A 68,440-nucleotide genomic window follows, 5' to 3' on the forward strand; every position below is an offset into this window, starting at 1 on the left:
GAAAATATGTGAAACTCTTATTTCTAATAAACTACTCAGAAAAAGCCCAAAGTGGCACTGTGGCTCAGGCGGTACAGTGCTAACCTTGAGCAAAAGAAGCTCAGAGACAACGCCTAGGCCCAGAGTTCAAGCCCCAGCTAAGCTACCCTCCTTGTGCCTCAGTGTCCTTATTTATGAATTGGAGACTTCTGCGCTCAGCTTGAGGCAGTGCATCTCCCCTGCAGCCTGTGCTGCCAGCTGCCCTGGGCAGGGGTAGGAGAGACTGGCGCCTGGCAGTGGGTATCTAGGTGGGGAGATGGGTAGCTGGAAGCCAGGAGGCCTGGTGTGAGGTGATAACAGGGTGCTGGGGAAGGGCTCTGATAAAGCTGGAACCCTGCAGCCCGTCCTCAGGCCCTGGGGCAGAAGCCCGGCCGCTCTGCGGGCCATCCTGGAATGAACGAGGATGGGAGTGGGAGGAGATCTCACCCAGGGTTTGGTGCCCTGATCTGGGGTTGGTCCGCTCTTGCAAGCCTGGAGCAACGGTGATGAAAGTGGAGGGCGGTGCGAGGAGAAGGCAGGCGGGGGAGGGGAGGGGTGCCCGGTGCGCCCATAGTCTCCAGAGACCTGGCTCAGCCCCGGGTCCCGCAGGCCCCGCCCCGCCCCCACGCCCCGCCCCCGACGCCCCGCCCACCCGACGCCACGCCCACGCAGCGGCCGCTCCCACGAAGACCACGCCCCCTCAACATCAGCAAAGATGCTCATAGGATGGCCACGCCCGTCGGCCACGCCCACGGCAGGTAGCCCCGCCCCTCCGCCTGAGGACTGGCGGCTGCACCCTGGCCTGGCCCCGCCCAGCCCCCGTCACCACCGGATCTGCACTCCCGCCAGCTCCGTCCACCGCAGGCCCCGCCCCCAGCGGCGGGCCCGAATCCCGAGCCCGGGCGCGCGGGGGAGGGCGGCGCGGCCACGCGGCCATGGCGCATAAAGCCGCGGGCACCTGCCGGGCGGCTCTCCCGCGCGCCCTGCGGAGCCCCTCCGTGCCGTCGCGTCCGGCTCGGGCCCCCGGAGCTTCCGCCTCGGTCGCCGTCCGGGTCTCCCACGGACACCGAGCTTCCCGCGGGTGCCGGGCGGGAACCAGGGCGCGCAGACATGGGCGGCCGCTCCGGAGCGCGCTGGGCGGCCGCGGCGCTGGGCGTCCTGGGGCTGCTGTGCGCCGTGCTGGGCGCCGTCATGATCGCGCTGGTGCCCTCGCTCATCGAGCAGCAGGTCGTCAAGGTGCGTGACCGCGTGCCGGGGGACGGCGGGGCCGGGGCCGGCGGACGGCGGGGCCGGGTGACCCTCACGGCCGGGCCGGGCTCGGGGAAGCCGTCCCGGGCCCAGTCGCTGCCCGGAGCCCGGGACCTCGGGTCCCACCGCGGGCCGCGGACGGTCCCGGCCCCGCCGGGAGGGCCGCACGGGCGCTCGGCCCGGCGTCGGCCCGCGGGCCCCGCGCGCCCCACACGCGCTCCGGCCGGCGCTTTCCTTCCCGGGCCGGCCGGCTGGCGGAGGGCAGCCCAGCCCGAGGTCCCGGGGCTCCTCGGATCCCAGCCTTCTACCCCAGTGCCCTTTCGGCCCGGAACATCCATTAGGCCGCCCTGGCCGCAGACCAGCAGACTCTGCCCTGGCCACTGCCATCTGCCTCAGCGAGCGAGACTGCCCTGGCCGCTTCTCCTCAAAAGAACCCTGAGCCCCAGGGTGGAGGAGGGCGGCCGGGCCCCTGGGCAGCGCCGGCCCCTCTGCACCGAGGTCCTGGAGCTGGAGGAGCCGCCCACCCCATGCCCTGGGGTGGAGGGTGGGCCCTTGGGCATAGACCTTGCTGCGATTTCCTGCGTGGCTGGGCTGGGTTGGTCAGGTCAGGGTCTGTGGGGCTTGAACTCTGGGCTTGAGCACTGTCCCTGAGCTCTTCAGCTCAAGGCTACACTTCCCTACCCCTTGAGCCAAGTGCCACTTCCTGTTTTCTAGATATTGGAGATGAGAGTCTCATGGTCTTTAGTTCCCAGGCTGGCTTTGAACCTGGATCCCCAGAGCTCAGCCTCCAGTGTAGCTAGGATTACAGGCATGAGCCACTGCACCCAGCAGGGTGTTCTTTTTGAGTCATTTCTGCAATGTCGTACTCTCTGGGGCTGGCAGGGTAGCTTCCCTCTGGGGCAGCCTGTTGCGGGAACTGGGGCTCCCCACGTGGCCAGGATCTCTCTGTGTGTATGTGGATGTCCCCAGTGTGCCTGCACATTACCTGTGCCTGGGACAGGCTCAGGCCCTTGCTTTGGGGGTGTGCACAGCGGTGGAGTGTGTTTGGAGCCCAGCTTGGGGTTCTTTTGGGGTGTGCTCTTTCTGGGGAGGGGGAGGGTGCCATGGCATGTATCTTGCCCCCTCAGCCCTTGGCTTCCATAAAGGAAAACCACGCTGCTCTGAGACTTCTCAAGTTCTAGCTTCCAGTAGATGCCTGCTTTTCAGCCCTTGAAATTCCCAAAGGCCATTGGCTTGAGACAGAGTGGTGTGAAGGCTGAAGACAGCAGGCACACCCAGCCCAGGGCAGCCTCTTCTGGGACAGTCCAGGCTGGAGCCCGCCCAAGGGCCTCCTGGGGAAGAAGAAAGCCTGTGTTCAGGGCCTGGTGGGCCTCGGCCCAGGGGAGGCCTCCCTCTGGAGTTGGAGTTGTCTTTGGCTGCCCAGATCCATGTGCAGCTTGAATGGGATGCCTTGTACTTTGATAGTTTCTGCTTTTTTGGTTTATTAAAAAAAGTTCAAATATAAAAGGCATGAATACTTGCTTGCAAAAAAAAAAAAAAAAACAACAACCGAGGCTGGGAGTTTGGCCCAGAGGTAGAGTGCTTGCCTAGCATGCACTAAGACCCAGGTTTGATTCCTCAGTACCACACACATAGAAAAAGCCAGAGGTGGTGCTGAGGCTCAAGTAGAAGAGCTCTAGCCTTGAGAAAGTCCAAGGACAGCGCTCAGGCCCTGAGCTCAAGCCCAGGACTGGCAATAAATAAATAAATAAATAAAAAATAATAATAACCTCAGGACTGGAGGAAGAGCTCTGCGGTAGATGGCTTGCTTTGCGTGTCCTAGGCTCTGGATTTGATCCCCAGCTCCCCCCAGAACCCAAATGGCGGGAAAAGGAGAACGTTCCTTCTCTTTTATTCCTCTTCAGGTATCATAGCTACAGTTGCCGTGTGGTTGCTGCTCGTCGTTCTAGACTTTCCTCACTTTCTTTTTCTTTTTGGGATAGTAGGGCCTCACCATGCCCAGGCAGTTACTATTCCAGTTGATCACATCCCCAGCTCTTGTTTTGGTTTGGTTTTTCAAATGAGGACTGTGGTCTACCTCAACTCCCCGCTAGCTAAGATTGTGGGCATGAACCACCACCCTGCCCCTCTCACATTTCCTTTACCTCTGCCTACTACTCCTTTGAAGAGATATGGGTTTTTTTTTTTTTTTTTTGGTCTGTTTCAATGTTGATTGGTAACTCGTGTGTGTGTGTGTGTGTGTGTGTGTGTGTGTGTGTGTGTGTGTGTGTTAGGCATACTGCCACAGGGTAGATTCTTTAGGACACACAGCTGCTTCTACTTGGATTTGGAGTTACCGGACCTGATGTTTCCCTTCTGAGCAAACCTTCTGTGTGTGTGTGTGTATATCCTATTTTGGGGGAGGGGTCATGGGACTTGAACTCGACCTGGGCGTTGTCCCTGAGCTCTTCACTTCAGGGCAACCACTCTACCCTTGAGCCAAGCCCCACTTCCCTTTTCTAGAGGTTAATTGGAAATAAGAGTCTCAGGTCCTTTTGTGCCTGGGCTGGCTCTGAACCTTGATGCTCAGATCTCAGCCTCCTGGATAGCCAGGATTACAGGCGTGAGCCACCACGCCTGGCTTTATATTTCCACTTTAATAAATGAGGACTGCCCACTTCCCCTCACCTCCTCAAAAGAGTTGTCATTGTTCTGACTTTGGCTTCTCTGATAGATTTGATTTATATTTCAAAGCTTACTTTGAGGTTGAGCAGCACTCTTTTTGGTGACAGTTTTGGGGCCCGAGGGCACTGGCGCGTGCCCCATGTTAGCAGCTCTAAGGCAGCGTCAGATCTAGTTTTTCTCCCAGGGAGATTAGCAGGGACAAAGCAGATTACAAGTGTGTAGAAACACCTGCCCTTTGAATACCTGACTTTTCACTGCCTTCTGACAATGGTCTTGTGAAGTAGGCAGTAGAATTCTTCCTTCCTGCAGATAAGGAGTCTGGACTGTGGCAAAAGTCAGGAGTGTGGAGTTTGCAGGCCCCAGGGAGGCATCCTCTGCCTTTCAACAAATGAGAGCTCTCTGTCTAGTGGATTTCAAACAAGTTAAAAAGAAGAAACCAAGCCAGCTTCTCAGGTGACTGATCTGAGGATCACAGTTTGAAACCAGCTTGGGCAGGAAAGTTCATGAGACTTTTACCTCCAATTAACCACCAAAAGGCCAGATATGGAGCTGTGGTTCTGGTGGTAGAGTGTTAGCTTTGAGCACAAAAGTTCAGGGACTGGGGCTGAGAGTGTGGCCTAGTGGTACAGTGCCTGCCTAGCATATACAAAGACCCAGGTTCAATTCCTCAGTACCACATACACAGAAAAAGCCGGAAGTGGTGCTGTGGCTCCAGTGGTAGAGCTCTAGCCTTGAGAAAGTCCACGGACAGTGCTCAGGCCCTGAGCTCAAGACCCAGAACTGGAAAAAAAAGAAAAAAGTTCAAGGACGATGCCCGTGAGTGCAGAGCCCAGTGCTGACCTGTGCAGGAGCATGAATACTCGCGTGACACACACACACACACACACACACTCACGATCAGGACTAAACCTCGTTCTGTATTTTCCGTGGGTTGAGCTCAGTGTGTGTAAAACCTTGGGAAAAAACGAGGAAAGATGCATTCCTGACAGACAGAGGCGCTGGCGGTGAGAAGAGGGCCAGGGAAGCTGTTGGAGGAAAGGCGTTGTCCAGGAAGGTTTTGTTTGTTTGTCTCAGTTTGTAGCTCAGGCTAATCTTGCAGACTCCTTGTTTCCCCTGCCCCGCTTTCTTTCACGGGTGCCAGGTGGGGTTCAGATCCTGTATGTCATCTCCTTTAGTCCAGCTTGTCACCGTGTTGTCACTGTCAGTTGGAATAGCGAAGGAGCCCTCGAGGGTGGGTCCCAGCCTCTGCGTTCTGCCAGGTTGGGAGCCTGGCCTATGTCGGTCCGTCCTCCAGGCCACGATTTTCAGGACGAGCCTGTCCCTGTCTGGCATTCCTGTGCCATCTCTATGTTGGTTTTCCAGGCCCCACCACGTTTCCTCTCCCACCCACCATCTCTGCATGTGACTTGCTCCTTCCTTCGTCCCGAGGCCATGCTGTCCTCTGAATTTTGCCTTCAGCTCACACCTGGACCCATTGTTATCTGGCATGGGGCCTTCCTGGTGGGCTGTCTCACCCTGGTTTTGGGATGTTGTGGGCATGCGTGTTGCCCATGTGTGAGTGTGTGTGTGTGTGTATGCGTGAGCGCACATGCCTGCATGCATCTCTCCATTAGGAACATTGAGTTGTTAGTTTTGTCCAGGGCACCAGAGCCACGTGGTCTACTCTGGGAGCCCCCCTGCCCCGGGTTGGGGGGTCCATTGCTGCATGAGCCCTGCCTGACTCACTCACTGCAGACCTGAAACAGCCCCAGTTACTTTGTGCCCTTTGGCAGATCTTTGCCAGTTAAAAGGTGGGACTGGCTGGGCACTGTACTCCTAGCTACTCAGAAGGCTGAGCTCTGAGGGTGGTGGTTTGAAGCCAGCCTGGGCAGGAAAGTCCATGAGACGCTTATCTCTGGCCAACTACCAATAAGCCAGAAATGGAGCTGTGGTCCGAGTGGTCGAACACCACCTTTGAGCACAGAAGCTCAGGGACAGCATCCAAGCCCTGAGATCCAGTGCCAGTACTGGCACCAGAAAACCCAGTAACACAAAAAGGCGGGGTTGATGCCAAGTGACAGTAAGCATTTGTCACCTGCTAGACACTGTCTTGAGTCACCTCATTTAGTATCTGCTCGCAGTGACTGGGGACAGGCCCTGCTGGCCTTCACCCCGGCCCTCCCTTGGGGAGCCACATGGCTGTTGTTGCTGTTTTCTTGTGGCAGACGGGTGCACAGAGAAGGAAAGTAACCGTCCCCAGGTCACACAGCTCCACGGGTGGCACCCTGGAAGTCTGGCTCCAGAGCTCTCCCCCCCTCAGCCCTGCCCTGAGCAGCCTGTGTGGTGGCGGGGCCAGTAGCCTTCCCTGTGCTTTCCTTGGGCTGGCCTTTCTGCTTTCTCTGCGTGGTTGCCAGACCCTGGGCCCTTGGAAGCCTTTCTTGTGATCATGGGGCGGGTGCGTGCGTGCGTGTGTGTGTGTGCATGTATGCATGTGTGTGTGCGCGTGTGCGTGTGCGTGTGCTCCTGCCTGCTGCAAGCTCCTGAGGACCCACCTGTCCTGCCCGCTGGCCCTGGTGTGGGATAGCCTGGGACTATTTTTGGTCTGAGGGGTTTGTTCTTGTTTCTTTTTCTGGTGGATCTTCTCCACATTGCCACCTGTGTGTGTGCTTATTCACGTGTGGGGCACAGCTGCCTGCATGGAGGGTATGCACACGTGGGTCAGGTGGGTGTCTGGGCAGGTGGCATGTTCTGGGGTGCCCCTGGTGTGTCCACGTGCGTCCCGGCAGGCACGTGGGTTGTCTGGCTTGTGCATGTGGGCTGTGGTGTGGCATGGCGCGTGCTCCTGGGTAGATGTGTTCACGTGTGGTCCTGGCCTTCCTGTTCCCCGAAGCCTGGGCCCTTCCTGGAAGGCGCTGTGGCACGGCCCCCGTACCTCTGCCCAGGCCCTGCTGAGCCACCTTCTCTGTGTGTGTCCTGGCATGGGCCATCTGTGCCGAGGGTGTTCTCAGACGTGGAGGGACTCAGGCGGCCTAGCCGCTGGTGGAGGGTTAGGACCACAGCTCAGCCGGGGGTCGTTACCCCAGCCTTCTCTCCCCAGGGCCTCCAGCTCAACAGTGTAGACAGCAATGACCCAAATTCCAGAGCCACCGAGGCCGAGGCCGGAGGATGGCGAGCTCTGGGCCAGCCTGGGCTGCAAGCCAGACCCTGACCACAATGCCCAAGCATAAATAAACAAACAGGGGCGGGGAGTTTGGCCTAGTTTGGTAGCATGCATGAAGACCTGAGTTCAATTCCTTGGTACCACATACATAGAAAAGCCAGAAGTGGTATTGTGGCTCAAGTGGTAGAGCGCTAGCCTTGAGAAAGCAGGCCCTGAGTTCAAGCCCTAGGACTGGCTAAAGAAATAATACAAATAAAAATAGGTGGGCCAGGAGGTTGGCCTAGTGGTAGAGTGCTTGCCTAGCATGCACGAAGGCCCGGCTTTGATTCCTTGGTACCACATACATAGAAAAAAGCCGGAAATGGTGCTGTGGCTCAAGTGATAGAGCTCTTGCCTTGAGAAAGTCCAAGGACAGTGCTCAGGCCCTGAGTTCAAGGCCCAGGACTGGTAAAAAAAATAAATAAATAAAAATAAAAACAGGAAAGAGTCCCTTTCCTGTCTTCCCCTCCTTTCATTCCACACATGCTGTTGGTCCTTGCTGACCACAAAGGACACGGAAAACCGGTTCTGGATGTGTGGGAGAGGGTGGAAAGGGCTGGAGGCTGGCAGCCTGGGAGGGACTTGCAGCCCAGAACCAACCCCCTGCCCAGGAATGTGTGCATGCATGTGTGTGTGTGCACACATGTGCGCGTGTGTGTCCAGCTTCTGAGCCTCTTGTTCCCTCCTGTCTCGCCCCCTCCCTTCGTGCCCACTGGAGCCTGAGGGGAGGGGAAGGAATGGGAGGGGCCTGGCTCTTGCTTGCTTCCTGGTGTTTTCATTGCTGTGCTTTCCGCTTCCCCTAGAAGCTTTTGCAAAGGCTCATAAGCCATCTTAAAAGCATGTCCTCTAATTTTTCTGACTGCTCTTGGCCTCCCTGCGTGCCTCTCGCAGAGAGTGAGGGTGTCCCCGACTCACAGTCCTCCCCGTCTACACCCTTCACCACAGACCCAGCCTGGAGCCTGAACTCTTGTGCTTTTGGGGAGCACGGCCCCCCAGCCTCCACCACACCCCACCTCTGTTGGGGCCCCTCTGTCCTGAGCTTCTGGGCTGGGACCTGAGGTTGCTGTCCTCGTCACAGCAACCCTGGTGGCACTGCCATGTCCTTGAGTCACCCATGCCACAGTCATGCTCACCTGTTGTGCAGTGCAGGTCACTGGCCGCCCGCAGGCCGCCCTCGCCCACGGCCACCCCGGACTTCAGCGCGGCTCTTTCCCCTCCCACCTGGGTCTCAGCAGAGGCCCCCCCCGTGCTGGCCTGTGCCACCCTGCCTGCTGGCAGAGCTGTGGTCAGCTCCCTCCTCGTCCTGCGCCCTGCCACGGTTTTCCTCCCAGGTCATGGAGCTGGTGCCTGCTGCTTTCTGTCACTCTCCTGTGAGCTGCCAGGCCCAGGAGGACAGGGAGCTACCCTGGAGCCCGGCCATCCCTTCCAAAGCAGGATTGCCTGGCGTTTGCCAGGCTGGTGTGGGTTCTGTGTGCTGTGTATGGCATATCCCCGTCACAGCCCCTGCTGTCTCACTGCCCGCCCTGCCCACCTCCCCTCCCTGGCGCTGTCTTCACTGCTCTCCTGTCAGCTGCCCACCCACAGCCAGAATGCTTTTTCTTTTTTGAGTCACTTTTTGAGATAGGGCCAGCCTTAGACAGACTTTGATCCTCCAAACCTCTCACCTTGCCTGGATTACAGACACTAACTAGTCTTGGCCTGTTGATTGAGTTGGGTTCTTACCAATTTTTTTGTGTTTTTATTTTTATTTATTTATTTATTTTGCCTGAGCTGGCCTTGAACCTAATTCTCCTGATCTCAGCTTCTTTTTTTTTTTTTTTGCCAGTCCTGGGCTTGGGCTCAGGGCTTGAGCACTGTCCTTGGACTTTCTCAAGGCTAGCATTCTACCACTTGAGCCTCAGCACCACTTCCAGCTTTTTGTTATGTATGTGGGGTACCGAGGAATCGAACCTGGGTCTTCGTGCATGCTAGGCAAGCACGCTACCACTAGGCCAAACTCCCGGCCCCCCTGATCTCAGCTTCTAGAGTAGCTGGAACTTCAGGTGTGTGCTGGCATGTCTAGCCAGGATTTTTTTTTTTTTTGCCTGTCCTAGGGCTTTAACTCAGGACCTGGGCACTGTCCTTGGACTTTCTCAAGGCTAGAGCTCTAGCTCTTGAGCCACAGCACCAGTTCCAGCCTTTTCTATGTATGTGGTACTGAGGAATTGAACCCGGGTCTTCATACATGCTAGGCAAGCCCTCTACCACTGGGCCACACTCCTGGCCGCTAAGCTGTGCTTTAAAATGGGTCGTTTGAAAGAGAGCTGCTCACACTGGCGCTCCACTTGGCTTCACGCATGTACTGACCTGGCTGGAGTCATTGCTTCCTGGGCTGCCTGCACGCTCTTCCCTTTTCTATCTATTCCATCTTCACCTGTCTGTCTTCTCAAAGCTGGTTTGTGTTTTCCTTCCTGCCTCAGGGCTTTTATACATGTGATCCTTTTTGCCTGCGGTATTTAGTCCCCTTGCTTTTATGTTTCAGCTCAAAGGTCCTTCCCTCCCCTTCCCTGCCCTTCCCTGCCCTTCCCTGCCCTTCCCTGCCCTTCCCTGCCCTTCCCTCCCCTTCCCTCCCCTTCCCTGCCCTTCTCTCCCCTTCCCTCCCCTTCCCTGCCCTTCCCTGCCCTTCCCTACCCTTCCCTCCCCTTCCCTCCCCTTCCCTGCCTTTCCCTCCCCTTCCCTCCCCTTCCCTCCCCTCCGCTCCCCTCCCTTCCCCTTCCCTTCCCTGCCCTTCCCTCCCCTTCCCTCCCCTTCCCTGCCCTTCCCTCCCCTTCCCTGCCCTTCCCTGCCCTTCCCTCCCCTTCCCTGCCCTTCCCTCCCCTTCCCTGCCCTTCCCTGCCCTTCCCTCCCCTTCCCTGCCCTTCCCTCCCCTTCCCTCCCCTCCGCTCCCCTCCCTTCCCCTTCCCTTCCCTGCCCTTCCCTCCCCTTCCCTGCCCTTCCCTCCCCTTCCCTCCCCTTCCCTTCCCTTCCCTCCCCTTCCCTCCCCTCCCCTCCCCTCCCCTCCCCTTCTCTTCCCTGCTTTCTTGTATTCTCTGGAATCTAGGTGCATGCCCTACCCTGGAATGACTCCTCCAATGTAACTTTTTTTTTTTTCTTTTTTTTTAACCCCCCTCTGGTCCTCGGCCTTGAATCCTGGGCCTGAGCATTGTCTTTGGGCTTTCTCAAGGCAAGAGCTCTACTACTTGAGCCACAGCACCACTTCCAGCTTTTTCGGTGCATGTGGTACGGGGGAATTGAACCCAGGGCGTCGTGCATGCGAGGTGAGCCCTGCACCACCAGGCCACGCTCCCGGCCCAGTGCTGGCGGTATCTGAACTCACCCTCTTCCCTTCCTTGGTGATCTGAGAGGGCTCCTGGCACCTCATTCATGGCTCAGCTCCAGCTGGAGGCCCTAGGGTAGGTCAGGGGCTGGGGGAGCCAGAGAGAGGAAACCTGGCTCCTGCTCTTTTAGCTGTGTGGCTCTGGGTGAGTTACATGACCCTTCTGTGCTCATCTCCCCCAGGTCTGATTGGGGCCCTGGGTCTCAGGGATGGGCCTCCAGACTCGGCCCCCGTGGCTGTGTCTGGACCTGCCTGGGACACATTCCAGCCAGCTCAGGCTCCTGGGCCCGGCACTGCCCCGTGGGAGGCTGTCTTCCCCTTGACCTCTTTCCTGCCCCAACACGAAGGCCCAGGGCCTGGGAGGAGAGCGGGGTTCTCGGAGGTGTGGGGGTGGGCGTGGGGTGGGGCCCTGCAGCTGCTTCAGGAGCCGTCCTCACCCACAGCAGCTGTGGGCCCCACGTCCCCAGGATGGCGGGGTTACAGATGCCCACAGGGGCCTTATGGCAATCATCTCCGTCCGTCCAGGAGACTAAGGCAAAGGCTGGGAAAGCTGTGGTGCAGATCTCCTTGGCTCTGATTGGTGGACCCTGTGTCACCGGCTCATCCTTGGACCTCTCCCCAAGACTTAGGACTCAGTCACCTTGATTGGCCATCGGGGGTCCAGAGGAAGAAGTTCTTGAGTTCTTATCAGCAGATAGAAGTGGGGAGGCCAGCCCTGTATCCCTGACAGCAGCTGCACTTGAACCCCTCCCTGCCCTACTGTCTCTGGGCTGGGCTGGAGATGTTCTCCCGAGGCTCTCTTGAAGGGGGGTTGGGTTGTCTGCTAATTGTGGATCCCAGGGAACATTTCACAAACTCTTCAACTATTTGGATGCCGCTCAGTTCCAGCTTTTGTTTTTTCCTTTGGCACAACCAAAACCCCTGAGAAGCAGCCACAGGGCTGGTTGGCGTCAGGTGCTGGCAGGGGACAGTTCCAGGCCAGATGAAGAAGTGGGACTCTGGGCAGAGGCCAGGAGGGCTGTGGGCAGGGTAGGCTGAGCCCTGGTGACTTCCAGGCAAACCCCCAGGTCCCAGCCACACACCTGCAGCTGAATCCTACGCAGAGCTGTGTGGAAGGAGCCAGGAGAGATGGTGGTAGGCCAGGGGTCAGGCTTTGCCTCCCACAGGAGCGGGGGGGGGGGGGGGGGGGGAAGGGGAACAATGGGACATGGAGGTACCCAGCTCATTGACCTTGAGCCCACTGCCAAACAGGCATCTGAAATCCTGGCCACCAGGTGTGTGCTGTAAATGTGTCTGCCAGGTTGGTATGGGCCCCTGGATGAGGCACCGCCGCTGGGGCTCTGCCTGCACCATGGGGACCAGGACTGTGGGTACTTGGTGAGGGGCTCCTACGAGTGCCCTGTGTGGGCTTGTGATGAAGCTTTCCTCGCACCCAGCTGAGGAGCTGAGCAGGCAGGGGTGGTCCTGGGGTCACCGCCGAGGTGATGGAGCAAATTGCAGTCAAGCACACGCATGCGTTTTCAGGTCACCAGGCTACACCAGTGTATGTGGCCGGGCTTCAGCCAGAGTTGCTGGGAGGGATTGGACAGGTGGATACCAGAGGCGGGTAGTCTGGATTTGAATCCTGCCTGGTTCCATCCATGCTGGGTGCTTTCCTGTGCCTCCGCCGCCCTCTCTGATGAGTAGTAGACATGTGTCATTCTCATCGGTGTCACAGCTGGGGTGATCTGAGCACCACAGGGTTAGAGTGCGTCGTTGGTCGTTTGTAGGAGTCTCACAGACGGTGTGGCGCATGGCATGGCTGCAGCATGGCTGGGCCGGCTCGATGTCTTCCCTGGCAGGGGGAGATCCACGTGGTCCCCCGGGGGTGTCTGCTATGTCTCAGGGATCCCGTGAGGAGGTCCAGCCAGCCCGTTCCCACCTTGGGCCTTGCTCTGAACAAAACTTTTTCTGTGTGCCAGTTCCCGGGCTTGATCTCAGAGCCTCGGTGCTCTCCACCACTTGAGCGACAGCTCTACTTGTGGCTCTTTGCTGGTGACTTGGAGATACGCGTTTCATGGACTTTCCTCTGTGGGCTGGGCCCCTCAGAAGCCGGGATCGCAGGCCTGAGCCAGGAACTCCAGCAGCTGCTTCCTCCTCCCCTCCAGCTCCCTCTCGGGTTCCTGTTTCCACTGCCTCCATGGTTCTGAGGCCTGGCCCTGCCCCATTCTCCTAGCTCTTGGCAGGATTCCTTCGTGGTCAGTCCACAGGCCTCCCATGAGAGCCCTGCCCACCCTCAGGGTCTTTCCATGCCCTCCCCTTCTTGGAAAGGGGATGGGGTCCCTGGGTGCAGAGCTAGCCTGTGGGAGGTGGAGCCCAGCAGGGTGACAGGTGGGCCCCTCCCATGCTGCCTTACCCCATGTCGGGTTCTGTGAGGGTCCCGGGGCTCTGCTGGGCCCCTGGTGAGGAAAGCTGTGCCAGCTTCATTGGGCCCAGACTCCCCGGCACTGGACCTGGCCCTAGGACTTCCTCTTGCTGTCCATTCCCAGGCCCCCTCCCTGTTCCCTCCCCAGAACCCCTGTCCAGCAGGAATGCCTTTGATTTCTCGTATTGTGAAATATTATGCAATTCAAGCAAAGTACACAGACACAGGATTAAATAAATAAATAACCCAGGTGAAGAGGACACCTCGGCCCCCATAAGCATTTGAGGGGTGCAGGGCACACAGGTCCTGGGGCTTGAACTCCGGGCCTGAGCGCTGCTCCTGAGCTTTTGTGATCAAGGCTAGCACCCTACCACTTGAGCCACAGCGCTACTTCTAGCCCTTTGGTAGTTGATTGAAGATAAGAGTCTCATGTTCTTTCCTGCCCAGGCTGGCTTTGAACTGCAGTCCTCAGATCTTAGTCTTCTGAGTAGCCAGAGTTACAAGCATGAGCCACTGATGCCCAGCTGTAAGTCCCAGTTGGGACAGGGTTAATAGGCCAGGGCCACAGTGGTCGTTGTGGCTGTGTGCACCTGGCCCTGGCTGCCACGCTGTTACTGGCAGTCACAGCTGGCTTCGTCCCTGCTTCCTCTGTGTGCGGCCCCTTCTGGACTCGGTCGGCGGTGTCTGCACACTCTCCTCTGCCTCAGGGGAACGGGAGCCCAGCGTCACTGAACTTGCCTCCAAGGAGGGCTGCGCCATCTCTGTGTCAGTGCTGTGGAACTCTCTAGAGTGCCTCCAGTGCCTGCTGCAATGTGGGCAGCCCTCTGTTGGTTGGCATGTTGAGGTGGGCATTGAAGCCCTGGTATCTGCAGGGAGGAGGCCTCAGGGTGGGTTTAGTCGTAATCGGAGGTCCCCGAGGACGTGAGGACACGGGCTGCCCTGGGCCTCCGTCGTCTTGTGCCTGCGGCCTCCTCAGTGTGGACTGTGGGGCTGTCACCTCTGGTGAGGACCCCAGGTATCCCTCCAGGACTGGGGCCCGAGGTCTAGAGCCCAGTGGCTCCATCCGCAGACTCCCCTCTGGTAGCTGCCCAGGCCTCGCCAGGGGTTGGCTTGTGGCTGTCCCTCCCTCCCTGCCTCTGTCACCTCTGTGTGGCCGTTGTCTCTCTGCAGCTGCCATCTCTGTGTGACTCTTCTGTGCGCTGTCATCTCAGTGTAGAGCAGGTGTCTCCACGTGCCACTGTGGCACGGGTTGATGTGGGGCAGGAGCGCCGTAGCCGTCTTGAGCCTGATTCCCAGGTGCAGGGTGGGGTGGTGTCGGCTCTCTGGGTCTGCAGAGGATTCTGGGTACAGTGTCGTGCAGTGCCTGCCTGAGGCAGAGCCGCGCCACTGAGGTGCTGGTACCATGTCAGGAGCCCTTGGTGGTGGGACCCAGCACCCACGTGGACAGCCATGCTGACCGTAGTCTGGCTGGGGTCAGGGCTGACGCACTGACCAGGCTTGCGAGCTTTGTGGCCTAGTGTGGGTTGTGGGCGGGCCTGGCTGTCATTTGTGGGGAGCCCAGCTGGTGGGGAGCACGGAGAAGGTCACCAGCCAGGACCAAGGCCACCTAGAGCCGAGGCTGCTTTTCCGGGCCCACAGCCTTGCATGGCTGTGCAGTGCGGAGCCTGTCCCGAGGCTGTTGTGGGCACTGGTGAGCCCCAGCTCCAGGCCAAGGGGACACGTGTCACTTGACACCCAGCTCCGCAGGTCTCAGTATCACCCCACACCAGTAATTACAGCACCCCTCCCACACCGGGGCCTGCTGTGGGCAGAGCGGGCACCAGAGCAGCTGCCAGGCAAGGCTAGGCCTGCACGCAGCACCTTCCAGTGGAAGGGCGGGCAGTGTGACCGCAGAGGCCAACTGCGGTGTCAGCCCGGTTCCCTGGGGCACCCGCCCGGGACACAGCCCAGGTTCCCAGATTCCCACGCACCCACGGGTGGCAGCAGAATGAATGATGGGATGAGGGAGGTTGAGGCCCGCACAGCAGGGCAGAGGAGCCTCCCAGAACCACAAGCCTGAGCCATGGCTGCCCGCTGCTAGCTGCACCACGGCCCCGGCTCACCACCCGCCAGCACGGGAGCCAGGAGGCAGGGGGAGCCCGCTCTCCAAGGACGCCTCCCCATCCCCTGCCAGCCAGGAGCCCGTGAGGCTCCAGGGCTTTGTCCTTGGAGCCCAGCTGTGTCTCCCAGGACAGCTGTGCCCTGGCTCATCTCACTGCTTGTCCCTGGAGGAGGGAGGTGCTGGGCCCTGCAGGTCAGGATGGCCCACCCTGTGCATGGGCATCTGCAAAGGTCAAGGTCAGGTTTAATTTATTTTTTTCTATCAGTACTTGGGCTTGAACTTGGGGCCCTCAAGACCAACACTGTGCCACTTGAGCTACAGCTCCACATCTAGCCTTTTGCTGGTTAGCTGGAGATAAGAGTCTCATGAGCCGCACACCAGTGGCTCATACCTGAGATCGTAACTATTCAGGAGGCTGAAATCGGAGGATTGTGGTTCGAAGCCAGCCTGAGCAGGAAAGTCCATGAGACGCTTGTTGTCAGTAAACTACTCAGAAGAAGCCAGATGAGGTGCTGTGGCTCAGACGGTTGAGTGCTAGCCTTGAGGACAAAGAGGCTCAGGGACAGCACCCAGACCCTGAGTTCAAGCCCCAGGCCCGGAAGAAGGACTGTGCCCGCCGGGTACCTCTGCTCTGTATTAGGAGCCCTAGCTTGCTGTCACCTGACCCTTGCATCCAGGCCAGGCTCTCCTGCCAGGGCTGGCTGTGAATGCCATCCTCAGATCTCAGCCTCTAGAGTAGCCAGGATTACAGGTGTGAACAGCTAGCCCTGGCACCCTGGTTGGGTGAGGGTTGTGTGCTACCCCGGCCTCTGGGCTGGGACGTCTGTGGGGCAGGAAGGCCAGCTTCCATGCGTCGGCTGGGCGGCCAGCCCTGTTTCCTGGACTCCGCTTCCCCGCGCTGGGCGCTCCTGTGGGGCTTTGCCCCTGGGGCCGGGCCGTGAAGGCAGCACTCATGGGGGCTCCTCTGCTGTGAAAGCACATCTGATTTCAATCCAAGCTTCTCAGGAGGATCACAGTTCAGAGCCAGCCCTGGGCAGGAAAGTCTCTAAGACTCTGCCCCTAAATCAACCAGCAAAATGCTTGGCTGGAGGTGTGACTCAAGGTAGAGCACCTGCCTGGCAACTGCAAGGCCCTAATGCTTCCCCCACTCCCCCAGTTCACCCCAGTCTCTCAAGCTTGTTTGGCAAAGTGTGCTTAGTCCAGGAGCAGTGGTGAACACCCCACATTGTCAGCGGGGCCCCAGCAGGCAACGGAGCCCTGCACCCCAGGAGATCCAGGGTCTACAGACTTTTCAAAACAGACAAATACCAGCTTGTTCCTTAGAAGTCAGCGTGGCAGAGCCCAGGGTAGTGTGGTGTTTACTGCAGGGCTGGGGCTTGGACTCCGGGCCCCGGCTTGCTGGGAGCTGCAGCTCTGGGCTCTCTTGTCACTTGGTGACCTGATGGTGGCCTGCTCCATCTCCCACACTGGAGGCAGCTCCAGTTACTCAGCTCGTGACCCAGACCAGCCCCCCAGGAGCAGGAAGGTGGCAGGGTGTGGCTGGTGAGTGCCAACACCTCCCAAATGCAGCACCTCAGAAACTGTCCATTGAGCCTGGAAGCCAGTTAGAGGTGGTGCTGAATGAAGCCTGGGACACTTGGTGTGTGAGGCCCGGGCCCTGTTGTCAAGGATTTTGCTGGCTCTCTACCGCTTGAGCCACAGCTCTGCTTCTAGCTTTTTGCTGGTTAATTGGAGACCAGTTCCACAGACTTTCTAGCCAGGTTGGCTTCAAACCCAGATCCTCAGATCTCAACCGCTTGAGCATCTGGGACTTCAGGCTTGCGCCTCTGGCGCCTGGCCTGAAACCTGGTCCACACCCAGCTCAGCTGGCCACCGTTTTGCCCGTGGGCCAGCTGGGCTGGGGAGGCGTGGCAGGGCCCCACAGGCTGGCCTTGGCCACTCCCCACACTGTCTTCTGGCACCGATCTTTGTCCTCGGGAGGGAGACAGGGGCAGAATAACAGCATGGCTACGCTGGACAAGATGCTGTATGCTTCACCTCTGCGCTATCTGATCAGATAGACACTGCTGACCGCGGTGACTAAAGGAGAGGGCAGGACGAAGTCCAGCGCCACAGCCACCTCCAGACGCCCATCTGCAAGCACCTCTGCAGCAGCAGGAATGGACGTCCTGTGGCCGGGTGCCGGGAGCCCCTGGGCCTTGGGTCTGAGCGCCCGCTGCCAGCTGCTCTTAGCCGTCCTCTGTCGGGTGCTCATCACAGCTCTCTAGCCTCAACTCTGCCTTGGTTCATCAGCAGGGGGAGGGGATAGGAGTTGGGAGTGGCCGTGGCAGGGGGAGAAGCAGCGGGCCTGGCGTGGACCTGGAGTCTTTGGGCCTGCCGTTAGTCTCCACCCTCTGGCTGCCGCAGCCCCTTTGCACATGCTGGAGGTGCAGTTGTAGGGCTGGGGGGAAATGTGTTGAAGGGTCTCTGGTCGTCTGTGTTTTCCAGAACCCTCTGTCCAGCCCATGTGTGCTGCCTGACAGGAAATTCACTTTTCTTCCCTAAATGTCACAGAGATCAGGGGAGACACAGCCGAGTGGGTAGGAGAAACTGAGGTGCAGAGGGCTGGCCTGGCCAAGGGGCCAGGCAGAGCCCCAGCTGGGCCTGGCTGCCCTGATCTGCCTCTCCCAGGCCTCAGGTCTGGTTGCGGCCTCCACTTTCTCCAGGGCCTCTTCTGTGGGCCTGGCTGTTTCAGCGGGGACAGTGCGGGTGGCTGGCCTTGTCTGGGAAGGCCATGTTCAAGGAGAGTGGGCAGTGATGCAAGCAAGCTGCCTCACCACCTGGCTTTGGGTTCTGGCTCTCTCCCATATCCGATGGGATGGGAGGGAGCGAGGGGGGGCTGGGGAGGGGAGGGGGATGTGCTGGGCAGAGATTTCTCATCCAAGGCTGCTAGCAGCTCAGGCTTCTTTGGCAAAAAAAAAAAAAAGAATTGTTTTTGTGGGAGGCTTAGAGGTGCTGCTGAAGTGGTGGAATCCCAGCCTGGAAGGCACAAGGCCCTGAGTTCAATCCCCAGGACACACCTGAGGCGTGCCAACACCCCTAGTGTTGAATGTTGTTCACATGATTAAGAATCATTGCCTGGAAGCTGGGCCTAGTGGCTCACACCTGTAATCCCAGCTACTCAGGAGGCTGAGATCTGAGGATCAAGGTTCAAAGCCAGCCCGGCACTAACGTCTGTGAGACTCTAATCCCCAGTTAACCACTAGAAAAACCGGAAGTGGCACTGTGGTTCAAGGGGTATGGTGGAAGCCTTGAGCTGAAGAGCTCAGGGACAGCGCCCAGGCCCAGAGTTCAAGTCCCACGAATGTCAGAAAACAAAAAAATGATTGCTTGAAATGTAGCCTTGAAGGTGACGGGCTGGCCCTCTTGCAGCCATTCTGGAACCTGGAGGTGGGGTGGGGCGTGCCAACTCATGGGTCTCCCCTCCCCCAGAATGTGCGGATCAACCCCCAGAGCCTGTCCTTCTCCATGTGGAAGGAGATCCCTGTGCCCTTCTACCTGTCCGTCTACTTCTTTGAGGTCATCAACCCCAACGAGATCCTGAAGGGCGAGAAGCCGCTGGTGCAGGAGCGTGGGCCCTATGTGTACCGGTGAGTCCCGGCCGGACAGCTCTGGGAGCAGGCCCAGCCGGCCGGCAGACACGGGAGTGGGGAGCCATGGTGCCTGAGTGCACTCCTCCCTCCCACCCTCCCTCCCTTCTTTCCTTCCTTCCTTCCTTCTGGTCAGTACTGGGGCTTGAACTCAGGACCCTGTGCTGAGTAGCTGGTGCCACACCTTTAGCCTATCAAGAAAACACTGCACGACACCTGGTGGGTGCCTGAGTTCTCAGTGGACCAGTGAGGGGCCCTGCAGTACTCCAGGGAGGTGGGGATGGGAGCAGGGGAGCCAGCCGGACAAGCGCAGGCGATACGCATGCGCACACACAGGCCTGTGGTGCCCCTGTTCAGGCACCTAGCACGTGTGGCCTCCCTCTGCGGGGCTGAGGGCCGAGGGTGGAGGGGGTGTCCTGAGGGAGGACTGCAGAGGGTCCGAGCTGCCCCGGGGGCGCCCGAGCTGACCTGGCGTCTCCACGCAGAGAATTCAGGCATAAGGTCAACATCACCTTCAACCCCAACGACACCGTGTCCTTCCGGGAGCACCGCAGGTTCCAGTTCCAGCCCGACAGGTCTCGGGGCTCCGAGAGCGACTACATCGTCCTGCCCAACATCCTGGTTCTGGTGAGGCCCCTCCCTGGGCCCTGGGCTGACCTCAGCAGAGGCCGCAGCCACCAGGGTGGGTCGGGGCACCAGGGTGTCATCAGCCAGGTCAGGCCTCCCCTGTCCATGTGTCGGGCGCCAGGGCCCTTCCCGGGCCATGGCAAGGTTCCCATCAAAGCCGAGGGGTCGGGGAAGAGGGTCTCCACCGCAGCCCCTCAGCTCCACATCGTAGCCCAGAAACGCTTGCAGCAAGCCCTCGTGGCTGTGGCCTGCCCCCTTCCCCGTAACCCTGGACAGAGGACACGGGCTCCACAGGATTTTCGTGTTTCCTGGAATATCCCGATTTTTATTCTGTTCCCATCCATTGGGAAAAGTAAAAGCGGTCTTAGATCACTCACCAAACAAAAGCCGACTTTGGGGCTTCGGAGCCTGGCCTAGGGCCGAGGACGGAGCGGGACTTATATTTTGTTTTGTATCCTGTTTTGATTTTTTGAAAACGATCTGTTTATCACTTTTCAAAGGCAATTAAAAAAGCAAACGAGCCTGCGTGCTTCCTGTGGGATCAGACCGGACAGTGCCCGCTCTGAGAGGGGCCCAGCCTTGACCTTGAGTTGCCTTTGAAAAACAAACCCAGGGGCTGGGATGTGACTCAAGTAGTAGAACACCTGCCTAGCATATACAAACTCCAGTGCCACAAAGTAAGAAGGAGAGAAAAAGAAAGAAAACACAGCGGGGCACCGGTGGCTCACAAGTGTCACCCCGCTACTCGGGAGGCTGGGACCTGAAGATCATGGCTGAAAGCCAGCCAGGCAGGGAAGCCCATGACACTCTTAATTCCAGGGAGCCAGCAACAAGCCAGAAGTGACCCAGGACAGTGCGTGGAAGCCCGGGCAGGTGTTGGCAGAGCAGGGGCCTGGCTCCTTCCCAGGGCCCCAGATGCCTTTAGCTCAGCTGACTGATGGGCGGAAGTTGGGCTGGGCAGAGCCTTGCTTCCCCGGGGTGCCGGCCAGCCAGCCCTTTCTGTGCTGGCTCCTCTCCCCGGCAGGTCTCCCCCCAGAGGCTGCAGTCTCAGGGGGCCCCGGGGCGGGCTGCCCTGACCAAGCTCCATGCTCACCTTGGAAGCCTGGCGCTTCAGCTGGGGTGACGGCAGAGGGGTGGAGATGGTGCCTGGGGGGGGGGGCGCCCAGCAGCCCCGGGCAGCCCTGGCAGTGGCGTCTCTGCCCTGCAGAGTGCCGCCATGATGATGGAGCACCAGTCCAGCAGCCTGAAGCTGCTCCTGACGCTGGCCTTCAGCACCTTCGGGGAGCGCGCCTTCATGAACCGCACGGTGGGCGAGGTCATGTGGGGCTACGAGGACCCGCTGGTGAACCTCATCAACAAGTACTTCCCCGACGCGTTCCCCTTCAAGGGCAAGTTCGGGCTGTTCTCCCAGGTGAGGTGGGGGGTCCCGCCTTTTCTCCATCCTGACCCTTGGTGAGCCCGCCCGCCCGCCCTGTGCCAGGAGCGCCCTGCGCCAGGAGCTCCGCGTCCCGGGCTTTCCTCCTGGGGCGGGGGCAACTTCCCTTGTTTTCCCTGCCCTAGAATAGCAGCTTCCCAGCAGCTGCGGGACGGAAGGCGTCTGTAGTCTTTCAGAGTCAAGCTTGGGTTTGGTTGAGGACACTGGACAGGAGGCTCTGGGGTAAAGAAGAGGCCCAGACATGCTGTGCCTGTGGCAGAGAGCACGGTGGGCAGCGTCCTGTGCCTCCACGGGTGGCTCTGTCCACCAGTGCTCGGCGTGTGACAAACCTCCGTGGGCCTCAGTGGGGCTCACTGTCAACTCCCCTCCCCCAAACACACACCTTTGTCCTCAGATGAACAACTCAGACTCCGGGGTCTTCACCGTGTTCACCGGCATGCAGAACTTCAGCAGGATCCACCTTGTGGACAAGTGGAACGGACTCAGCAAGGTGGGTGGGGGAGGCTGCTGCTCCAGGCTGGGCCCGCTCCTCCCCCTGGTCTGGAGGAGTAGCTGTGAAAGTCTGCCCCAGAGCACAGGAAGACTTTCCTATTAAAACCAAACAATGGAAGCTGGGCTCAGGAGGCTGAGAGCTGAGGATCCAGGTTCAAAGCCAGCCTGGGCACAAAAGGACCTGAGACTCTTATCCCCAATTAACCTCTAGAAAATGGGAAGTGGGGCTTGGCTCAAGGGTAGGGTGGTAGCCTTGAGCTGAAGAGCACAGGGACAGCACCCAGGCCAAATCCAAGCTCCTTGATGACCGCCTCCCCCCCCCCCAAAAAAAGAAACAAAACAACAATGGAGCCACATCCACTCCTCTTGTCTCTGTCCTACCCCCAGAGGAAAGCTGCTTCCCCGGTGATTCCCTGGCTCCACCCCTGCTCCCCAGTGTCCACAACTGTGGAAGATGCCGGATGCTTTCTTCTCCATTTTTTTTTTTTTTTTTGCCAGTCCTGGGGCTTGAACTCAGGGCCTGAGCACTGCCCTTGGGCTTTCTCAAGGCTTGAGCTCTACCACTTGAGCCTCAGCACCACTTTTATGTATTGGATGGTATGGAGGAATCAAACCTGGGTCTTTCTGCACGCTAGACAAGCACTCTACCACTAGGCCAAACTCCCAGCTCCTACATTGATTTTTTTTTACATCATATTTCAGATGTCAAGTTTAACAAAAAGTATTCAAGAATGGGATCTCTGAATGCAATCACTGGCACATAAATTTAAGAAGAAAATTAACATTAAACTGAGTTTGTATGTCATAGATACATATCGATCTATATAAAATTATTTCTATAGGGTATATTTCAATCACCAAGGTCATGCCAATGACCTTTTTTATTCTTTTGGTCTTAGCTTATCTCACTCAACATGATTTGTTTTAGTTTCATCCACTTTCCAGCGGATGCCATTATTTTATCTTCTGTTGACAATGTAGAATTCTATTGTGTGTGTGTGTGTGTGTGTGTGTATATATATATATGTGTGTGTGTGTGTGTATATGTGTGTGTGTATATATATGTGTGTGTGTATATATATATATATATATATATATGTACCACATATTTTTTTGTATCCATTCATCTGTAGTGGGGCATCTGGGTTGTTTCCATTGCTTGGCTATTGTGAATAGTGCAGAGATGAACATGGCTGTGCAGGTGTCCTTATCATATCCTGGGTTAGGATGCTCAGGGTAGATGTGTGGGAGTGACACGGCTGGGTCATAGAGAAAGTCTATTTTTAGGTTTTTGAGGAGCCTCCACACTGCCTTCCAGAGTGGCTGAGCTAGTTTACATTCCCACCAGCAGTGCAGTAGGTTCCTCTTTCTCCACAACCCACCCGCATTTGAAGTTGTCTGAGTTCAGAATATTGGCCATTCTGATTGGGGTAAGGTGGTATCTTTTGCTTGCATTTCATTTATGACCATAGATGATGAGCGTTTTCTCATATGCTTCTTTGCCACTTTAACCTCTTCTTTTGATAGGTCTCTCCTTAGTTCCCTTGCCCTTTTAGCGATTTGTTTGTTGGGTTGAGGGGGGCGGGATTAGTTTCTTGAGTTCCCCGTAGGTACTGGATATTAAGCATTTGTCTGATGTATTATTGGTAAATATCTTTTCCCAGTTGGTTGGCTGTCTTTCTACTTTAGAGCTATGTCTTGATCTGTGCAGAAACTTTTTGTTTTCAGGTAGTCCCATTTGTCCAGTCTCCCTCCAATCTATAGTGACTCTGACTTCCTCTTTTATGAAGGGAGTGGAATGCAGGTGTCTGTCTCTTTCTCTCATTCAGGGTATGGAACACAGGCGTCTCTCTCTCTCTCTCTCTCTCTCTCTCTCTCTCTCTCTCTCTCTCTCTCTCTCATACAACAGACAGAACACAGGTCTTCTGTGTGCTGCACAGTGCCCACTGTCCCAGCCATTTAAAAAGAAGTGTTTTAGTGGGGTGCAGTGGCTCATGCCTTTGATCTTAGCTACTCAGGAGGCTGAGATCTGAGGATTGCAGTTCAAAGCCAGCCCAGGCGCTAAGGAACGTGGGACTCTTATCTCCAGCTAACCACCATGGGAAGAGGGGCTGTGGCTCAGGGGTAGGGTGGTAGACTTGAGCTGCAGAGCTCAGGGACAGCGCCCAGACGCACAGTTCAAGCCTCACAAAAAAAAGGAATGTTTTGAGCTGGGTGGATGATGGATGGTGCATGACAGGCACGGTGGCTCACACATGGAATGCTAGTCAGGAGGCTGAGATCTGAGGATCACAGTTCAAAGCCAGTCTGGGCAGGAAAGATTATGAGACTCCAATTATTCAGCAAAATGCTGGAACTGGAGCCTTCGCCTTGAGCAAGAGAAGGTCAGGGGTAGAGCTGAGGCCTTGAGTTCAAGCTGCAGGACCAGCACAGAAAAAGAGAAAAAGAAGTATTTTGAGATGGGGTCTCCCTGGATAGCCCAGGCTAGTCTAGAACTTTATTTTTTCTTTGCCAGTCCTGGGCTTGAGCTCAGGGCCTGAGCTCTGTTCTTGGGTTTTCTCAAAGCTAGCACTCTACCACTTGAGCCTCACCGTCACTTCTGGCTGTTTTTCTATATAGATGGCCCCAAGGCAGCGAACCTGGGCCTTGGTGCATGCTAGGCAAGCACTCTACCACTAGGCTCCCAAACTCCCAGCCCCTCCCTAGTCTGGAACTTTTGATCTCCTCGCTCAACCTCCCATGTGCTGGGATCGTAGCACGGCCACGGTGCCTGGTGGCCTAAAGGATGCTGCTGAGGCTTTGTGACTTGCTTTCTCACTGTGAAATTCCAGTACAGCTGGAGGGGCCCCGTGGTCATTGGCTTTGCCCAAAGGCAGTGCCTGCTGGCTTGCCATGAGGCCTCGCTGCATGGCGCTGGCTCTGGGTATTTTGTCTGCCACTGCCCAGCCTTGCCTGTGGACGTCTGTGGGTCTGTGATATAAGCGATACCATTTTGTAAGAGAAATGGCTGAGGCCCCAGGCAAGGCCAGGTGACCTGTCCTCGCTGCCCACGGGTACTGGGTCTGGAATGAGTGGGGACACTGGCAGCAGGGCCAGTTGGGCATGCTGATGATGCCCAAGGCTGTCCAGAAGCCACAGGGTCCACCGCTCCTCCCGCAGGTCAGCTACTGGCACTCAGAAGGGTGCAACATGATCAACGGGACTTCCGGGCAGATGTGGCCGCCGTTTATGACTCCTGAGTCGTCTCTGGAATTCTACAGCCCCGAGGCATGCAGGTAGCAGCAGGATGCAGCCTCCATGCCACCCTGCATGCTGGTTCACTGGCACTGGCACCATTCTGAACTGTCTTGTTTTACCTTGCCGTGCGTGCGTGCGTGCATGTGTGCGTATGCGCGTGCGTGCGTGCGTGCATGTGTGCGTATGCGCGTGCATGCTTGTATGCACACATGTTCTGTACTAAGGCTTAATCTCAGGGCCTGGATGCTATGCTCTACCACTTGAACCACAACTCCACTCTGGCTTTTTGTGGATTGACTGGAGAAAGGAATCTCACAGCGTTTCCTGTCCATGCTAGCTCTGAACAGCCAGGGTCACAGGTGCAAGCCACCAGCACCCAGCTCCCTGAATATTCTGGCAAATCCCGAGCTGCAGGATCCTTGGAAGAGGAGGGCTGAGTGCATGCAGCTCTGGACTGAACGCTGTCTGGGTGTGGCCAGGACACGGGTGTGGGTGGGAAGGCCCTGCAGCCAGCGGGAGAGGTTGCATGCCCTGGCCATGAGAGAAGGCCGTGCAGGCGGCCATCGTGGCAGGTTGGGCTCTGGCTCGTGTTCTGGGGTCCTTTCTCACTCCTCTGTCCTCTGCAGGTCTATGAAGCTCATTTACAAGGAGCAGGGGGTATTTGAAGGCATCCCCACCTACCGCTTTGTGGCCCCCAAGACCTTATTTGCCAATGGCTCTGTCTACCCACCCAACGAAGGCTTCTGCCCGTGCCTGGAGTCTGGCATTCAGAACGTCAGCACCTGCAGGTTCAGTGCGTGTCCTCTGCTCTGTTCCCCTGCCCCCTCCGGCCCCCCAGGCCCAGGGCAGGGCCAGTGCCAGCAGAGACTCCACAGCCACTGTCCACCCAAGCCGTGGTCTCTGTACTCTTGATAATTCCATTAGGCTGCAGATAAGGGAGCAGCAGGGAGATAACCAGAGAAAGAACACAGGCTGTGTGTACCAGACACTGCGACATACTCACACACAAGTTTGTTATCTGTTATCTCTGGTTCTGTGGTTCCGAGCCTGCCTGGGTCTCCCTGGGCTAAGGTCACGCCATGCTGTGGTCAGCTGTGTGCGGGGAGTTCGCTCCTCTGCCTCTTCCTCTTGCTACAGGCGCTGGCACTCCTTGGCTTGCAGCCCCTTCCTGTTTCCAGGGTGGGCAACCTTGGATCCCTGGGCCTCGCCTCTGGCCTCTCCTGCCCCTTCCAGTATTCAAGACAGCCAGGGCTCCCTTGCTGTCTGAAAGGCAGCTGACCTATAACCTTGACTCCCTGGTGCCCTCGTATCTAGATCCACCGATGCCAGGACTGGGTGTGGGTTGAGACGGCCGGGTCATGGTGCTGCTTCCCACGTGTGACAGGGCTGGCCTCATGCCCGCTGCTTGTTTTGTCAGTCTCCTGTTTGGCCGTGCTAGGTGTGATCTCTGGCGTCCTCGAGGCCCAGGCCAGCCCCCATGGCCCACCCCAGTTGCTCAATCCAGACTCTAGGATGTCAGCTCAGGCGCCTCCTCACCCCTCACCCAGTGTGTGCAGGCCCAGGCAGCTCCGTCTCCACCCTCCCTCTGCAGCCCCTCCTCCCTGCTGCCTGCTCCCCTGCTTCCAAGCCTACAGCCCAGTCCTCAGGCCCTAGGCCTGGCCACCGCGCGTCAAGCTTGCGTGCCCACGTCAATTTTAAGTCCCATTTTTAAAGAGGCATTTCTGCTGCGTGCTGGTGGCTCATGCCTGTAATCCCAGTTACTCAGGAGGCTGTGATCTATGGATTCCAGTTTGAGGCCAGTCCAGGAGAGAAAGTCCGGGAGGCTGGAAGTGGAGCTGCAGCTCAAGTGCTAGCCTTAAACAGAAAAGCCCAGGGACTGCACTTAGCCCCTGAGTTCACACTCCCACATGTGCCCAGTGCTTCCAGAAAACATGCTGGCCTCTGAGAAAAACCCCTGTGTAATGGCAGCCCAGAGGTCTGGCAGCACACGTTCACACCGGTGTCCCATGGGTCCCTGTCACTACCAGTAAAGAGCAAGCGCACCTCATTGCCTTGGCTCCAGCTCGGCCGGCCCTGCAGAGCCTCTTTGCATCCTGCATGGCTTGTTCCTTTGCTGGCTTTCGTCTGATGCCACTTCCCCCTGGAGGCCTGCTCTGATTTCCTGCCTTCCAGTTGCTCCCTGAAACTGCTGTGTGCTCACGGCCCTGGGTTCCGGTTTGTTTACACAGCAGCCATCCACCCCCTCCCCCCGCTGGCTGCCACCCCCATGGTCAGTCCTGGCCTGTGTCCAGTGTGTGGTGGTGGCTCACACGGTGACTGAGTCGTGGACGACTGGGCAGTCCTGTATCCAAGAGCTGGGTCTGAGGCTGGGCTTTGGCCCAGCTCAGTGCTTGGTGGGTTTCAGCTGGAGATGTGGGCTGGGGCTGGTCTGCAGGCTGTGTGGCCTGCTGTGCTCACACTGCTTCTCCCCTCCCTCCCACTGGCCTGAGTTTCATTCTTGGGGTGTCTATGGGCGTTTCTGCCTCTAAGCTGGAGCTATCAGTTACCTCCCAGTGGTATGGATGGCCTCTGTGGCATACCAACACAGGGCAGACCTCTGTTCTCATCCTGGAACCTGCCATCTGCCTTTCCCCAGCACCTCTGCCACTTACTTCTGGGCTGGCTCTGCTGCCAGTCAGGCATTCTCTGAGGCGGCCCCTGGAGGCTCCCTGCCCCCTCCAGGGAGAAGGACCCCAACATCCATTCCAGCCAAAGTCCCAGGGCTGGCTCAGATTGGTCTCTCGGGTCTCCTGCCCTGCTGTAAGCCAATCACTGTAGCAGAGGCTGAGCTGTGCTGGGGGATTAACCAGCCTGTGTCACGTGACTAGACCCCAGCACCATCCAGAGCACCTGACAGAGTAGGGGACAAACAGGGTCTTGGGAGTGTGGCCTGGTGGTAGAGTGCTCGCCGAGCACGTACCAAGCCCTGGGTTCCATTCTTGGGTACCAATACGCAGAAAAAGCTGCAAGTGGTGCTGTGGCTCAGGCGCTAGAGCGCTAGCCTTGAAGATGGTTGACCCCAGTAATTTCCAGAGTGCAAGAGGAATGAAATAATGTCAACCTGCCCCAGCGGGCTTCTTGTCACTGTTATCACGGTGCCCGCCTCCGTGCCCAGCCTCCCTTTCAAAGCCTCATAGATTTTCCTGCCCAAGCTGGCCTCAAATCCCCGTTCTTCCATCCCCAGCCTCCTGGGGAGTCTCCAGGCAGAGCATCAGTGTCTGGCTGGCACGCATGTCTGTCTAGTAATGCCACAGGGCTACGAGAACCCTCTTGCCCTTGATACTTGGAGTTCCTAGATGTGCTTTCAGTGGCATTTTATCTGAAGATTAAAAAAAAAAGATCTGCATATTTCCCTCTTGAGGCCTTGATAATTTCTTGGACTCAGGACTCCCTCATTTGACGTCTCTGATGTGCCCTGCGCTGTAATCTCTGGCAATCCTCAGCAATTATGCCTGGTTAGACTTGTCATAAAGCTATAAATTAATTATGCGGATTGCCCAGGCAGGGCTCTGTCAGGGTGTCAGGTAATAAAATTGGGTGACTTGCAGGCAGTTATTGGAAAGCCTGGCAGCCACCCGCCTAACAAAGTTTCATGAGCAGGGTGGGGATGGGGGGAGTGTGGTCTAGTGGTAGAATGCTTGCCTAACATGCATGTAGACTTGGGTTCGATTCCCCAGTACCACATACCCACATACATAGAAAAAGTCAGAAGTGGTGCTGTGGCTCAAGTGGTAGAGCACTAGCCTTGAGGGAAGCCCAAGTACAATGCCCAGGCCCTGAGTTCAGTCCTCAGGACTGGCAAGACAGGCTGTGGGGTTCTTTGCCCTGTCCCATTGGCTTATGGCTGCTTCACTTCTCAAGAGCATCGTAGAAATGGTTCCCTGTGCCTGTGCCATATCCCATGGCTCAGCTGTGGGGCGGAAGCTGGGGAGCTGCTACATTGGAAGGAGTTTGTCCCCCAAAACCTTGCCACCAGCTTAGTGCAGGGGGCTCAAAGGCCTTTTTGTTTTTGTTTTTCTGCAGTAGTGAGGCTTGCACTCAGGACCTCATTCTCACTAGGCAGGCCCTCAACCCTGCGAGCCATGCCCCACTCCCTTTCAGCATGGGCCTGGTCTGTGATCTTTCTACCTGTGCTTGGTCATCCACTGGGAGGGTCGGCCTGCACCTGCACCCAGACAATTGTTGAGCTAGGGTCTTGCACACTGCACCACTCATCCTGTCTTTCTGACAACAGCAGAACCATCTAGAACTTGCGGTTACGAGGTGGGGTGTGGCCTAAGTGGGGCTTTCCACGTTCAGGAACGCCAGACCTGGGGGGCTGCAGGGTGCAGTCTGGTGGCATGTGGGGGTGGGTCACCCTGTCCTCCCCTCTTCCTCCATCTCTACCAGCCATCCCCGCCCGCCTCCTCTGTGCTGTAGCCACAGCTGCAGCTTGAGTGGCCGGTTGTGCAGCCTGTCTCGGCTCCCAGGCCCCTCTCTGGCCCCTGTCCTGAGTCTTCAGGCTGGCCTGGGGGTGGCCGGTGGGCCTGAGCTCTCATCTCTGGGCTTTCTCTCTGGGGGAGTGGATGGGTCACTGAGCACAGGCCCGCCCCACAGGCAGCCTCTGGCAGAGGAGCAGCCCCGGGTCTCTGGACCAGTCTCACCTGCCCTGTCTGTGCTTCCACTCCAGATGCACCCATGTTCCTCTCCCACCCACACTTCTACAATGCTGACCCTGTGCTGGCAGAAGCCGTGCTTGGTCTGCACCCCAACCCGGAGGAGCACTCCCTGTTCCTGGACATCCACCCGGTAAGCCCTGGCCCTGCCCGTGCCGGGGGGGGGGAACCCCGGGGACCCTGTCCTCTGATCTCCCCAGAGAAGAGCTGCTTTGGCTTTGGTGAGGAGGCTGCTCTTGGCACTGACCCTGTTGAGGATCAGCCATCAAGGCACCTGCTGTCCCCTGGCTCCATAGTTCAAGGATGTTCTTATCTCATTATCAGCTCGCTAAAGGCCTTAGGACAGTAAATTAATTAGGGATTATCAGCTACTTGGTGAGGCGCCACTTAAGGCTTGTGATTGCTGCAGATGAATCAGTGTCCTCTGTGCCCAGACCTAGAAGTGTGGGGTGTCCGTTGGTGCCCGTGGGCTGGCTGGCTTCCGCACAGCCCCGCACCCTGCTGTGGGGGCTTCCAGCAGGCACTCCTGGTCCTCTAGGTGCAGTTTTGTTGGTGGCGTGGGGGTGGGGAGACAAAGCTGGCAATAAAGTTACAGCCTGCACTCACTGCAGGGGCTCTACCGCTCTGAGCCGAAGCCCTAAAGAGAAACTTTCTGTGGCAGCCTTGGGGCCTGAACTCAGGGTCTGGGCGCCGTCCCGAGCGCCTTGGCTCAAAGCTAATGCTCTTCCCCCAACCCACAGTGCCATTTGCACCTTTTTTGGTGGCTAATTGGAGATAAAGAGTCTCACAGACTTTCCTGCCCAGGCTGGCTTCACAGTACAATCCTCAGATCCTTCTGAACAGCTAGGATTACAGGCAGGAGCCACTCACTGGTACCTATTTATTTTATTTATTTCCCCAATCCTGGGGCTTGAGCTCAGGCTTAGGTGCTTAGGTGCTGTCCCTGAGCTTTTGCTCAAAGCCAGCACCCTACACTTGAGCCACAGCACCACTTCTGGCCTTTTCTGTGTATGTGGTACTGAGGAATGAAACCCAAGGCTTCATGAATGCTAGGCAAGCCCTCCACCACTAAGCCACCTTCCCAGCCCTGGTACCTATTTTTAAAGTCAGTTAGAAGTGGAAAAATAAAAACTGCATCTGTGTACATGTCACCCTGGAGTAGGTGCAGCCAGCCCTGTAGATCAGTCCGCGTTCTTAGCCAGACATGGTCGTGCCTGCTTGTAGCCCCAGCACCGAGGGCAGAGGACGGGCTGGGCTCCACAGCAGGCAGGGTTGGGGACCGTGAGCTCCATCGCTTGCTCACAGCACCTTGTGTGGCCCCTGGTAGAGTGGGCAGTGCCAGCTCCACACTGACACCCTAGGCCCAGAGCTCCTGGCGCGAGGACAGATGATGTGTACCCAGTAGGTGCCAGGACTGGCTGTTCCCACCAAGCACAATTTGAGGTCTTAGGGCCCTCCAGGAAGGAGCCCCCTCCTGAGCTGCCCACCCCTGGGTTCTTCCTCCAGTGGGACTGGGTGGTGGAGTCGGGAGGGGGGAGGCATGAGGAAATGCTCTAGTGTCCTCCCTGATCCCTCTGGGGACAGCTGGCTTGGGACGTGGTCTCAGGGTGAGTGGCGGGCAGCTCCTCACTGGCTTGTCGTGGCAGGTCACTGGCATCCCCATGAACTGCTCCGTGAAGCTGCAGCTCAGCCTCTACATCAAAGCTATCCGGGGCATTGGGTGAGTGCACTGGTGTGGGGAGGAGTTCAGGGCGTGGCTCGGGGGGGGGTCCCACTCCTTCCCATCATCCCCCAAAGACTTCTTAGCTCTGGGTGATACCTAGCCTGAGTTCTGACACCCCTCCCAGGACCCCCCTTTCCTTCCTTTTCATTACTATGAAGTGGTTGTACAGAGTTTATAAGGTTGTTGACTGATTCTGGGGCTTGAACTCTGGGATTTGGGCTCTTGCTCTGCTTTCTTGCTTGTGGGCTGGGGTTCTACTACTGGAGTTATGATCGCAGACCTGGAGTCTTGTACTTTTATCCAGGGCTTGGCTGGAGTGCGACCCGCCCTATCTGTGCCTCCTGAGTAACGAGTAACAGAGATTATTGGCATGTACCACCTGGCTTGTTTTTGAGACAAGAGCTCAATAAAAGCCAGCCTTGAACTCAATGATTTCAGCTTCTCCTCCTGAGTAAGCTGGGGTGACAGGTGTGTGCCACCACACGGAGCTCCTGTTAGTTAGTATTCTACAGCTGTGTTCACCTGATGTAACACGCCATCCGGCTCTTTGATGATACTTGACACTCTACCTTCTTTTTTTCACTGTTGCTTCTGTAGAACTCTTGTAGGTGTTGGGGAGCAGATGCCCCAGCTTGTGCTGGAAGCTCCCTAAAGACATTCACAGTCCAAGGCTAAGACCACCCCAGCTTTCTCTTCCTTCCTTCCTTTCTCTTGCTATGCCAAGGATTGAACACAGTGCCTTACACAATGTAAGCAACTACTTTACCACTGAGCCACAAGCCCAGCCCTATCTGTTCCATTTTTTTCTAGCACACTGAGGTTTCCATCCTCAAGGTTATCTCCAGTCAAAATGGCTATTGCAGCTCCAGCTGCATCTGCATTCAGGCATCTGAAAGGGAAGAGGGGGGCAGGGTTACTTTCCAGCTATTCTACAAAATCTGTTACTGTGTCATGAATCAGCACTTAGGCTGGAAGCTTCCCAAACCCTAGCAGGACCAAAGGAGAAGAGTATTATAGTTCACTAAATCACCATCTTGAACAAAAGAAGGATTCTTTTTTTTTTTTTTAACAAAAGGGACACAGCTATCAGCCCTTGCCATAGAGATGTGAATTTTTATTTTTATTGTATTTTATTGTCAGAGGTGGGGCTTGAATTCAGGGAGGGCCTGGACATTGTGGGGCTTTTGCTCAAGACTAATTAGAGCTCCACCAGTTGGAGCCAGAGCTCTGCTTCGGTTTTCTGGTCATTAACTGGAGATGAGTTTTACGGACCTTCTTGCCCGGGCTGGCTTTGAACTGCCATCCTCAGATCTGAGTAGCTAAGACTGCGCGAGGCTCCGGAGCCCCGCTAAGATGTGAATCTGTAATTTTCAAAGATGACTCAAATTGTGAAGATGGTGGCTTCCTGCCAGGCAAGATCCCCTGAAGGTCGGGGTCCTGTGCCCCAAACCTGCGCGCGGAGCCGCTCAGGGCCCCGCCCCCGCCCCATTCCCCGCCCCCCCCAAGGTCCGGGTCCTGTCCCCCAAACCTGCGCGCGGAGCCGCTCAGGGCCCCGCCCCGCGCCAGGCCCCGCCTCCCCCTCCCCCGCCCCCGGGTGCCTAGCTTCTCACCTGCTCGCCCTCCTGTTTCCAGGCAAACCGGGAAGATCGAGCCGGTGGTCCTGCCCCTGCTGTGGTTTGGCGAGGTGAGGCCGGGCGCGGTCTAGAGCCGCAGGGCTGGGGGAGCGGCACGGACGACTGCACCCCCGCCAACTCCGTGGTCAGCCCGGGTGGAGGCCGGGACAGCTGCCCGGAGCAGCTTCCCCGGCCCCCAGGGTTTGCTTTTCACTTTAAAATTTGGGGGCTTGAACCCAGGACCTCGTGCTTTCAGGGCTCTCTTGCTCAAGGCTGGCTCTTCATCACTTAAGGCATCCCACCGGCCTGGCTTTTTGCTGGTTAATGGAAGGACTGTTCTACTCCACGCAGCCTTTTTGGCTCTAGGCGCTTTCCGTCCCTTGGCCACGCCCCCTGACGTCTCTCGTTCATTAGCTAGAAAGTTGACCGCGTGGGTGGGGCTTATGAGCTGCACCTATTTCCCATTGGTCACAGTGCAATCACATGGCTCTGCCCAGCTGCAAGGCAGTTTGGGAAACGTAGTTCAGTGCGTTGAGGCGAGGGAATCCTGGGAGGGGAGAGAGGCCAGCGTCGTGGGACACGGGCGCCTGCGCCTCGCCGACTTCGTCGTTAGCTGACATCGTCGTCCCGCCTTGCAGAGCGGGGCCATGGAGGGCGAGCCACTGCGCACGTTCTACCGGCAGCTGGTGCTGGTGCCCAAGGTGCTGCACTACGCGCAGTATGTGCTGCTCGCCCTGGGCGGTGCTCTGCTGCTCGTGCCCATCGTGTACCAAGTCCGCAGCCAGGTAGGCGGGGCGGGGCCGGCGGGGCGGGGCCGGGCCGGGGGCGGGGCCGGGGGGCGGGGCCGGGGCGGGCCCCGCGGGCGCTCTCCCGCCCTGCACCTCCCGCTCCTCTGCTCTGCGCCCTTCCGCTCTCCGCCTGTTCTGGGGGGGCTGCAGGGGTCGGGGCAGCCCTGGGCGCAGCCAGCCGACTGACTCCGTGCGCGCCTGCTGCTTGCAGACCGGCCCATGACCCGAGAAGGAGCTGGCGGAGGAAAGGGGAGGCTGAGGCAGGAGCATGGCGTGCTCAGGGCCAGCCTGGGCTACCCAGTGAGTTTGGTGTCAGTCTCTGCTCAGTGGCGAAACCTAGCGAAAGTCCCAGGCTAAACGTGATGGAAAACGTGACAGCCGTCATCTGAGCCGTGTGTGGGATTGAAGTTTAAAATTTCTAGTGGCCACTCCTAAGTCAGAAGACATAAGTGAAGAGAATTGTAACTGTAAATTTAGCTGAACCGAAATACAGATCCAAAATGTCATTGCAATATGTAACTGATGCAAAAGTTACATTTTTTAATATTTTTTCAGTAGATGAAGTTTCTAGCATTCAGTGGAGTTTTTTGTCCATTATGGCGCTTGAACTCAGGGCCTGGGTGCTGTCCCTAAGCTCTTTCCCTCAAGGCTAGCACTCAAGTGGCCACAGTGCCACTTCCAGTTTTCTGGTTGTTAATTGGAAGTAAGAATCTCATGGCTTTCCCTGCCAGGGCTGGCTTTGAATTCAGATCTCAGCCTCCTGAGTAGCTAGGAAAAGGCATGAGCCATCAGTGCCCAGCTCACTGGCTCAATGTGTATTTGCTCCATGTGGGCTCATCCTGTTTTTTAATGGCCACTCAGGCTCTCAGATCAGACTCCACCTGTCCAGGCAGCCTGAGGATGGTCTGATCAGGAAGAGGTAGGGTCCAGACTTGGGTTTCACGCAAGACATTGGAAGGAAGTGATCCTGGCAGGCTGCAAGTGGAGAGGGACTGGAGGCCTAGGAGCTTGTGTTCTGAGGGGCCCTGGGGTGCAGGGCAAGCAGCTTGGAACAATTCTGGAGTGACTGGAGTTTTCCAGGCATCTTTAAAGGAAGGTTGGCAGGGAGGGCCTGGACTGGGAGGACAAAGCAGGGCACAGAACACATGTGAACCCAGTATCTGTCTACAGAAGTAGAAAGTCGGGGGCTGTTACCCCCACCTGCTTCCTGACCTTCACCTTCCAGAGTACGTCCAGCAACTTATCTGGAGAGTGGGGTGGGGATGCATTGTGCGCAGATCTGTGGGATCCAGAAATGATCAGAGTATGAGGTCCAGAGACCAGGCTGGGGCCCCTGGTCAGGGAAGGGAGGGCAATTATGAGGGGTGGAGCCACTGCCCCAGGCTGGGAGGCTGTGATGACTCACTGCCTACCTAAGTGGACCTGGGCAGCCCATGGGGGGGGAGGCTGCTCTCACTTCTGGTCCCGACAACCCTAGTGCTGCTTTCCAGATCTTTCTTGCTTCCTCTTTTGAGAAAGTGTATGTGTTTTCTTGCTTGCTATGGGATGGAAGAATCTTCATGGACTCTCTTCATCTGTGCCTGGGCCTTGACTTCCATTCTAAACCTCTTCACTGCCGCCCCCTCCCCCCCACCCCCCCACCTGTGTCTGGTCCCCAACTTCCTTCCAGATCCCTCATCTCCAGAAGAAGCATTCCCAGGCACCGTAGGCCCTGGCTCACTGTGTCACCTGATTGGCCAGGGGACATGGTCCAAGTAGCTCTGCTGGATGCCCTTCCCTGTCACAGCTTAGTGGCAGCCAGGCCCTGCCAGGCTGGGAGGTCAGAAGAGACCAGAGCCAGGCTGCAGCCTGCAGCACTACCAGGGCAGTGGCGCAAACACATGGCTGCCTGGCCCTGGTCGTCGGGTTCCCCCTGCTCTCCTCTAGCCATCTGTCAGACGGAGGGGACAGCAGGACAGCGCTGCCTTACCTGTTTCCAGGTAGACCCCTCCCTTCCCCCTTCCAGGGCCACAGGAGCCCATTTGTTTCTGTGGCCCATGCCCCACATCTCTGCCCCTAGTCTCAGGTGAGTAGGTGGCTGTGATGGCAGCCTGCCCCTTTGTGTGTGTGTGGGTATGGGGCTTGAGCTCAGGGCCTCACACTCTTGCTTGGCATTTTCACCAAGGCTGGCATGCTACCACTTGAGCCACACCTTCTCTTCCAGCTTTTTGGGGGTTAATTGGTAGTCTCGCCATCTCTTCTGTTGGCCAGCTTTGCATTGTGATTCTCCGATCTCGGATGACTCACCTGCAGTGCTGCATTTTGTCTCTTCCCTCCTGGTGGGGATGAATCTGGCCAGTTTTGATAGCTTGTCCTGGTTTCTTTTTACAAACTGTGTGCCGGCGACGGTGCTTTTCCCGAGGAATTTTCAAGCCATTCCATGTTTGCTTTTATTTCTGCGGTCCTGGGCACCGAGCCCAAGGCCTGTGTTCTACTATTTGAGCCTCATCCCCCAGTCCTGAACTTGGAAGTTTTGTTTTGGAACATCTGGTACCTTTGTTTGCTAAGCAGGCACACTAGCACATGAGCCAGGCCTGTAGTCTGTATTTTGCTTTTGAAACAGAATCTTACTTTGTCCTGGCTGGCCTTGAGCACCCAGTTCTCCTGCCTCTGCTTCCCAAAGGCCAGGACTACAGGCATACATCCCCACATCTGAGGACAGATTTCTTTTTTCTTTCTTCTCTTGTGACGCTGGGCTGGAGCCTCAGGCCTGGCACCTCTGAACTCGGCCCTGGGTGACATGCAGGCACACACTTCTGGTTCTGGGTGCACGTACTTTAAACAAGCTTGGTTGTCTTCTAGGAGAGATGCTATTTATTTTGGAGTGGAGGTAAAAAGGGCTCCGAGGATAAGGAGGCCATTCAGGCCTACTCGGAGTCGCTGATGAAGCCAGCGACCAAGGGCACGGTGCTGCAGGAGGCCAGACTGTAGGTGGGTACCAGGTAATCCTGCCGTGCGCCCGTCTTCCCCAGCCAGCAGCGCTGTGGGTCACGGGCACCGCCGGCCCCTCCGCAGCCGGTAGATCCAGCTGGGGGAAGACTCCCTTTGGGGTCCTGGCAGAAGGGCCCCTGGTTCCCTATCTCATTTGCCAGGTTGAACCTTGCGGGTCAAGGTCAAGGTCAGGTTGGCGAGGTTGCTGGAGATGCAGACTCTACTCGCCCTGGAGGGCCAGAGCCCCTTAGAGTCCAGTCCTGAAGGTTTGGGATCTGCAGCTTCATGGCTTCCCAAAAGATTTCGATGGCAGGAGCTCAGGGACCCATGTTTGAGGCCTGTGGGCCTCACAAAGAACAAAGAATGTAGGCACGAGCTGAGTGTCTGCTGACACCAGGCCTGCTAGTCAGACTTAGCACCCACAGGAAAGTTTACCTGAATTTCAGGTCAACTTTTGTTTTTGTTTTGCTGGTTTGGGGATGGGACTCTGGGCCTGGGCACTGTCCCTGAGTCCCTTTGTGCTCAAGGCTAGTGTTTTACCACCTGAACCACTTCCAGCTTTTTTTGAGTAGTTTACTGGAGATGAAAGTCTCCCAGACTTCCCTGCCTGCACTGGTTTCAAACCATGGTCCTCAGATCTCAGCCACCTGAGTAGCTAGGATTCCAGGCATGAGCCACTGGCACCTGGCAAACTCACACCAGCTGCCTTCACCAAAAGTCTGTTCCGGGCAGTGCTGTACCCACTGCCGTCCTGTGGGCTGTGCCCTGCCAGGTTGGTGCCAGGCCTGTCATCTGGGGCTGACAGGGCGAGGCTCTGTGGGGAAGTGCCCTGCTGTCCGCAGCGTCTGCCTCTGGCCTGTCGTGCCAGGCCCTCTCAGTGGGACCGAGGGGACAGCAGGGCTGGGCAGCGCAGGGTCCTGCCCCCTACTTTCTGAACCTGGGGAGCAGGGCTTTTTGTGGTGGGACCCACTGCCCCATGGAATGGCTTGAGCGTAGCCCAGCCATGTGCATGTGAGGATTCGCCCTGTGAGGGAGTCCTGGGAATGGAGCAGAGGCCTGGCCCCGTGTCACCCTCTGCCCACACCTTTGCCTAGGAAGTGCTGCTGTGCGCTCTAGCCCGGAGGGCGTTTGTAGCCAGGGCAGCCCCAGGGCGGTGCAGTGAGCCCCAGGCACAGCTGGTCAGGGTGGCCTTGGGGAGCTGTTCTGACTGCTCCATCTTCCTCGCTTGTGAATTCTCCTCTGTCTGCTGTCAGCTGCTGCGGTGTGGGGGAGGCCCAGCCTCTGTGGTGTGGGAGGTCCCCCTTCCCCCATCCCCGTGTACTGACTGGCTCTGCTTTCTCCAGGACGGAGGGTTTCAACTTAGGCTTCACCCTTACTGGGCATGTGCTCCCCTACCTGAGCCCCACCTCCTGCTCTCTTGGCTTGGGTTATTTGGAATGGGTTTTTGCCAGCCTGGACCGAGAGTCAGCCACACCTCCTGCGTGGCACAGCACAGCACTAGCCTTTTCTTGACGACTTTTGTGAATGTCCATCCTCCCACTCTGCCACCCCAGGCATGACCACCCCCAGGCGTGGCCCGCCAGCTCCTAGCTGTGTATCTTCCTCTTGTGGTGGCTTTTGAGACACGCACAGGCTGGTCTTGAACTGGCTATTCTCCCACCTGTCTCCTCAGAGCTGGGGCTACAAGTGTGTGCCCGGTTGTTCTTGCTCTTACTGTTACCTTCATCCACGCTGAGGTTGTGAGTGTAGAAGTCGGGGGATGCAGCCTCTGCTCACTCTGCTCCACCTTGCTGTCCTGTCCTGTTCGTCTCCCCAAGCCCCCGTCGTGCTGGGGCCACTGAAGGCTGGGTGGTCGCTCCCGTCCCCTGTGTCTGTGCAGGCACAGCAGTGGGTCCAGGGCTTCTCAGCGCAGTTCTGTAAGCCGGGGCCATGGCGCTGCTCAGGCCCCTGGCCCTGGTGTGAAACACAGTCCTCTGGCGTGGAAATTGGGGTCATTTCTGGGAGTGGCAGAGTGGCACCACCCACACCTGCCTCTGCCTTCTCTCTGAGCCTCGGTTTCCCTGTCTGGAGGGTGGGCCGAGCCTCATGGCACCCTGATGTCCTCTGTGAGAAGCTGGTGTTTGGTGGTTCTGGATTGCTGGCTGGTGACCGGACCCCCTTTCTCTGCAGGGTCCTAAAGACTCAGGGAGCCCCCCAAGCCCGGTCACTCAGCCAGGTTGGGCCCCCAGCCCCTGCACCCCGCTTCTTGAGGACTCTGTCTGCGGATGGCCCACCAGCCCCTCTGCCTGACCCCGGTGCCACCCACCTGCTGGATGTGCCACACGTGGCCAGGCATGTGCTGACACCGTGGAGCCAGGAAGAGGCCACCACGCCTGCCCACGGGTGCCCCGCCATTCCGTCCCCCGCTGAGCCAGGCTCTGCTGATCCCACCGAGGCCCCCAGGTCCCCGCCAGGCGCCACAGATCATGTCCCGGAGCCCGGGCAGCCGGTGCAGGCACCTGACCCAGTGCCTGCGGTCCCGCCAGGAGAGGCTCCATTGTGTCCTGCTGTGCAGAGCCCTGGGGCCCTGCAGCCACAGGCCCAGGGCTTCAGCCTCTCTCCGGGCCTCCTCTGGCCTCACATGTACCAAGCCAGCAGGCCCCGCCCCATCCCCCTCAGTTCCCCAGCTCTCAGGTGCCAAGCAGGGGCAGGAGTGCCCTAGCGTGCCCCAGGGACAGGACCAGCCCACTGCAGGGCTCCTGGGACAAGCTGCTGCCCCTTTTCTACTGGAAGAGGAATTTGATCAACTTTTAACATGAGTTCATAATTAAAACAATAAATCTTCTTGACATTTGAGCATGGTGTAGCGTTGCTTGCTGGCTGGGGGTGGGGTCCAGGCCTCTGGGTGCTCAGTGGAAGAACACAGAGGTTCTGATGTTGGGCAGTGGTGACTAAGGCCGGTGAGTGTTGAATCTGTGTGCTGTTGTCCCCTGGTGCAGGTCTAGGGTGGGTGTGGCACTTTGGGGACTCTGCAGTGACGGCCCTGCCCCTCGCAGGGCACCATGGGCTGGCCATTTTGGTGTCATGATTCCACCTCCCTTATCACCGAGCTGCCTGCTGTGGTCAGCATGGCATCACCCTTGGGGTGCCACCAGGTCGGGCTACCAGTTAGCAGTGTGACTACCCAGCCCTTCCCTCGGAACTAGAGCCAGCTGGGGCCCGTGGGGGCCCTGCCAGTGGGCGCAGGGCTGCGGCCGGAGCGCCGGGCTGTCACCTGCTGGACCGGCTGCTCTGGAGGGGCCTATGAAGTGAGCCACCGTCTGTCTGTCCCCCCTCCTGCCCTGCCTCCCTGACTGGGATCTGGGCCTCCGGAACGTTCCAGAATCGGCCACCAGGGGGCAAGCTGGGCCTGCAGGTTTCACCAAGCTTGCTCCCGGCTGGGGTCACGGGATCCAGCAGGTCTCCAAGGACAAGTCCTGTGGACAGGAGAGGGCCATAGGGACAGGGCCACAGAAACAAGAACATCACACAAAATGAGAACGCCCTGGGCCTCAGCAGGTTCCATCCTGGGGTTAGGGGAAGAGAGGAGCACTGTGCTGGGGAGGGGTGACAGGAGAGTGCTTCTAGAAGTTTCCTCTGAGGACTGCCATTTATGCCAGTCCCTGTTGGAGTTGGAGGGATCCAGCAAAGGGCACTCCAGGAACCAGGAGGTGCTCATACCAAAGCCCGGAGGTAGCACCTGAAAGCCGGGCAGGCTGCTGCATGAGGGCGGGGGACAGGCTCTGTCAAGTCGGGCTCGCAGGAGTTTGGTGGGAGCGCCATGACTGCTCTCTGCCTCGTGGGGTCACTGAGAGGCAGTGAACACGGGCACCGGGGCTGAGTTCTGGGAGACGTGTTTTCCTGGTGCCACCACCCCTGGCCGGAGGGCCCTCAGCGCTGGGCCTGGTCGGGGAGGGGCTCTGGGACTTTGTCTCTTCTCTTTTTGGTCGTGGGACTTGGACTCTGGGCCTGGGTGCTGTCCCTGAGCTCTTTAGCTTAAGGCTACCCTCCTGCCCCTTGAGCCACAGTGCCACTTCTGGTTTTCTGGTGATTAGTTGGAGATGAGACTTTGTAGTGCCCAGGCTGGCTTTGAACCTCGATCCTCAGATCTCAGCCTGCCGAGTAACTAGGATTGCAGGCGTGAGCCACCTTACCTTACCTCTTTTCTTTTTCTTTTTTTTTTTTTTTTTTTTTTTTTGCCAGTCCTGGGCTTGAGCTCAGTGCCTGAGCACTGTCCTTGGACTTTCTCAAGGCTAGAGCTCTACCACTTGAGCCTCAGCACTACTTCCAGCTTTTTTCTATGTATGTGGTACCGAGGAATCGAACCCGGATCTTCGTGCATGCTAGGCAAGCACTTTAACCACTAGGCCAAATGCCTGGCCCCCCAGCTCTTTTCTTTTCTTCTTTCCTTCTTTCAGTTGTGGTCAGTTGTAGGGCTTGGCCTCCGGGCCTGGGTGCTGCCCCTGAGCTTTTTGCTCAAGGTAAGCTCTCTACTACTTTTGAGCCACAGTGCTGCGTACGTTTAAGTAGTTGATGGGAGCTAAGAGTCTCGTGGGGACTTTGTGGCTTGGAAGCCCAGTGCTCAGATCTCTGCCCAGGTCAGCCTAGGAAATTGGCCCCTGCAAGTGCTGGGCTGGCCACCAGGTGTCACTGTGACCCAGCCTTTGGGCCTGGGCCCAGGGCTGCCGACATCCTTGCCTCCATTCCGTGAATGAGAACCGACGTGGAGCCACAGCTGCCCCCGCAGCCCCCTCCCCCACGCCTGTGCTCCGACAGGGGACTTTCCCCACATGCAGGGTGCTGGCACAGTGCATGGCTGAGCTGTGTGTTCACCCATAAATCTGGCTGTGGCCCCCGTTTGGTTGTGCAGAGAACTTCAGATGCCTGGGAGGAGAACCCTAGATGCTGACCGAGCTGGGTGCCTCACTCGCTGCCCAGCCTGCTGTGGGGAAACCCAGGCCCCCAGGCCCTGGAGCTCAAGCAGTGTCTCCTCACTGCCAAGGCCCAGCCACCAGTGACCCTAACTTCCCTTTTGCTTTTCTGGGAGCAGGGCTCACCGCAGGCAGTCCAGCTGGACTCCCCCAGCCTGGGAGGGCAGGGGGCAGCAGCTCCCCCACTTCAAGAAGGCCACTGCCCACCAGGCAGCCACCCCAGAAAACCCCAGGGGGGCGTCCTGGGCCCCTGCAGGGCCCTGGAGCATGTTAGCAGTGCTACTGGGCACGCAGAAGCCACAGGGGACACAAAGCCGGGCGCAGATCTCGGGAGGGGCTGAGGAGGGGGCGCAGGGATGTTTTTGGTTTGTGGGGTACCCAGCCTGCCTTGCATGTCTAGCCTGTGGTCTCCGCTGGTGACAGTGAAGAGGTCGCTGGAGGCACTGGGGGCCAGCGCTGGTGGGACAGGACGGCCCCCTGCATCTTCCCGGCCCCTGACTTCCATAACCCGCCCCCCGCTCTTTGGTTGGTTGTGGTGCTTGAACTTTGGGCGTGGGTGTTGTCCCTGAACTCTTCAGCTTAAGACTACCTCCGTACCCCTGGAGCCATAGCGCTACTTCTGGTTTTCTGGTGGTTCATTGGAGATGAGAGTCTCACAGATGTTAGTGCCCAGGTTGGCTTTGAACCTCGATCCTCAGATCTCAGTCTCCTGATAGCTAGGATTACAGGTGGGAACCACTGCGCCAGCTTCCTTTTTTCTTTCTTAACAAGTAGCTAGTGCTTAGGACTGGGGGCTCCTCTGGGTTATAATTGGGCACACCGGGTCCCAGGTAGAATAGTCTGGGGGAGGGGATGTGTTGGGGGCAGGCCTAGTATGTCAGACTGAACTCTCCCAGGTGTGGGATGCGGCATCCTCTGGGATTCCTCTGCCAGTACCAAGTGCTTATCTTTCATGCAGCAGAGGTAAATAGATGCTCCTTTGGGGTTTATAAATGCAGACTGTGGACACACTAACTTCTAGAGTCTGGGATTGAATCCCATATTTATGATTTATTACTGTGTGACCTACACCAAGTCATTTAACCTCTCTGAGCCCCAACCTCAAAGTTAATAAGAGGCTCAGAAACCCGGGGTTTGTCCTAGGTGCTCAGGCGGCTGAGATCTGGCCGAAGCCAGCTCTTGAGACTCATATCTATGCAAAAACTGGAAGTGGCACTGTGGCTCAAGTGGTAGAGCACTGGCCTTCAGCATAAAGAGGCTCAGGGACAACTCACAGGCCCTGAGATGTAACCCCGTGACTGACAAAGCAAGTTAAAGGTTCAGAGGCTGGAGTTTGGCCTAGTGGTAGAGTGCTTGCCTAGCATGCACGAAGACTGGAGTTCGATTCCTCCGTAGCACATACATAGAAAAAAGCCGGAAGTGGTGCTATGGCTCAAGTGGTAGAGCTCTAGTCTTGAGAAAGCCCAAGGACAGTGCTCAGGCCCTGAGCCCAAGCACAGGACTAGGGGTGGGGGTGGGGAAAGGCTCCCTAGCCAGTGGCTCTCTGTAGACTTGGACCCACGTGATCACTTGCTGCTTCTGGTGGCCATGAGTCAGGAGCTTCAAGTTTTTTGTGTGCTGGTCCTGGGGCTTCGACTGGGCCTGGGCACTGGCCCTTAACTTTTTCACTTGAACCATATCATGCTTCTGGCTTTTCACTGGTTAACTGGAGATGTGTCTCACAGACTTTCCTGCCCAGACTGGCTACAAAAATTGCAACCCTTGAAACCTCAGCCTCCTGATTAGCTGGGCTTGCAGGTATGAACCACCAGTCGCTGGTACTCTTCCCCTGCTCCCCTAGTCCTGGGGCTTGAACTCAGGACCTGAGCGCTGTTCTTGGGCTTTCTTAAGGCTGCCACTTGAGCCCCAGCATCACTTATTTCTGACTTTTTCTATGTATGTGGTATAGAGGAATTGAGCCCTGGGCTTTGTGCATGCTAGGTAAGCACTCTACCACTAGGCCAAGCTCCCAGCCCAGTGCTCTCCTTCCTTCATGGCTGTTCTGGGCTCTATTTTTGGTTCTGAGGTCCTGTGCCCTGATGATGAGTCCCTTAGATCTGTGGAGAACATGTCCCCTGCCCCAAATGACCCAGGAGAGCTGCAAGGTAGGATTTCAGCCGGGCTGCCTTCCCCTCCCAGCCTCCCTGCCTCGCTGCAGAAGCAATTTCCTGAAAAAGAGCAAAAAAAAGAAATTAATGTCTGCCTTTGTGCCAGACTCACAGCCATCCCAGGGGGCTAGCAGAGCTGGTGGAGCTGGTGATGGCATGTGGGAACCTCTGGTTGGAGCCCATTGGAGATATCAGGGGCCAGGTGGAGGCCAGGCATGACCTGTCTGCAGTCCACCCCTCCCTGCCTCCCAGCCACCAGGGTGGCCTTGTCATTGACCAGAACACACAGCCCCCATCTTCATTTATCTTCCTTCATTTGAAAGAGCCTGGCTCAACGATCCGTGACCACAGAGCAGCTATGGCTGCCCTGCTGCCAAAGAGCTGTTTAGGGGCCGTTTTCTGCAGTTGCTCCAGATTGTAATTAAGAGACAATGTCAGTGGAATGGAGTGCTGGCCAGGTAATGTCTCCCCGTTTCCAGAGGGTCAGGGTGACGTCATGGCATTTGTCAATCATCAGTGTTGGATGTCTTTTCCCAGCAGGGACCTCCTAGCACCACCACCACCACCACCTCACCTCCACCACCACCACCAGACAAGGCCACATTTCTCTTCTCCTGAGTGCTGGATCCCAGCGGCTGGCCCACTGGAGAAGATGGAAGGGGCCCTGTGGGGCAACAGGGGCCCTACCTGGCTGGGCGGGAGGGTGGGGACACAGACAGGAGACCAGGGCAGCCAAGCCTGGCAGCCAAGCCTGGGCCCCTTTTGCAGCCCAGAATCTGTAAGTCCTCCACAGTGAAGGTGGCTGTGTCCCGGACCCCATTGGACGGGTGTTCCTGGCTGATTGCTGATTGGACAGGGGCTGCCTGCTGACTGGTGATTGGATGGTGCTCCCAGCTGATTGCTGATTGGATGAGGCACTGCCTGCTGACTGGTGATTGGATGGGTGCTCCTGGCTGATTGCTGATTGGATGAGGTACTGCCTGCTGACTGGTGATTGGACGGTGCTCCCAACTGATTGCTGATTGGACAGGGGCTGCCTGCTGACTGGTGATTGGATGGGTGCTACCTGTAGGTTGCTGATTGGACAGGGGCTGCCTGCTGACTGGTGATTGGATGGGTGCTACCTGTAGGTTGCTGATTGGACAGGGGCTGCCTGCTGACTGGTGATTGGACAGTGCTCCCAACTGATTGCTGATTGGACAGGGGTTGCCTGCTGACTGGTAATTGGACGGGTGCTACCTGTAGGTTGCTGATTGGACAGGGGCTGCCTGCTGGCTGGTGATTGGACGGGTGCTCCCGGCTGATTGCTGATTGGGTGAGGGACTGCCTGCTGGCTGGTGATTGGACGGGTGCTCCCGGCTGATTGCTGATTGGGTGAGGGACTGCCTGCTGGCTGGTGATTGGACGGGTGCTCCCGGCTGATTGCTGATTGGGTGAGGGACTGCCTGCTGGCTGGTGATTGGACGGGTGCTCCCGGCTGGTTGGTGACTGGTGGAGGTGCTGCCTGCTGACTGGTGATTGGCCCCATTGTATGGGTGCCTCCCTGCATTCCCACTGGAGAGTTCCCGCTGATTGGTGGAGAGGCCACCAGCTGGCAGAGGTCCTGTCCCCTCTGCTGCCACGATGTCCCAGGGAGTTGGTAATAACGGATTGTGGTGGCCTTGAACAACCTTGGTCCTGTATCACTGCCCGGAGCCATGCCAGGGCTTGGTGCCAGGGCAGTGAGGGACCTGGCTGACCACTGAGTGTGGGGCTGACACCTCTGGCAGCCCCAGGAACTTTCTTGGGTGCCTGTGTGTGCCCTTGCCTCTACCCTGATGGAAGGTAGGAGAGGGCCAGGTCCATTGGCAGGCTATCTCCCACTGCCCCCACTAACCCAGCCCTCCCTTCCACTTGGGTCTTCATTACCTGACCTCTGTCCCATCCCTGGTTTTGGAAGGGGTGGCAGAGCATGGCACAGGGTGAAGATGGGGTTTGAGGCCAGTTTGAGCCAGGCCTCATCACACACGGCCCGCACTGGCATTTCCTTCTCTGCCCAGTTACCCAGAGCTTATCTCTACCGGCCAGCCTCAGGGCAGGCTGCAGCCCAGCGCCCACGCCAGTGTCCTCTGCCAGACTGTGGCCAGGGCTGGCACAGGTGACAGCCACATGCTGTCCTGGAATCTGGTAGTGTCTGGTGACCCTGGCCATCTGGCAGGAACGGCTGTGCCAGGCCAGCGGGGACAGTGCGTGTTATGTGGCAGCATAACTAACCAAAACAGTGGGCCGTGTTCCTCTGTCCCCTGTGGGCTGGGAGAGAGAGAGGTGGCTCTTCAACAGAAGGGTGCATTTAAGCCTTTAGAAAGCAAAGCAGCTGCAGGAGCAAAACCTCCAGGTGTGTGATCCTCTGTGGAGATCCCCACGCGGCTCCTGCTGGAGAGCCGCAGTGATTGATTCCTGGGCTGCGTCACCACTCCAGCTCTGCCTCTGCACCAGGCCGTTTATCTTGCTGGCTGCTCTGATAACAGCGCGCCCTGTTCTGGCAGGCCCACCTCTAATGCACATGGAACCTGACCAAGACTGTTCCCTTAGAAACCGGAAGAGCTGGAAAATGGCTTTAATGGAGGGGTCCAGGCCGTGGTCAGGGGTCGTTCAGAGCAGGGCCCTGCCTCAGCGTGGCCTGGCTGCCGCCCTCTCAGCTCCTGGCTTGTTCACAGGACTCCCCTCACCTGCCTGCTTGTCTCTGGGGAGGAATGCCCGGTCCCAGCTCTGTGGTGCCTAGGGAGGACACACCAGCCACTCTGCAGGCCCACTGTAGGGACCGAGAAGCTGAGACTGACGTCTGAGATGTCACTCTCTGGGAGCTTGGGCCCTGAGCCCGCTGCCATTGCTGGCATGGGCTGGCGTGGGTCTTTGTGAATATGAGGCATCAGCCAAGTTCAGGGAGCCTCAGTTTCCTCCTCCTTGCCCAACCTGTCCACCAAAGCCCGGGCTGCTTCCAGGAGGCAAAGTAGCAAGGCCTAGATGTGAGAAAACAGGGCCAGACACCCCACTGAGGCAGGTCCCTCTCCTCCGTCCTCCCCTCCAGGCCCGTGTGCTGAGAGGATGAAGCTGGGCACAGCCTGTAGCCCCCACACAGAGCCCCAGCTCCTCTGGCTGGGGCAGAAACACTCACTGGTGCCTGCCAAGCTGAGCCAGGACGCTGGGCTTCCATTCCAGAAAGAATGGAAGGACCAGGACCTGGGCTCCACACCCTGTCTGTGCCAGCATGGATAATCCTGGGCCTCCCCGCTCTCCCACAGATGGAGAAAGGAGAGCACAGAGAGGCCGCCTGACTGGCCCAAGGTCATACAGGGAGGAAGAGAAGCCAGGATGTTTTCAGCTCCTCTCAGGCCAGGGCTGCAGCCACATCTTCCCCAGTGGAGGCCAGGGCAGCTAGGCTGCATTTAGGTGTCTGTAATGGCGTTTCTCTTCGGTTACTCATCCAGTCCCAGTGGCTCATGCGGGCCAGGGAATGTCACGGCTGTGGCTTGGTGCGGCTGCGGTGGGGGTGGGGGAGGGAGTGCCGTCTTGGCTGCGATGATAAATAGAAAACAGATTGTGTTTCCTGTCTTCCAGGGCTGGGAAGGGGGAGGGACGCTCAGTCATCGCTTACAATGCAGGCTCTATTGCTGGGGGGCGGGGCCTGCCCGGGGCGCAGCATCCTGGCACAGCCGGCCTCTGGCCCGGGCTGACCTGACTTTTCCTCTTGCCTCTGCTGCCAGCCCCACCCCCTCCTAGCCTGCAAGCCAGCTGGGCTGGCGCCAAGCCAGGCCCTCCTACAGGGCAGCCTTGCTCCCTGGCCAGGCCCTCCCACAGGGCTGGGGCTCCTCCTCTGAGCACCTGGCCCTAGGAAGTCTTACAGTGTCCGTCCATCTATCCCTCTGTCTTCTGTCCAGCCACTCATCCATCTACCCATCAACCCATTCATCCATCATCCATCCATCTACCTGTCTATCTGCCCATTCATCTATCCATCTATCCATTCATGCACCCATCCATCCATCATCCATCCATCGAACCATCCACCCATCCACCCATCCATCCATCTATCCATCCATCATCCACCCATCCACCCATCCATCCAACTATCCACCCATCCACCCATCCATCTATCCACCCATCCATCCATCCATCATCCACCCATCCACCCATCCATCTATCCACCCATCCACCCACCCATCCATCCATCCATCATCCACCCATCCACCCATCCATCTATCCACCCATCCACCCATCCATCTATCCACCCATCCACCCATCATCCACCCATCCATCCATCCATCCATCCACCCATCCACTCATCCATCTATCCATCCATCCATCATCCACCCATCCACCCATCATCCACCCATCCATCCATCCATCCATCCATCCACCTATCCACTCATCCATCTATCCATCCATCCATCCATCCACCCATCCACTCATCCATCCATCCACCCATCCACCCATCCATCCATCCATCCACCCATCCATCCATCCAACCATCCACCCATCCACACATCCATCCATCATCCACCCATCCATCCACTCACCCATCCACCCATCATCCATTTGGCTACCTGTTCGTCTGTCCATCCATCCATCTATCCATCCCTTTATCTATCCAGTTATTGTCCATTCACTTACACATCTACCTACCTTCCCTCATCTCCTTACCCCTCCATCCGAGCATACATTCATGCATGCATTCATCCATGTGTGCAGCCATCGCGTCCTTCCCCCCCCCTCCCCACCTGGTTTAGGATCTGGTAGCTTGGCTCCCATCAACACTCCTCTTACTTACTGAACACTTACTGTGCACCAAGATGTTCACTCATTTGCCAGCAGATACATAGCAGCTACCGGGCCCAGTGTGGGCAGACCCTTAGCAGTAGCTTCCAGAGACCCCTCGGTGTCCCCACTCGCGGGAGGGTGGGTGGACTGCTGGTAGGAGGGCCAGCAGCTTGTGATGTCTGGTGGGTGGCAGGCAGGGCTGGGACCAGGCTGCATGGGGCGCTGTGTGGCGCTGGAGACCGCTTTGGCTCCAGGATCCGTTTTCTCAGCTGTAAAGTGGTGGCAATGACACCCAGAAGGGACCCTGAGACCCACCAGCTGCTGCTGGAGGGGCTGTGGGTGTCTCTGGTCCTCCTCCAGGGGGGCCGGCCCCACCCAGCAACTCCTGGAGGAGCCTGTGGCCAGCCAGTCAGGTCCCCCTGCCCTGGCCGCAGTCCCGGGCTCAGGGCAGTGCTGGCCAGCATTCGTGGAGCTGCTGATGGCTGGGGGAGGGGTGGGGTGTGCCTCTGGGTGCTGGCACTATTTCCCTGACATGCGGAGCGTCGTGGTGCCATGCTGTGCTCCTGGATCCAGCTATGACGGAAGCCTACGTTACTCAGGCTTCCCCGTAACATCAGCCCACCATTTAGAACGGCCACCGCCTTCTGGAGCCCTGACGTAAAGAGGCCCTTCCTCACATCGGCTCACAGACAGAAGCCCCACAACCCCTCCCTTCTAGAAAGAAGGGACAAAAGCCCTTGTTCTCCCAGGCCTGGAATACCTTGAGGTCTAGAAAGTTCCTAGGGAAGCTGGGCACCACTGTCTGTAATCCTCGCTACGCGGGAGGCTGGGCCCAAGGATCTTGGTTCAAAGCCATTACGGGCACCCAAGACTTTTCTCTCTGGCTGCCCCTTCCGTGGGAGGTGAGAGTGGGGGACAGTGCAAGCTGGGGAGGGGGGCTCTCTCCTCCTAGCTCTGGCCAGCAGCTGTGGAGAGGGTGGCATCGCCGTGCACAGGGACCTGGCTCACACACGTTCATCAGCAAGTGGCTTCCTGAGCAGAGCCGCCTAGAGATGAGGTGGCAGTGCCCCGGGGGGGCGCACGGCAAGTGCTGCTCTGTATCCTCCCAGGGCCTCCAGGAAGTGAGCTCAGGACCCTGCCAGGGCCTCCCAAAGCTGCACTTGTGGCAGGGGCTGCCCCCCCCCCCAGTGTGGGTGTGGGTGTGGGGGGGTGTGGGTGTGGGGGGGCGTGTGTGTGGGGGTGTGGGTATGGGAAGCTGACTTCTCAGGAGGCTGAGACCCAGCAGATCAAGGTTTGAGGCCAGGTAGAAAAGTCTGTAAGGTTCCATCTACAGATTAGCAAGCACAGTGCTGGACTGGAGGCCAAGTGGTGAAGCTCTAAAATCAACCCTCATGTTGGAGAAGAGAAATCAGAGTGAGTGGAGATGGTAAGTGGGCTGGCACCCCACAGGCGGTGGCACTTTCCCTCAGGCCACTCGCTGAGGACCCTGGTTCTTTCTCTCCTGAGCCGTGTGGCCGTGGGCTGGTGGCCCACCCCCGCTCTGCTGCCCTCATTTTCTCCTCTGTGGAAGGGCAGAGAGTCTCTGCTGGCATCTCCTGGGCCAGACACTCCCGAGTGACAGGCTGGTGACAGGGATCCTCACTGGGTGGCGTGGAGGTTGTTTTCTCAGTGGCTTTGCCGTATCAGGACGTTCAATGGAATTTGGTGCTGACTCAGACTTCAAAGGAAAGCCGTGCCTTCTGGGCCAGGCTTCCTGGTCTGCCGGTGCCCAGCGGGCAGCAGCGGTGGCTCCAGACCCAGCAGGGTGCTGGGCCCTGGGCCTTGGGATGGGCTGAGAAGGACGTCTCTTGCCTCCTGGTATGAGTCGTGGTGCCATGACCAGGCCTGACAGGAAATGCTGCGATCCAGTCCCCACACTGCCCCCTCTTAGCCGTGGGATCCAGGAGTGTCAGCAGCTCAGAGCTGGGAGACCCTTCAGGGTCCTGATGCAGTGTGGCGGGGGGCTGGGGTCTGTGTGTGTCTGTGTGTGAGAGAGAGAGAGAGAGAGAGGGAGCGCAAGCGAGAGCCTGCACACTGGGGCCCAAACACGCCCCTGGGCACTGCCGCCGAGCATATTTGCTCAAGGCTGAGAGCTGCACAGTTCCAATTCTGGCCTTTGGCGGTTAATTGGCGATGACTCTTGGGTTTGTCTGTGTGGGCTGGCTTTGAACTCGGCCTCCTGGGCAGCCAGGATTACAGGCATGCGAGCCTGCGTCTGGCTGGGGCTGGGCCCTGACCTGGCCTGTCACCACTGGCCCCAGTCAGCCCTTGGCAGACGTGAGAGGCCTGCCACCGCATGGGTGTGCCTGTGGCCTGGCTGGGCGCAGCTGCCTGCTGGAGGTGCTGGAGTGACTCTGTCTCCCTGATCGGAGCTCTGGAATGGCTGAGCTGTTCCCGCAGGGACCGGAGGCGGCTGTTTCAGAGGAGAGAATCTGCCGGAAGCTGGAGGCCACCTGGGCTGGGGCCGAGTCTGGCAGTCCTCTCGGTCTCTGTGGGTATGGGCAGGCCCAGGCCTCGCCAGAGCAGCACGTGAGGTTCTCCCCAGTGGCCTCTAAGCCTCTGAGCCTGAGGGGCACGGAGGACAATCCTGGGGTTGGCTAGGCAGCCTGGCTGCTCCCTGCTTCTGCCATGTCACCTGCCGTCCTGTGTGAGCCACACAGCCCACAGCCCCGTGAGTGCTCCAGGTGCAGGCTGGACTGGCAGAGCCAGAGGGTCACGGCTCCAAGCCCTGAAGGCGGGGGGCCCTTGCTGTGGACTTTAGAACTGGCGGGGGGGGGGGGGGCGGCAGAGCTCCAGGCACTGTAGTTGTCAGGGCTCTGACCACCAGCAGTCTCAGCATTGGCAGCTGTTGGAATTCCAGGCTTGTAATCAGCAGGCAGCAGGTGGCAGCGGGCAGGGCCGGCTAGCACAACAGCTGCCCAGAGCCCAAGCCGTTGGGATCTCCGGTCCTACCCGATTGGTGCCACCGTTCTGAGACTTGAAGTCTCAGCGCCATCGGCCACTGGCAGCTCTTGGCCCAGGCGTCTGAGGTGCTCAGCCTCAAGGCCTGGCCACAGCCTGGAACTCTTCCCATTGTGGAAGCACCCTGCCCTTCACGACCTACTTATAGAGCCCAAAGGGGGCGTGGCACGTGTGCACCAATCACAGCAGTCCCTGGTGTGTGTCTGCACCAATCACAGCCCCTTAGTCAAGTGGAAGGCTGGGTTTGAACCAATCACAGACTACCGGGGGCAGGGCTTCTCCTTTGGTCTGGGTGGGAAATCCTGCAGGCTGACATAGCCCTGGCTGGAACAGTGTTCTGGAACCAGAGCCGAGCCTCAGCTCGAGTGGGTGGTCGCTGTGCCGCTCCCCCAAGGGGTCCGTGCTTTTTCCTGCGTTGATGATCTACTCTTCCAGCGGGCTTTATTCTTTCTTGTGTGTTTCTTGTGTTTGGTTTCCTCCTTCTGCAGCTGGGATTCCCTTCAGTGTTCTTTTCAGTGAGTTAGCCATGAATGCCTTCAGCGTTTGTGTATCGCGCGAGGTCTTCATTTCCCTCCTTGATTGGGAGGAGTCTCCTCGCTGAGCGTACCAGTCTAGGCTGATAGATGTTCTCTTCCGGGACCTGAACTAGGTCCATCCATGCCCTCCTTGCTTTTGTGGAGAAATCCCATGGGCTTGCCGTCGTATGTAGCTTGTCTCGTCGGCGTTCAATATTTTTGCTTTATTCTGAGTATGGTGTGTTTTTGCTCTAATGTATCTGGTGTGTTTCTTCTCGGACCTTGCCTGTTTGGTGATCTGAAAGCCTCTCTTAAGGTTGGGGATGAATACCTTTAGTTTGTATCTCTTCTTCCTCTGTACCCGTGATTCGTAGGTTTGGTCTTTTGACAGAGTCCCAGGGTCGGGGGATCCCCTCCAGTGACAGCGGCTGGTCAGAGCTCGGGGAGGGGACTGCCTCTGCCAGCACTGAGGCAGCAGGGGCCTCAGGAGAAGCCAGCCCTGCTACACCTTGACCTTAGACTTGTGATCTCAGAGCTGGGGTCAAACGCTGCTTCCTGCTGGTGTTCTGCCAGGGGCCACCCTCAGCTCTTGGCTGGCTGTAGACTGAAGGCCATCTTGGGGTCTCAACAAGGCCACCTGGACCCGCACTGCCCCCCCCCATCACCTCCAGCTACAGCGGCCTGAGAGTGCCAGGCCCTGTCCACACTCACAGGGAGGGGCTGGCCAGGGTGCAGACCCCACAGGCGTCCACAGCAGCAGCCCAGAGTCTACCTGTCCCCTCCCTACACGACAAGAGAGCTAAAGGGTGTGACAAGTTGGCCTCTGTGCTAGGCACCGTGGCTCACACCTGCAGTCCTGGCTACTCAGACAGCTGAGATCTAAGGATCGTGTTTTGAAGCCAGCCTGGGCACAAAAGTCCCTATGGGACTCGCCTGCAGTGAACTACTCAAAAACCAGAAGTGGAGCTGCGTAGGGATCCAAAGAGGTGTGCTGGAGCTCAGGCACAGTGCCCAGCCCTGGATTCAAGCCCCACAACCCCCCCCCAAAAAGCTAAGATCTGGGCCCCCAGTGCAGCAGAGCGGTAGGCCTGACGGGCCCCCAGGCTCGCTCTCCACAGTCAGGGCGGGTGAAGTTTTGCTGTAGTAACAGTGACCCCCGTGGTGGTTCATGTGGACAGCCACACTCCTGGCAGGGTCACACTGCAGGGAGCTCAGTGGTCCAAGTATTCTTCCCTCCCTCCCTCCCTCCTTCCCTCCCTCTCTGGGGGGGACAGAGCCTTCTCTATGTAGCTCAGGCTGGCCTCAGACTCAGTCCTCCTGGCTCAGCCTCCCCAGTGCTGGGATTGTAGGTGTGCACCATGGAACTGGCTTCAAACTGGCCCTCACGGCCCAGCCCGCTGCTGCTCCTGTCCCACACTTCGCGGGTGGCTGTCCTCACTAACTCTGACATTTTTCGGATGAAAAATCCAGGGCCCAGAGAGCTCAGGCCCCTTGCCCAGGGCCACACAGTCTAATCCAAGACACCTTCCAATGTCCTGGAGAACCCCATGCATTTCTCACACCAGTCGTGTGTGTCAGCGGGGCAGGGCTCGGGGTGTGTGGGGCTGTGGGGCCCAGGGTCCCCCTCCTTTCTTCTCAGCTCAGCTGAATCACTGTGGGTTCTTGTTACCTTGAAATATTTATGGCAATTGTAATGCGCCTGCCTCCTGAGCTCGCGGCTGGTCCCTCCATTGTCTGAGCACATCGGGAGCTGGGCCCCCGCTCTCAGGGGCTGTCATCCCTGATTTATGGCTGCTTCCCTGTGGCTGGGCAGACTGTAATGTGGGGGAGGCGGCGGGCCTGAGTGCTCAGAGCCCAGCTGCTTCTCTTCCTCCCCGAGGACGCGGGCTGGCCCCAAGGCAGACAGATCCTGTGTCTGCCCGCTCTTCCTGTGCTCTGTCCCTCGGGTCATCTCACAGCTCACTGCTGGCCGCTGAGTCCCAGATCTGATTTGTGTCTAATTCATTGTCATCTGGCCACTTTCCCTACCTCCAGCTCCAGCACCTCCCCTCCCTCAGGCTCCAGCGCTCCCCCTGGGCTCCCAGCCAGGTCAGAGGAGGCTCCACGGCTCCCACCACCCTGGAGTAACAGCCAGTGTCCTCATGCAGCATCGCTGAGCTCTGTCCTCCTCCTCCCCTGCCTCTTCTCCCCTGGAACCCTCTGGCCACTTAGTGGTGCCTGCTCACGGCACCTCATGGTGGCTGGCCGCAGGCCACAGGTGTGCAGGGCGCCGTGAGCACTGCCGCAGGGGAGAGGACCCCTTGGCACCACGGCTGTGCGCCCAGTGCCCCGTGCCATGCCAGCCGTGCAGGTCAGCTCCCGTGCTCCTGCCCCTCCTCCTCTCTGGCAGGCTGTGTGGCCAGCATGGAGACACCCAGGTCACAAGCCCATTTCCTGGTTAGGCCAGGGTGCCACACAGCCCCGGTCACCCTGGAAGCCTGGGGCCCAGGGGCAGTGAAGAAGCCAGGGCCAGCAGGACCCCCGGCCCCCCCTCCCAGCCAGGAGCGTCGCCTTCCTGTAGGAACTGGAATGTTCCCTCTGCAAAGCTCAGTGCCTGCTGTTTCCTATAAATAACCAGAGAGGCTCTTCTCCTTCCCAGCCCCCCCACACCTGCCAGAGCCGGATTACCCAGGGGCCAGACACCCCCCCCTCCCGCCCCCAGGAACGCTACAGCAGGGCCCTGTCCCCTGCCCGATGAGAGGGGGCACAGCCAGGGGGGGGGGCGAATCTACCCCTAGGAACACAGCAGCCAGCCTTTCCCACAGCGGCTAGCCGCCCCCACCCCCGGGGCCAGTCCCCCCACAGCAGCAGGACTGGGGCAGGTGCAGGTGGGACTCCCAGATGAAGTCCCCACACCCTCCTCTCAAGCACCATGGCAGGTAAGAGGGGGAACCCCAGATCCCATCCCTACTTCCTTTATGGCAGGAGCAGGAAGGAAGCGCTCTGTCCCCCACCCTCCACTTCCAACCAGGGCCTCCCACTGGCTGCCCAGGGGGAGGCTGGCTGATGGACTGGCTGGGCCCTGACCTGCGGAGGGGGCGGGGCCTCGCATGGTCCAGCTCTGGCCAGGCCCTGCTTCTCTGCCGGTAGTTGGCAGCCCTTAGGATGGTTTTAAGGATTCTGTTGTTGTTGTTCTGGAGTTTTAGCCACCAGCTCACGCTGGGTCGGTGTCCCCAGGGGCGTGCTGTGCCCTGTGGTCTCTGCTGGTGGCTGTGACTGGAAGGCAGCCTCTGTGCCTGGTCCCTTTCCTCGTTGTCGGTGATCCTCTGCCCCTCCCCCAGATAAGAGGAACAGGAGCTCATTATGCTAAGCAGGAGAGAAAATTAAAAAGCAGAACTGTGAAATTGTTCCCCAGCCTGTCACCACCACCCACACCTCTTGGGCAGAAAGCCTCTGAAACGGAGCCGTGTCTGCAGCGTGAGGGCTCAGCCAGCGCTCTGTGCTACAGTGCTCTGCACCCCGAGGGGGGGAAGAGTAGTTGGGCACCCGTGGCTCCCTCCTGTCACCCCAGCTACTCAGGAGCCATATCCGAGGCTCAAAGCCAGCCCGGAAAGCAAAGTTCAGCGGACCCTTATCTCCAAGTCACCACCGCTGTGGCTCCTGTGGGTGAGAGGCCAGCCCAGCTCAGGCTCAGTCAGTACTGGCACAACATTTTTTAGGTTAAAATAAACCCCTGTGTATATCACCTTTATAATGGCAATAAAAATAAATAAAACTAAAAATAGAGCAGCTGGGGAGGGAGGAGGGCCGGGCGCTGTGTTCTCTGGCTCCCAGGCCAGGCCCGTTGGCAGCCCGCAGCTCTGGTTTCTGTGCTCTGAACCCCCCTTCCCATTTGCCCCCCCACATTGGAGAGTCAGTTCACCTCTTCCTCCTCCCCAGCTCCCAGACAGGCGAAGGCCCGAGTCTGGGCGTGCTGAGACGCTGCCCAGGCTCCACCAAGTCCTTGTGGGAGGCCACAGATCCAGCAAAAGGAAACCCCACCCGCAGCTGCCTAGCACAGAGACCTTGCTTCAGAGTGAAGTCCCCAGAAGGAAATAGCTTAAGAAGGCCAAGGAAGCACTGGAAGTGTAGCCTTCATGAAGCCCTGGGTTTGATTCTTTGGTACCACATGCACAGAAAAAGCAGGACGTGCTGTGGCTCAAGTGGTAGAACTCTAACCTTGAGAAAGCCCAAGGACAATGCCCAGGCTCTGAGCTCAGGCCCTAGGACTGGGAGAAAAAAAAAATAAGAAAGCCAGTTCCTCTTGATCTTGATTGCCTGGATCCAGTTGTACCTGAAGCTGGGTAAGCCTTGCAATGTTCAGGATCTTGTCTGGTGTCCCTCACCCTCCTCTGTGGTGAGCACCCCACTTGGTCCATCATGTGTGTGGGGGGGGCAAGCTCACACCAGCTGCTCAGTCTTCCTCGTCCCTCCCCTCCCCCACCAGCTCTTGGGTGATGCATCCTAATGTATATTTAACAGTGGCTCAAAATCAAATTAATTTAGATTGGTTAATAAACTGCAATATCCGTTTCTAAATCAAGCTACATTTTCCTCTTGAGCAACTAAATTCATGCCTGTTGGTTTAATTTGTTGCCATTGTAATCCTTTAACGCTGATGAAATTATAGAGGACTTCCCAGTGAAACTGGGTGGATTTCATTATCCCAGCCAACTCACGATCCTGTCTTTCCCTGGCTTTGGGGAGCGCATGGCCGAGGGTGTGTGTGACCCACTGTCAAGGGGCCAGGTGCCATCTGGAAGCCCTGTCAAGCTCCTCTCCAGATATCCTTTTGTGGGTGTGTGCTTACTGAGCAGGGACTGGAAGCACAGAGCAGATGCCCTCCCGGGAAGAGGCTCGGGGCTTCTGTGCCCCCAACCCAGATGTGGCTCAGACACAGAGTGGTCTGGCCAGAGCTGGTCCCAGAGCAGCTCCCCCGCGGAGGGAGGAGCGCAGGGGCCGTCCTGGTGGGGAAGTCTGTGGGTGGACAGCCCCGCCCGGGCCTCGGTCCGGGGGAGCCCCCAGCCCTGCCAGCTCCCCAGCTCTGGAATGTGCAACCTCACCTCAAACACTACACAACCGCAGAGGAATCTGCCATGAGTCCAGCTCCGTCCGGCAGAGCCCAGGCAGCCCGGGCCGGCGACGTCACCCAGAGGCCCTGCTGCAGCTCCTGGCCAGCAAGGCCAACTCTGGAGCCAGAACCAGGCAATGGGATCTGTGGCCCCGAGTCCCCTGGGGCCACGTGGGAGGGGACCCTGCAAGCCAGCCCAGCTCCGTCCCCGGCCATTCTGGGGGGGCCTCGTAACGGGGCCTTGGCCAGGCGAGAGGCCGCAGGAGCTCGTCGCTCTGGTCACCATTCGTCCTGACTCCTGCAGGTGACCCTGCGCTCCGTGTGGGGCCAGGCGGAGGCTCAGGTTGGCAGCGGTCGCCCCAGCCTGGTGCTGTGTGCCCGCAGCCTTCACCCCACTGCAGGGAGGAGGGGAACCAGCACGGCTCCTGTGTCCCCCCTCCTGTGTCCGCTCCCTCTCCACACCCGGTCACCAGGGTCCTGCAGCCCAGCCGTGGGGCCCGTGTCCCGGGGGCAGGCAGTGTTCTCGGGGGGGGGCACGAGGGTGAGCCTGTGGCCCAGAGACCGCTTTATCTTGTTTTTACTTTATTTTGGTTGTGTGTTTTGCTATCCTATCTAACCCGTGTGGTCTTGAACTCAGTACTCTGCTGCCTCACCTCTGGTGTACTGGGATCATGGGCCTAGTCATGGGCCCTCCTCCTCCTCCTCCTCTTCCTCCTCCTCTCCTCTTCCCCTTCTCCTCTCCTTTTCCCCTTCTCCTCCTCCCCCTCCCCCTCCCCCCTCCTCCCCCTCCTCTTCTTCCTCCTCCTCCTCCTCTTCCTCCTCCTCTCCTCTTCCCCTTCTCCTCCTCCCCCTCCCCCCTCCTCCCCTCCTCCTCCCTCCTTCTCCTCCTCCTCCTCTTCCTCCTCCTCTCCTCTTCCCCTTCTCCTCCTCCCCCTCCCCCCTCCTCCCCCTCCTCCTTCCTCCTCCTCCTCCTCCTCCTCTTCCTCCTCCTCTCCTCTTCCTCCTCTTCCTCCTCCTCTCCTCTTCCTCTTCTCCTCCTCCTCCTCCCCCTTCCCCCCTCCTCCCCCTCCTCCTCCCTCCTCCTCCTCCTCCTCTTCCTCCTCCTCTCCTCTTCCCCTTCTCCTCCTCCCCCTCCCCCCTCCCCCCTCCTCCCCCTCCTCTTCTTCCTCCTCCTCCTCCTCTTCTCCTCCTCTCCTCTTCCCCTTCTCCTCCTCCCCCTCCCCCCTCCTTCCCCCTCCTCCTCCCTCCTTCTCCTCCTCCTCCTCTTCCTCCTCCTCTCCTCTTCCCCTTCTCCTCCTCCCCCTCCCCCCTCCTCCCCCTCCTCCTTCCTCCTCCTCCTCCTCCTCTTCCTCCTCCTCTCCTCTTCCTCCTCTTCCTCCTCCTCTCCTCTTCCCCTCCCCCTCCTCCCCCTCCCCCCTCCTCCCCCTCCTCCCCCTCTTCCTCCCTCCTCCTTCTCCTCCTCCTCTTCCTCCTCCTCTCCTCTTCCTCTTCTCCTCCTCCCCCTCCCCCCTCCCCCTCCTCCCCTCCTCCTCCCTCCTCCTCCTCCTCCTCTTCCTCCTCCTCTCCTCGTCCCCTTCTCCTCCTCCCCTCCCCCTCCTCCCCCTCCTCCTCCTCCTCCTCCTCTTCCTCCTCCTCTCCTCTTCCTCCTCTTCTTTCTCCTCTCCTCTTCCTCTTCTCCTCCTCCCCCTCCCCCTCCCCTCCTCCCCCTCCTCCTCCTCTTCCTCCTCCTCTCCTCTTCCCCTTCTCCTCCTCCCCCTCCCCCTCCCCCTCCTCCTCTTCCCCTCCCCTCCTCCCCCTCCTCCCCCTCCTCCTCCTCCTCCTCCTCTTCCTCCTCCTCTCCTCTTCCTCCTCTTCTTTCTCCTCTCCTCTTCCTCTTCTCCTCCTCCCCCTCCCCCCTCCCCCTCCTCCCCCTCCTCCTCCCTCCTCCTCCTCCTCTTCCTCCTCCTCTCCTCTTCCCCTTCTCCTCCTCCCCCTCCCCCCTCCTCCCCCTCCTCCTCCCTCCTTCTCCTCCTCCTCCTCCTCTTCCTCCTCCTCTCCTCTTCCCCTCCCCCTCCTCCCCCTCCCCCCTCCTCCCCCTCCTCCCCCTCCTCCCCCTCTTCCTCCCTCCTCCTCCTCCTCCTCCTCTTCCTCCTCCTCTCCTCTTCCCTTCTCCTCCTCCCCCTCCCCTCCCCCCTCCTCCTCCTCCTCCCCCTCCTCCTCTTCCCCTCCCCCTCCTCCCCCTCCTCCCCCTCCTCCTCCCTCCTCCTCTTCCTTTTCCTTTTTCCAGTCATGGGTCTTCAACTCTGGCCTGGATGCTGTCCCTGAGCTCTTCAGCTCAGAACTATCACTCTACCACTTGAGCCTAACCATCACTTCTGGTTTTCGGTGGTCACTTGGCGATGAGTTCCAGAGACCTTGGCGCCCAGGCTGGCTTCAGAGCTCAGCCTCCTGAGTAGCTGGGATTGCAGGCCTGAGCCACTGGACCCGGCTCCCTTCTGGTTCCTTTTTTGTTTTGTCTTTGTTTTTCTGACAGTAAGTACCTGAGCTGGACATAGTAATCTGTAATCCAGCTCTTGAGCGTTAGAAGTAGGAGAATCTCCGCCCGGATTTGTCCAAAAACTAAAGCCAGGAGCTGGGCAATGTGGCTTAGTGGTAGAGTGCTTGCCTAGAGTGCATGAAGCCTGGGTTCAATTTCTCAGTACCCCATAAACAGAAAAGGCCAGAAGTGGTGCTGTGGTTCCAGTGGTAAAGTGCTAGCCTTGAGTAAAAAGCAGCTCAGGGACAGTGTCCAGGTCCTAAGTTCAAGCCCCAGGACAGGCAAAAAAAAAAAAAAAAAAAAGCTAAACTGAAGCCAAGGGCCTAGAGCACAGAACAGGTGGGTCTGTGCTAAGTTCCTGCGTAGCTCCTCTCCCCACCCTCCACCCCTTCAGTCCCAGCCCCAGCTCGGCCCTAGCCAGCAGGATTGCCGGGTACAGTTGCCCTCCTGCCCCTGGAGCCCCTGTCCCCTGTCCAACCCGAGGCCCTCTTCCCGTCTGCCTGGGGACCTGATCCAGCCGTGGTTCAGCTCCGTTGTTCTGGTGGAAAGCAGTCATTTGAGCACGCCATTGGAATCCATCAAGGGAGCAGGCCAACTGAGGTGCAGCAGAGTTTTGACACTGGCTGCTGAGCCTGGAGGCTGAGGCTTGGGGGCCGAGAGGCCTCCTGTCCGCCGCCGACCCCTGTCCCCCGCTGCCCCTCCCCCCCGCTGTCCCCTGCCCATCTGGGTACCCGGGCCTGCAGTGTGGCTGTGGTATAAACCATTTTGTCCCCAATCTCCACCAGTCTCCTTGGCCTTTGCCGGCACCCTCCGTCTTGGGAACAGTCACGGGTGATAGCGGGGTCCCCACCACGTTAGAGAAGGCTGAACCCCAGTGGGGGGGGTGGCAAAGATCTGCAAACATGTCTGTGTCTGTGTCACCCTGCCACCTACCCCAGTGTCCTAGTGCCCTTGGGTGGGGAGTGGGTGCTGGTGCCCCGGCAGCGGTCCGAGGCGGGCGCCCTGGGCACCGTGGTGGGGTCTTGGTGTTTTCAGCTCTGCTGGCTCCAGACCCACCCCACCTCGCCCTGCACAATCTGTTCTCAGAGGACGCACATGGTCTGCAGCGCCAGACCACGTCCTCTGTTGTGGAGATGGAGATTCCAGAATGCGCTGCCTCTGGGGAGACCCTGGTGCCCTGGCGAGTCTGCACCCCGGTGGCTTCCTGGCCTCGGGATCGGGGCCCCGGATGCAGGGGCCTGGCGCTGAGCACGGCGGCCCCCCACCCACAGCGTGCCTCCCGGAATCCCCAGGTACAGGAGGAGAGCAGGCTCCTCCCACCACCAAGAATGCCTTCCGAGCTCACACGGGGAGCATAAGCCGTGACAAGTGTCACAAAGTCAAAGGAAGCTGCCACCCTGGGAGCTGACAGCCACAGAGAGTGGGGCAGCAATGAGAGCCAGAGCCTGTGCCAGGTGCAATGCCCGCAGCGCTGCCTCTGGGCTCCACTTGCCCCAGGCTTCTCAAATCAAAGGCTCCCAGGGCCTGAGCCAAGCAGCCAGGCCTCCACCCTCCCGAGGACAGCGAGGCCCCAGGAGCCCAGGGGAGGTGAGAGCGCCCCGAGCGCAGAGGCTGAGAGCCCCGGGCACTGCAGAGCAGGCAGGCACACAACCTGGCCCCACTGCTCATGCCTGTAATCCCAGAGACTCAAGACTGAGATCTGAGGGTCGTGGTTCAAAGCCAGCCTGGGCGGGAAAGCCCATGAGACTCTTACCAACAATGAACCACCACAAGTGGTGCCGTGGCTCTTCCTAAGTGGTAGAGCGAAGCCACAGGCCGCAGCCCCGCCACCTGGGTGCAGGCTCACTAATGAAGGCCTCTGCTCATGGTCAGGGTGGCAGCAGGCTCCTTCCTGCCAGGAGCAGGAGCAGGGGAAGGGCTCTGTGGACACAGCTGCATCTGGAAAATCCCACAGCAGGGCGGGGCCGCCCAGGCTTCACTGCACACGTCACTGCCACAGAAGGTGTGTGGTCAGGAGAGGCGTGGCAGGGTGGCTGGGGCGTCCAGGACGGTGGGGCGGGCCAGGAGCCCTCGGGAATGCCCTGGCCAGGACGACAGTTGGCTCATTTCAGAGACAGCGGAGCAAGGGGGAGCCAAGCAGGCTGGGCATCCACGGGGCAGTGGAGCCCGCAGCTCCTGGCTCAGACAGGGCTGTGTTCATTGCCGCCTGGCCTCGGGGCGCCCCTCTTCTCACCCCCCGCTCCCAGGGCCCCAGGGGCCACACCTTCCTCCAGGCCAGGCCAGCCGAGACCGCCCCCGAGTTCATTCAGCCCCCGTTAAAGTTGTACTGGTGACTGCTGGTGACTTGTAAGCCTCCAGTCCGGGCCCCGCCCTCGCCCTGCTCCTGCAGGAGGCCCATGCTGGCTGAGGCCATGCAGCCTGCTCTTCGCCCCTGTGACAGTCAGGACAGAAGGGAGCGTGGCACTGGGCCTGGCACATGCACAGAGCCAGCGCCACCTCCGGACCTGGACCAGGGCCCCTGCAGGCTGGGGGCCCGCTGTGCGTGGCCCACACTGGAGGGGGACCGGGCCTCCATTTACCCTGTCTGCACCGTGCTGCGGGAGAGGCTGTGCCTCTCAGCCCTGCCAGGCCTCCTGGCACACTGACTGGACCCCAGTGCAGGCTGAGGCCCGGCCAAGGCAGAGCCCAGCCCAGCCCAGCGTGTGAGCCGCTCTGCCCTGGTCGCTCCCCGCGGGGCCCTGCATGAGACCACAAGGCAGGAAGCCAGGCTGAGGGTCACCAGAGCCGGGTAGGGGCCCTGACACACTCTGCGGGGCCCGCTCTGGCCCCGGCCCGTGTGTCCTCACTCAGCCATGGCCCGTGTCCACGGCCCTGCAGCTCTGCGTCTCCCTCCATCCCGGCCCCGCATCTGCAGGCGGCCGGCTGTGCGTGTGTCTGCATGAGTGGGTCTGTGATGGATGATGGCTGGGCTGCTTGTGGCTTCGGGTCTGGCCAGGGCAGCTGAGGCTGCCATCGTCGATGGAGCACTCCCGAGGAGGACGGGGAGGGAGAGGCCGAGCGGCGGCCCCAAGGCGGGACTCCCAGGCTGCCCACGCATGCGCCTCGCCCTCTCTGAAGGGGGTGGGGTCCGCTCTCCCCTCCGGGTGTTCTGGGCTTGAACTCGGGGCCTGGGGGGTATCCTTGAGTTACTTCACTCAAAGCTTGTCTTCTACCCCTTGAGCCACAGCTCCACGTCTGGCTTTCCACTGGTTCATTAGATAAGAGCCTCAGCCGTTCCTGCCCCAGCTGGTTTTGAACTTCAGCCCTCAGATCTCAGCAACCCGTGTAGCTAGGATCAAAGGCATGGGTCACCAGCCCCAGACTCCCAGCTGACTTTGGTTCCCTGCAAACAGAGACGTGGCTGCCAGGTCCTGGTTAACTAAAGGGCTAGTGGGTGTCACCTGTCCTTTTGCGTGGCCACATGCCTTCTTCACAGGGAATTGTGGACACCCAGCTCCCTGCAGCCTGGCCTTGGGCCGCAGTGGTGAGGCTGTGGGCACCTGCCCAGCCCCCAGCATGTAAGGTGGGGGTGCCAGGTCCTCTGTGGACAGATGCAGGGTGACGGACACTTAAAAAATGTATCACACCTGTCTATCATTAATAGCTGTTTAAAAATACAGAATGGTGATCAAGGCTCTTTACAAATACCTTCAAGCAAAGGCTTGGCTTCATGGTACGTGGGCAGCTGGAGGGGCAGGGGTCAGGTGAGTGGAGAGAGGGTGGGGAAGGAGGGGCTGTTAGAGGAGGAGAGGCTGGGTGTGGGGTGGGGGTCTCGGGCAGCTCACAGGCTCAGTCTCCCCTGGCCTTGGTACCAGGGTTGCCAACCTGCCTGGTGCAGCCACACCCCAGGGAGGCAAGTTCACGTGTCCAGCAAGTTCACGTGGCCGGCTCAATGGCAGGGTGCACCCAGCTTTTCTACAGGGGTCTGCAGCAGGCGGCCTCGCTCAGGCCTGGGTGTGCGAGGAGTTCCTGGGGTGCCACAGGACAGAGGTCAAGAGTGATCCCTGGGGTCTCTCCACTCCCTGATGGCCAATCACAGGACCTGGGAGTCCCCCCCTCCCGGGTCCTCAGCCACCCTCTCGGCTGTGGGTCCCTGGCTTGAGTCGTCTCTCGATAGGCCCAGAAAGTTGACCCGGGGTCCAGAGGTTCGTGGAAACTGCCCCGGCCCTGGGCTGACTCTGTGCCTTGTGATTGGCCTGCAGGACTGCCCTGGGCGTCAGTGGCCCCACGGCCAGTGACCCGGGCTGTCACTGGTCCTCAGCAGGCCCAGGGCTCTGCCTGTGGCGCCCTGGGCCTGCTGGGTCTTCTCAGCTCTCACGTAAGCCCCGCTGCAGCCCGCCTCTGCCTCCATGGTGCCTGCCCAGGGCCTCCGTGCTGAGCTCCCAGCGGTGCCGTCTGCCCTCTCAGAACTTTACCCCTAGGAGTTCACACGCGCGTGCACGTCTCAGGAGCCTGTGAACTGGCAAAGCCCGGTGCTGCTGAGACTCACCTGGACTCCTTGGTGGGTTCCTGCAGGCGCCCAGCGGGTGGGCAGTGATGTCTGCAGACCTGCAAACTCAGGCGGGTGGGGCCCCGCCTCCCGTCTACACTTGGGGTCTTCAGGAGGCAGCCTGAGTAACACACTGGAGCCCTGTTAGAAGCCAGGGCCGCTGCCCTCTGCGGTGCCCACAGCTCTCCCAACTCTTCCTAAAGCCAGACCCAGGACCGAGTTCCTGCTGTGGCCCAGGCTGCAAGCCAGGGGGCCTCCTGGAGGAGGTGCCCTCTGCCCAGCTCTGCCAGCTAGCCTCTGAGACCTTGAGACCACCCCTTCATTTTCAAACCTCCCCACAGCGACTCCTGCAACCCTGGTGCACTCTCTCTCTCTCTTTCTCAACACGCACACACACACGCACGCACGCGCACACACACACGCACACACACACGCACGCGCACACACACACACACACACATGCACACGCACGCACAGAGCCCAGGCTGAACAATTCCTTCAACACCAGCGGTCAAGGTCAGGGCCTCATCCTCCATGCCCCCCCTCCCCGCTTGGGGGAATGAGACTCAGGGCTTCACCATCTGTCTGAAAACAATTAGTAAGAAAGGCCAGCATGTGGGAGGGGTGGAGGGGTGGAGCTGTGGGTCATCCATCCAGAAGGTTCCCAGCTGAATCAGCCTTCCTGTGCGTGGGCCTTCCCGGCCGCTTCCTGGCAGCCTCTCCGACGGCCCCAGGCTGAGAGCCTCCCAAGGCCCTGCTGTGCTGGGGCTGCGCTGGGGGGACGGGGCAAGGGGCCTCAGGGCTGGGCCCTGCCACATGACCCAGCTCTTGCCCTCCCGGTCTGGCCTGAGCCAGGCCATCGGCTCCGTCATCCACAGGCTTGGCTCCTGAGCTGTCTTTTTCTGCTAATTTAACGTCTGGAGGTTATAGAGACAAATCTGCACCTCCAGCCTCTTTTCAGAAGCCAGGCGTGGGAGAGGTGCCGGGCCTCCCCGGGCAGACCCCCTGAGGGCCAGGCCTCCAAAGGAGGGTAAACGGCATGCCAGGCCACCAGCTGTGCATGGGGCTGTGGCACTCTCAGCCATGTCCTTTCAGGGCATGGAGGCTTCCCAGGACAGAGGCAGGCAGCTATGAGCAGGGGTGCTGTGAGCCACTGCTGGGACACACAAGATGGCGAGAGAAAGGAGCCAGAGAACAGGGCCCCGGAATGGCCAGGCCTGACCCTGCGCCCCTCTGTGGAGGTCTCAGCATTTCCTGAAGGACTGTTTGAAGTTACCTCGACCCCCTCTTTCCCTCATCCCGCTCAGCAGCGTGAACACTTCTTTGCTTTTGGCGATTTGTTTTCCTTCTGTTGGACAAACATCTGCCCTGTGTCACCAGAAATCATAGACAGCCTTTTGCTCCTGAAGAACAGGACTTAAACTTGAATCCCTTCCCCACTTCCTGCCTCTGTGAAATGAAGGTCTTCAGCTGGACCAGGCAGTGGTCAAGCTCTCCGGGATTGACTAGCGATGTCTGCCCGGGCAGCGTCATCACTGTCTGCGGTGGCCTGTTTGAGGACTCCCCTCTGCTGGGACCCAGGAACTGAGAGGCCCAGAACAGCAGCAGATGGCCTGCAGTCCCTAGGGAAGCAGAAGGAAGATGGGGTATGAGGAGGAGCCCACCAGGCCTGGCCCCCCACAGTCCTGCGGGGGGAGGGGGCTTGCTGCACGCTCATCTCCTGTTCCAATTATGTCGAGAGAGTCATTATAATTTTATGTTTTCTAGATTAACACTTTTGCTCAAGGGCAGAGTAATTAGCAAGCGGCTGGGAGTTTATAGCGTTGCTGGCACTCTGGAGGGGAGGTTTTCTGGGTAAATCTTGGGAAAATACTAAGTATGGCTGGGGGGAGGGGGGACAACACAGCTGGTGAGACCCAGGACAGCGTCGTCCATCCTGTGCCCCAGTCCCCGTCACCCATTCCAGGGGCTCTGCTGAGGCTTCGCCGCCCCTCCCTGCTCCTCTCGGATGTCGCCTGCCTCCCTTCTGGGGGCTCCAGAGGACGCTGAGCCATGGATTATCCAAGATCATCTCCTGAGCCTCGCCATCAACCTCTGAAAGCGTCTTTATTGATTCAGTTTCACTGGGGCAGAAAGGTGCTAGTGCTGGAACCCAGGGCCTTGCCCGGGCTAGGCCTGGACACCTGGCCTCCCCTGCGGTGGTGCTGCCGTGCCTCCAGGCCCCGAGGCGCTCTGGGAAACGGTCGCTACACCAAGGGGACAATCAGGGCCCCGCCAAGGAGGCCACAGCTCCAGCTCTCCAGAGGGTGTGGAGACGCCGAGGCTGCCGTCTCTGGAGAGGGACAGCTCTGCAGACCTCAGCTACCCGCAGAGCCGGGCAGCGGGGCCGCACAGCCGGCCTTGACCTTGGCCAAGAGGACAGTCACTGCTCCCCAGCCGTTTGCGGGTGGTGGGAATGGAGGCGCCGCTCTGAGCAGATGCTCAGGAGGGGAAGCAAGTGTACTGCAGCCATGGCAGACCGCGGCTCGCCCGGTGACTCAGACAGACCACCTCGGGGAAGGGGCCCCTGGCTCAGAGCAGCACTGATGACCGCTTACACGCCAGCACCCAGCACCGCCCAATGCACGTGATGCCATGCTGGCGCCCCACAGGGCCACACCGGCTGGTGTGAGAGGTGTGGGATGTTGGCGAAGCCAGGCTGGTGCAGATTGAGCCACTGAGGCAGTCCCCGCCTTCTCCTCATGACGCCGCAGGCTGTGGCGCCATGTGTTCAGGCCGAGTGCCAGCTTCCAGTTACGCCAGCGGACGGGTCACCCGAAAGCCTGAGGACCTGCGCACTCGCAGGACAGGTGAGCAGCCGGGTGAGCTGTCATGGTGTCCCATCTCAGGCGAGGCCATGTGGGCCGTCGAGGTCCCTCCTTAGAGTCCCCCATCTCAGACGCGGTCACAAGGACCGTGGAGGTCCCTCCTCACAGACGAGGCCACGCAGGTCCTCCTCAGAGTCCCCCGCCTCAGATGAGGCCACGCGGGCCGTCAGACACAGGGCAGAGGCCCAAGCTGTGGCCCATCCACTGCACCTGAGGGTGGCATGGTACTTTCCTCCAGGCCACTCTGCCTCCATTTCTTCATCCGGGCCATCTGAGGCTAGGCCTCCTCCAGGCTGCCTCCAGGCGTGAGCAGGACTGGGCACTGCCTTCCTCCTGGGCCTTGGTGGCTTTGTGTGCCTAGGTCGTCAGTGCACCCTGCTCCCTCCTCCCTCAGTGGCAGCCAGCGCTGTGAGTGCTGGGACGCCAGCCAGCAAGGCCTCCAGGCAGAGGCATTCTGCCCCCCTCAGCTCTGCTGGCCCCCGTGCCAGGGACGTCAGCCAGAGCCTGGCGCCTTTGCACTCCTTTGCCGCTCTTGTTGGGGGAAGGGCCAGCACATGGGGTCCCCTCCAGAGCCGTCCCCTGGGGCACTACTCATGAGGGGCCAGGCAAGGGAGAGAAGGGCCCAGCCTGGCTGCCTCCCATTCAGTCTGGTATGGGGATGTCTTATTCTCTCGACAGATACTTGCTGAGCCCCAAACTACAGTTGAGTCATGGCACCCCATCTTGTGCCTGCCAGCTGTGGGAAAGCAGTGGCCATGAGCCACAGTTATTCCTGTGCAAGGCAGAAAGGGCTCTGTAGATATGAGGGACTCGGGAGAAGAGGCTGCCTGCCCCTTGGGGGCGGGCTGCCATGCCTCAGTTTCCATATCAGGGCATGAACAGCTGTACTGTGCCATGGGGCACAGACCCAGGATGACCTGAGTCTACCCCTGGACAGTGCCTTGCCAGGGACCCCGGCCTGTCTTCTGCAGGCAGGAGGCCCCACCAGCTTGCCTTCTTCACCTCCCTTTGCCTCCCTTGTCTGCCGAAGCAGGAGGCAGGGAGGCAGTTTTAGGGTCTAGCCTGGAGTTGGCTTATGCCAGGTTTCTGCCGGACTCCTCCTCCACCAGATCTGGTCAGAGCTCAGCCCCACCCTCCTGGGACAATTCTTTTAGGAGAATTATTTTGAGAAGCCCTGAAATGGAAGCTCCAGCCCAAGGAGAGTTCTAGAAATGAGAAATGCTGCTCCCTTAATTGAGGAAGGCCTTGGGAGAGGACCTAGTCAGGGTCACCTGACTATGGGTCAGCGTCTACCTTTCACTTTGGGAGCAGGACTAGCCCCAGCCTCAGTCTCCCCATTTCACCATGGTGATGCTGGCACGTTGCCAGTGTCATCAGAGACTGATGCCTGTGTGGTGGTGGTGGTTTATGCTGTCAGAACAGGATGGCAGGGGCCCTGTCAGAGAGCCTGACAGGAAGACGTGAACGTCAGACAGTGAGCTGACTGTGACACCTGCTGGGTCTCTGGGTGTCAGTGCCCCACGGGCCACACCAGTGGAGCTCTGTGCTTGGGGAGGTTCTGCAGCTGAGTCCGAGTTCAGAGGAAAAGATGATCCTGGTTGATTAGTGCTGCCTGAGTTCTGTGAGGCTGATGATCATGGTGGATTAGTGATGCCTGCCCTGAGCGTGGGTCTGGAGCACTGGCTGGTGAGCAGAGCGGTGGACTTCCTGTGCTCAGGAGGATCGGTGCCTGTGAGTAGGAGGGGGACAGTGGCTGTGGATCAGGAATGTACAGCAGGACATTTCGTGAGGATTTGATAAATGCATGTTTCCTGAAGTGCTGGGGTGGGGCTTGGACCGCGTTTAAAACTCTCTACG

The 68,440-nt window shown here is 58.8% G+C and overlaps 1 protein-coding gene across 3 annotated transcripts; it reads left to right on the forward strand.

Annotated features, from left to right (window-relative positions):
- Positions 1-972: 972 nt before the first annotated feature.
- Positions 973-39,011, forward strand: Scarb1 (scavenger receptor class B member 1). 3 transcript variants are annotated; one of them, XM_090319859.1, is made up of 13 exons: positions 973-1,254; positions 18,440-18,597; positions 19,083-19,224; positions 20,432-20,635; positions 21,054-21,149; positions 24,311-24,426; positions 25,015-25,181; positions 29,097-29,215; positions 30,729-30,802; positions 32,438-32,489; positions 33,057-33,203; positions 36,048-36,176; positions 38,346-38,435. In XM_090319859.1, exons 1-12 carry the CDS (start codon positions 1,129-1,131, stop codon positions 36,174-36,176), a joined length of 1,530 nt encoding a protein of 509 aa, XP_090175985.1. In that variant the 5' UTR covers positions 973-1,128; the 3' UTR covers positions 38,346-38,435. The 3 variants fall into 3 exon arrangements, with proteins under 3 accessions (XP_090175985.1, XP_090175983.1, XP_090175984.1); XM_090319857.1 differs by lacking the exon at positions 36,048-36,176 and having other exon boundaries at positions 1,038-1,254; positions 38,346-39,011; XM_090319858.1 differs by lacking the exons at positions 32,438-32,489; positions 33,057-33,203; positions 36,048-36,176; positions 38,346-38,435 and adding an exon at positions 31,110-31,199 and having other exon boundaries at positions 1,039-1,254.
- Positions 39,012-68,440: the final 29,429 nt, after the last annotated feature.

This window comes from Megascapheus bottae, chromosome 28 (assembly GCF_031878675.1).
Source record: "Megascapheus bottae isolate mThoBot1 chromosome 28, mThoBot2.hap1, whole genome shotgun sequence".
Lineage (NCBI taxonomy): Eukaryota > Metazoa > Chordata > Mammalia > Rodentia > Geomyidae > Megascapheus > Megascapheus bottae.

Coding starts and splice junctions, on each gene's coding strand:
- Scarb1 (XM_090319859.1), top strand. CDS start 1,129: ATGGGCGGCCGCTCCGGAGCGCGCTGGGCGGCCGCGGCGCTGGGCGTC. Junction 18,598..19,082: donor CGTGGGCCCTATGTGTACCG/GTGAGTCCCGGC, acceptor GTCTCCACGCAG/AGAATTCAGGCATAAGGTCA. Junction 21,150..24,310: donor AGTGGAACGGACTCAGCAAG/GTGGGTGGGGGA, acceptor CTCCTCCCGCAG/GTCAGCTACTGGCACTCAGA.